General features: G+C 51.8%; 2 protein-coding genes across 2 annotated transcripts; one reads left to right on the top strand and one right to left on the bottom strand.

The window, feature by feature from the left end:
* Positions 1-3,721: 3,721 nt before the first annotated feature.
* TTC22 (tetratricopeptide repeat domain 22) lies at positions 3,722-18,878 on the bottom strand. The gene is made up of 7 exons (XM_040978657.1): positions 18,277-18,878; positions 10,005-10,060; positions 9,706-9,821; positions 9,090-9,208; positions 8,278-8,439; positions 6,102-6,254; positions 3,722-5,302 (listed from the first exon to the last, which is right to left on the bottom strand). Exons 1-7 carry the CDS (start codon positions 18,841-18,843, stop codon positions 4,766-4,768), a joined length of 1,710 nt encoding a protein of 569 aa, XP_040834591.1. The 5' UTR covers positions 18,844-18,878; the 3' UTR covers positions 3,722-4,765.
* A 7,273-nt stretch (positions 18,879-26,151) lies between these two features.
* On the top strand, positions 26,152-42,778 carry LEXM (lymphocyte expansion molecule). The gene is made up of 10 exons (XM_040978607.1): positions 26,152-26,213; positions 26,802-26,889; positions 27,322-27,486; positions 27,626-27,748; positions 29,983-30,120; positions 30,257-30,400; positions 30,953-31,114; positions 31,633-31,764; positions 33,332-33,465; positions 42,523-42,778. The coding sequence occupies exons 1-10, from the start codon at positions 26,152-26,154 to the stop codon at positions 42,644-42,646; spliced, it is 1,272 nt and encodes a 423-aa protein (XP_040834541.1). The 3' UTR covers positions 42,647-42,778.
* Positions 42,779-55,565: the final 12,787 nt, after the last annotated feature.

The following is a 55,565-nucleotide window of genomic DNA, read 5'->3' as shown; positions in this document are numbered from 1 at the left end:
ACTTAATCTGTTACCTGAGGCCGGTGACTTGTAAGGGACTTGAATAAATTTCTCACCATTCTGGAAATTCAAGATCAAGGCATGACACATAGCAAGTTTCAAGAAACATTCTGCTGCATCTTCACAGAGTAGAGGGGGTTGTGGGGGCAGATGCTGCATCCTCCAAAGCAAAGTGCCCTCTCTGAGGTCTCTTGGCAAGGTGCTCACAGAGCAGGAGGCCAGAGGACCCCCTACACTCCATGACTGAATCACTTCATGGAGGGCTTTAAAAACCTCCCCTCAGATTTGAATGTTGCAAGGACAGAGTCAAGGTAACCCTTATAAAAGGCTGTCTCTGGGTGAATGCTCCTTTACAATCAAGGCTCCTTTCAATCAAGGGTTCAAGGGCAAGCGGTTTCCTTGAAGCACTAGAAGGAGTGCAACGAGGAGAGGAAGGCAGGGAACTCTACCAGTGTGATTGTGCACAAGTGAATGCTCTGGGCGGTGGGCCTCCATCCCACTGGTGGCATCCCAGATCAGGTGTGGGTGTGCTGCAGTCTTGTCCTAACACCAGGGCTTCGAAGGCTGAGGTCTTCTTCCCCCAGTTTCCATTCACTTTTGGTGGAGGGCTGCTCCCCGGAGCAACTTGGACCGAGAGAGAAGGCCATCAGGTAGAGAAGGGGCAGAAGCTGGCAGTAAAAAGGGCCTGGGTGAACACCTTGAAGATCAAGAGCAGCCAGGGTGGGAAAGTGGGGATAGGAGTAGGGGATACGAGTGGGGCCTTAGCTAATTAATCTTGGAAGATAAACCAACCACTGTGTTGTTCATGGTACTGCTTTTCAATTCAGGTCTTTTATGACTAAACATAATCCTACCTGGGACAGATACTAATAGCTGTGCCAGCAGACAGGCAGAGAGCATTTTCTTTCCTTTTGACCTGTTGAAAATTTTCCTGGGTAGGGCTCTGACTGGCCCAACTTTGGTCGGGGGGCGGGACTTTATGATGGACAGTCTTCACCACCACCCAAGGAAGTGGAGAGCTATTTGTAGCAGGGAAGGAGGTTACAAAATGTCATATTGAATTTCCACAGTAGTAGTGCTTTTGTTTATTTTGTTGCAAGTGAAAAAAAAAAACTCACAGAAGAGCTGCAGCTTAATGAGACAATTTAAATGGTCAAATAGAACAAGCTCCACTCCTGAGCTACTGACTGGAAGCACAAGCTCGAAAAAGCCAACCACATGTTACTGTTCAGTTTCCAGAGCCCTAGAAGAGAAAGTAGTCTTAGTTCATTCCTTCTGCCTTCAGGGTAGTGTAAAGGGACCTCAGGAAAGTTACTTGTCGTCCCTGAGTCCCAGTTCCCTCATCTGTAAAGTGGGACTGGAGTGGATGCACAGCTCCTGGGCTTGTGAGGAGTTGAGGTAAGGCATGAGAAATGGCATGCACCAGGGTTGGCTAGGGCAAGAGCAAGTTCTCAGTCATTAGTGACGATGATCGCCTTCTGGGAACCTTCACAGCTCAGGCACATCGTCCTGTGGCCACCTGGCAGTCAGCTGGAGCTCTCCTGATCACTGCTGCTGCACTGGGGACACCCCTCCACCTTCCCTTCCTCTAACTACCAGAATGCTGCTAGGCCTCCCAGATCTGGGAGGAAGGAAAGGCGTTCAAGCAGATAGAGGAGCAAGAGATTAAAAAGTGAGGGCAGGGGCAGGCCAGGTGTGCAGCCTGCGGCAGCTGTATATAAAAAGGTGCGGGGGTGGCCAAAAGAAGACCCTGTGTCTCTGTCTCCCTCGGTGAGCCCCAGATAGCAGCCCCACAGAACTGGGGGTGGGAGGCTTCTGGCTGCAGGCGTGTGCAGTACCCAAGATCTCTTTCCAGCTGCTCATTTTACTGCTGAGTCAGAAAGGGCTGAGTGTCATTAGCCACCTTCTTCCTCCAACAAGGGAAAAGGCAAAATGTGTGGAAAGGAGATATTTCACTTTATTGCCCCCAACCACCATTATATGGGGGCTCCCTGGGGGCCTGATGGTGGGGAAGGAGGAATCATGTGCTGCTGGCATCTGACCTGTGCAGCCTGGAAGCCAGCTCACACAACTGCAGCAGGTGCCCTTACAGAAAGAATATGGCCAACATACTGTTTTCAAGTCATTCTGTTTATTAGGGTCTGTTCTGGGTGAGCCCAGAAGGTGAAATTGGGGGCAGAAATTATAGGAAAGAAAGTTTCAACTCAATAGGAACACAAATTCAGAAGACAGATACCTGGCTGGAAGATGGATTGATTCCCACACGAGGTAGAGATCTGTACGCCAGGGGCCTGTAAGTGCTTAAACCCTCTTTCCAGAGCTTTGGTTGTAGAATGGGGTCTCCCTCTAGATGGGGAGGCTGGAAAAGACAATGACTGAGATTTTGTGAGTCTTGCCCTCTGTGCCACCGTTAACATGCCTTGCTCACATTGGCCCAGCAGCTTTCAGCTGCCTGGTGACGGCCACAGAGAGAGGAGTGGCCTGGAAGGATAAGGCAAGACTTAACTTCTTGGTTGGAATTATGGGCTCATTAAGGCTGCCACTCTGCCAGGCCCACCCTCTCAGCCCACGAAGTCCTGTTGCTTCAGGTGTGTGGCAGCTGTGCTGGCATCTGCCTAGTGGTCCAAGTGTCCTGCATCAGAAAGATCATCCACTCAGAGGCTTCCCTCTAGCATGGAGGCCTCCCTCACAGTCCTGGATGACTGCCTGCACAGGCCTGCTGAAATAGGATAGCCAAGTCCCGTGCCCCAGGCGAGCCAGGCCTTCCTTTTCAGGGGGCTGACAAACACCACCCTGAAAGACCCGAAAGGTGAGTGATGGGATGATGTGACAACTGCTCCGATAGGAGGCGCTTGGAGCTGAGCACTTGGGGGATGGAAATGGCAGGAACAGGTGCAATGGCGGAAAGTGCCGGAGCAGAGAGAATGGGAGTGAAGTGACAGGGAGCAGCAGTGACAGGGAGCGGCAGTCCTCTCTGTACATGGGGAGCAGGACGCACCTCTGGCAGGGAGGGACAGCTGCATAGGGGACAGATCGAGGTTGTTCTGGCTCAAACCCTGGGCTGAGTGTCTCTTGGGCAAGAAAGGAAGATGGCTGTGCTTACTGACTGGGGCAGGGAGAGAGTGAAACAAGGTTGCATGTGGGAGGTACCCAGCACCAAAGAGGGGCTGGGAAAAGGGGCTTCTTGCATCCTCTTGGCTTTTCATTCACCCATAGACATCTCTGAAAGAAGCTATCACAGCTTGTTCCCCATTTCTATGATCAGTGTGAAGGAGGGCATTCAAAAGGAAGTTTACTGACAGGAGGGGGAGGCAGTGCAGGGAGAAATGCTTGACCTTGGGGACAGGAAAGGAAAGGGGGGAAACAGGGAAGAGGCAAACTTCACCAACCACTAGATTTTGCCAGAAAACTGCCTTGAGTTCAGTTTTATTCTATTTCAGCAAGGAGGAAAATTCACAAGTCACTAGTTGAGAAGGAATGGCGTGAGGTGGGAAGAAGTAGACATGCTGTGTGTGCTGCCTGCTGGTCCTTGCTGCAGGATGGAGGGAACTTCACCATCCAGAGTGGCGATCCAACCTCAGCCAGGAGGTGGAATTCAGGGGTCTCAGGTGGGCCATGGTGTCTGCCATGTCACCACTGTAGTGTTGTCTCGGTGGCTATCATGTTACAGCCCACGTGACAAAGGATACACAACACTTCATGCTTTACTGCCGGCCAGTTTATTGGTATTTTGCCAAACCTGAAAAAAATGCTGTGATAAGTTTGCAGTATGTGGTGGAAGAGCTGGGAAGTGCAGCTTCGGACAAGCCACTTTCCATCCATGATTCTGGAAGAAGCTGGAGGATGGGAGTTCCAAGGCACGTACTTCAGTCTGTCCCCCATCCATCAACAGACATGTGAGATCATGGCTGCCCTGCCCCGACCGAGGCTGAAGACCAGGTCAATGAGCAAAGCCTAGAGCATAGCTCTTCAGAAAAAGGGAAAGTTGCCAAAGACATTTAAGGCATCAGGGTCCTGGTGTTGCCATTATATACAACCTGGACTCCAGCAAGACCTTCATCTGGAATTTTGGTTTCAATTAGCTCTGGCATGTGGCCTCGGTGGCAAACAGAGTCCACATCCTCGACAAAATTTTGCATCTCAGTTCTCTGTACTTTCTTTATTCTCATGCAGAAGCTCCAAGCATAGGAGCAGGTGTCACTTCCTAGTGGGAAGTCAGCATTTGTTCACAGACTCCATTTCAGAGAGTCAGACTACAAGGCTCGAGTTGGAGGGCTGCTGGAAAACTGATAAGGAGGCAGGGAGGAGCCTTGGGCAGGCAGGCTAAGGCAGGGCCTGCGCCTCGATGGGCATTGCTCCCTGTGCCAGCTGCCCTCTCTGCCTGCACTGCAGGATGTGGAACCATTCACCAACTTAAAGGGGTTTTCCTACAAGGACAGAGAGGGCTTTTGGCAGATCCACCGATGGGTCCTGGGCCTGGGGAGGGGACTATCACTACCACGGAGGTAAACATTTTCTTTGGCTCAGGAGACAGCTATCTTGATTTCTTTGCAGATCCTGCCCTCGGGTTGGTAGAGTGTGTTCTCACCTTCCTAGGCTCTTAGGAATCGGGTCCTGGAAACCGCTGTGCTGGAACAACGCCCTCACGCACCGTGTGAATCTGATTAGCCCTGCTCACTCAGACACCGACCCATGGCAAGACAGGGCCCTTAGCGAGCGCCTAGACGTGTTTCAATCATCCGTGGACGGGGTGGGGTCCGCCAACTCACCACGAACACGACCGGCGGCCCCGTGGAGCCCCAGCAGCATCCCCCTCGTGCTCCATGGTCTCAAAGAGCAGCCGCACCAGCGCCAGCCTTCCCTGTGCCACCAAGGCCCGGGCCAGCCCCAGAACCTCGTAGGTGTGGCCTCGCCAGACGCGCTGCAGCTCTTGGCGCAGGTGCGCCGCGGGGTACTTGTCCTGGGCCTGGCGCAGCCAGACATCCACCTCCTGGCCCAGCTCGGCGTCGCTCAGCTGAGCCTGACTCCACTGCGCCAGTAGCACCTCGAGCAGGCAGCCGAAGCCCTCGGTGTGGCAGGAGCCCGTGTCGTCCAGTTCCACCGCACGCTTGAAGCAGGAGGCTGCGTTGGCCTCCTCGCCCTTGATACGCAGGCACTTGCCCCGCAGCAGCTGCAGCTCAGGCAGCAAGGCACCCAGCTCCGACTCGCCGGCCTTGGCCAAGAAAACCAGCGCCTGGTTCAGTGCCGCCTCGTCCACCGCTAGCAGTTCCTGCATGGCATCCACGCCCATGTAGTAGTAGACCTGCAGCAGGAGCGGTGGGCTGAGTTGGCCCCTGTACAATCCCCGGAGCTCATGGCCCTCCCTCCGCCCCGCTCCCTTTCACAGTGAATTTTGTTCTTGGACGATGGAGACCCCTGGATTCCAGGGTCAGCCTCTCCGTTCTCAGCCATATATAACCTTGAGTCCCTCTGTCGATCTTACTTTTCTCAGGTGTAAAATTAGAATATTGTTGAGCCCTGGTCCCCCATCACTGTGGTGCAGCAAGCCCCACCTTTATCTGTAGCACCGGCATCCCATGGGCATGCCAGTTTGAATCCTGGCTGCTCTACTTCCAATCCCACTCCCTACTAGTGGCTTGGGAAAGCAGTGACGGATGGCCTGAGTGCTTGGGCCCCTGCACTTGTGTGGAAGACCCAAAGGAAGCTCCTGTCTCCTGGTTTGGGATCAACCCAGCTCCAGCCATTGTGGCCATTTTGGGGGAGGTGAACCAACAGATCAAACAGTTTCCTCTCCTTTGTTCTCTGTAATTATCTTTCCAATTTAAAAAAAAAAATTAAGAAAAATTAGGATATTGTCACTTCTAAGTACTTATTCCTGAGCTCAGAAGGCACTAATGGAGTAATAATAATGATGATGATGGTGATGAAGGGTTATACTGAGTGTTTAGGATGAGCCAAGCCCTGTTGTAAATCCATTCCTATTTAGTCCTTCTCTTGGCTGGAGGGGTGAGGACTGTTCCCCGTGCACAGGGCCCAGGCTCAGCCTGGCAGGAGTAAGGTTTTATCAAGCTGTGAGTGCCTCAAGTCAGAGGCTGCCTTACCTGGCCAATGTCCACATAGGTCTTGAGGCCTGGGCATACCTTGACCACTTCCTCCAGGTCAGCCTTGGCGCAGGCCAGGTGGTTCCTGTCGGGCATGCCCCCGAGTCCCGCCTTGGCCCGCTCCAGGTCATGCAGGTAGGCCCTGAGGTGGATCTGCAGGCAGGATAAGCTCAGGGGAGGGGTGCCAAGCCGGGGCCTCCGCCAGGCTTCCCCTTATTCCCCGGCATTGTCTCAGATCAACAAGGGAGGTTCTGCAGCCAGAGGAAGTCCCTTAAGGTGACAGCTAAGAGGCTAACGTCCTGGTGTGTGTCCCTCCCTCTCTCTGGCCTTGTGTCCCTGTGTGCACACTGAGGGGACCAGGGATGAAATAGGAGCCCCTGCGTCATTTGCTCATTCATTTGATAAAGACTGAGTTTTGAATGTACCCCGCCACTGTGGGCCACATGATCTTGAACACATAGCAACCTCTGGGAACTTCTTTTTCTTTAAAACAAAACCAAACAAACAAAAAAATCAGCTGTTAGCATCTTCCTTGAAGGCATGCCCATGATGATGGGGTGCCTGACAGGTGCTTGGTTCCTTCACTCACAAGCATTTCCCCTAGAGGTGCTGTGTGCCTCTGCTGTTTGGGCTGAGAATACAAAAGAGAGCCAAGTGCCAGAGTCCCCTACCTTGGAAGAGTTTCTGTTTGTAGTTGGGGAGAGAGACGATGAGCAGGGTGAATGAGTAAAGAGCATGTGAGGGAGACATTAGCGCCAAGAAGAGAGTGAGCCACGTGAGGAAGAAATAAGAAGTAGGTGAGGGGTTAACACTTGCAGTGAGACATTTTTTAACAAGAGCTGCAAGGTAGGGGAGCCAGGCAGATGCTGAGTGAAGGGCAATGGTTCCAGACCAAGGCCCACCCAGGCCACCAGAAGGCTGGTGTGCGGTGTGAGTGGAGCAGGAACTGGAAGCAGGGGGCCGAGAGATTGTGGGATTCCACCCTGCCTTCAGGGGTCACTGCAAGGATTGAGGTTTCTACCTACTAGATCCCTAGGGGTCTCTTCCCTTTTTGGGCCTGCTCTCCTGGCATTTTGAGGCAACGATGGAGTAAAGAGAGTTATTGTTGGGGTCCCAGCTGCCCGGAAGCAGGAGGAGCCTTAGGGAGGGCCACCACTTCCTAGTACCCCTCAACAGCATAGCACATGTCCAGCCTCGCTCATGGGATCCCCATGAGGATGAAATCCAACCACAAACCTGAGAGTGCCCCTAGAAATGTGTTGTGACTTACTATTACGATGAATGCCATTGCTACTGATATTAATAATAACCCCATCAACAGGGGAGGATTCTCCTGCTGGGTACATGCTGGCTAAATCATTACACAGTGGAGACCAAGACCAGGAACAGATCTGCTGCTTGGTGGTGTCAAACATAGTGGAGAGTAGGGTGCAGATGGGTGGAGGGCAATGGGCTGAATAGCTGGGACCAGAGCAGACTCTGAGCTCCAGCTCTGTGTCCCCATGCAGGTGGGACTCTGTGGCAACTGCAGAGGGAAGATCTGGGATGGGGGCAGCGGGCACCTCAATGTAGAACTTGCAGAGCTGGATGACTGTAGTGGATGGCCTTGAGGGACAGTGATTCAAGTCACCAGCAGAGCCTGACAAAACTGAATGTCATTCTGCTTGCGGCTGTGGAAGGGGCAGGCTGCTGTCTGTACCCAGGGTCTGTACCCAGAGTCTCAGGGTGTGCCGAAGGTCTCCTAGCTCATGGTAGCTAGGTGGAACTTGAGCCAAGGCTGCCTGTGAATTGCCTCAGATCTGCTCCACTGTGTACCAAGGATACCTCCCAGGTCCCAGGCCCCAGGCCCTGGGTATCAGCTGCTGCTGGCCCTGACATTAGATGGGGATGGAGACTTGCCATAGAACTCAGGGCAGAAGGAGGAGAGGCAAGATTTCTACCTGGGTCCATGGGATTGTGCTAGGGCTAATGTGGCAGGGTCGGCAGGCTCTCTGAACAGGTGCAGCAGGGAGCCTCAGAGTACTGGTAGTTGCCTCTATATGCTCTGGCACAACATGGCCATGAGCCTTGACAACTCCTAATGCGCAGACCTCTGGGTGTAGCAGTAGTTCTTAGCTTTGACTTTTGTCTCCTGAACCCCAATGGCAGGGTGGGGAGGGGTTATAAGGTGACCTACCTTGGCCCTTGTGCAGTATGCCTGCTGGTTGAGCTCTGGGTCTCGTAGCACATCCAGGGCCATGTTACAGGTGCCCATGGCCATATCAGGCTTTCCCAGGAAGTGGAAGATTTTGGCTAGGCGATTCAGTATAGGAGGCTGGTCTTTGGCAATCTCAATGGCCTAGGTGAGGGAAAAGCATGGGAACAAACCATGTGGTTGTGCACTGGAGCTAGCTAAAGGGTGTCACGTCACCTCAGTGCCCTCACCCCTCAGTAGCTACCCCAGCCCACCTGCCAGCTGGTCCAGTCACACCACAAGCATGACGCCCTGTCACTTAGCCTCCTGGAAGCCTTACTCACTCCCAAGTTCTCACCAGGTTTGGTAGTTGTGGCCAGCAAACTCTTCCAGAGCCCACATGAACCCCTCCTGTCCAGCGTGTGTGCCCCCATTTTACAGGAACAGGGGAGAGCGAATGACATCAGCTTCCCCCTACCCCACATTTACAAAATATGGGTTTTCCATTGGATGTGGCTGCTGCCTGTTTTCAGCAACTTGCATGGGACTGCCTCCCACCCCTTGGCCCTCAGGGGCAACTCCTGGTACAGGGAGTCATAGTGAACCAAGGCGGGTCTGCTTTGAGACTGGAGAACTGGGGCAGGGTTTAGGTCTAAGCAGGCAAAGATGAGTGCGATACAGCAGAGCTGTGTGGGATGGGACATGGGAGAGCTGAAGCAGCAGCAGGTGTTCTAGGAGAGGCTGGGGTTTGGCGTCCTCTCCACGCCCCCACCTACCCCCAGCAAATGCAGGGTGGGAGTGGTGGAAGTGCGCACCTTGCCGAAGCAGTCCAGCGGCTCCGTCCCTGAATACCCACAGTCGTGCACGCCCAAGGGCGTGGTGGAGAAGGTGTCCTTCCTCTCCAACAGCATCCCAAGGTAGCACCAGGCCAGAGCTGCAGGAGGGCGGAGAGGGACTCTAAGGAAGCAGCATGGTGGGGAGGTCAGAGGAGAGGGCCCCTGCCCCCCCTCAGGGAGGGGAGGGGCTGGCACTACTGGAAGAGTCAGCCCCCATGGAGACAAACGAGGGGCTAGTGGCCTGAAACCCTAGCGGACAATCCGGGGCAGAGGGACAGAGGAGGGCAGTGGGGACACAGGGCAGGCCTGACTTCTCCCACACAGCTGCTTGGGCTCATGCCGCCTTACACTGCGAAAAGGTGAGCCCTCCCCTGCCCTGTGAAGGGGTGAGCAGACACAGGGGGTGCACTCTACTACTCCAGGTTTAGAGATGCAGCCATGGGCAAACACTCAGCATGTGAGACAACAGGCAAGGGAGAGAGACAGGGACTGGGGAAAGGAGCCAGTGCCAGAGCTGGGGACAATCCCTGCGGCAGGCAGAGCGATCGGCCACGGGGCAGGGAGAGTAAGTAGAGGCCATGACAAGAACTCCTACCTCGGTGGTGGGGGTCCGAGGACTTGAGGACCTGCCGGAGCAGGGCCAGCGTGCGGTTGAAGGCTGGCAGCCTCCTCTGCTCCTCGCTGCCCAGCTCCAGGAAGATGCCATCCAGCCTGCAGCCACCAAAGAAACATGACTGTCAGCATCTGCTCCCGGCCCCCCTCTGGGGGTCTGGGGAAGCCCTGGTGTGGGATGGGCTGAGCTACCTCTGCCTCTCACTGCTACTGGGGTGCCGGACCACAACCCGCCCCCCCCACATCAGCCGAGGCTCCCTGTCCATCCCTTCTGAGCCTGACCTGATGAACAGTGTTGCCATGGTGAAGTACCAGCCTCTTTTCTCTTCCACCGGGACCTGGGGAAGCAGAGACTGGTTATGCTACTGTGCCAGAGTGCCCATGGTGCCGCATGCTTTCCCTGAACCCCAGAGCTCTCATCCCACACACTCTTGATTGCCTTGATTAAGTGACTGCACTGGGAGTACAGGGTGGAGAATAGAACAAGCTAGGTGCATGCCCCAGCGAGGTGCCCAGAATACAGCAGGTACAGAAGATACCTCCGTTCTGCTCTCTCCATGCTCTGCGTCCTCTGCCCGCCCCCTCCCCAACCCTGCCTTGTCCCTGTAAGGCCTGCCCTCCTCTGGCCACCTCCTCTGTCCCCCACTGCCCACTGCTTCTCCCCCTTAACTCCTTCCCTCAGCTGCCACCTGCCCAGGAAATCCTCTCAGGGCGTATTGAGTCCAGGTAAAGTAGGACCCCCTGCACTGCTTTCTCATTTCTATTCCTGCCAGGCTCACTGTGCATTTAGACTGACTTGGGCAGCAGATAAAATATTTATGCAGTTATTTATGGGAGTAGCTGCTCCTGCCTGAGGAAAGAATTTTAATGAAAACCAATCAAACCCCCCAGTGCACATCAGCAGACCTGCCTCGGGCCCCAGCCCTCCCTCCCTCTGTGATCACCTCCCGGTGCTCTCAATTCTGCCCTCACCAAGCCCTGCCATGTTCTCCTGCAGCTCTCAGTTCAGCCCTGCTTCTGAGCATTGAGCGTGTGAGGCAGTGGGCCACAGGCTGCGGAGATGGGTACTGAACCGCATCCGCAGCCTGACCCAAATAGATACCCAGGCTGGCAGTAACCCAGGCCTAAATGAAAGGACTTAGCTGTGGCCCCACTGTGGGCCAGGTCTCTGGCACCCAACACACTTGGGAGGGAGCTGTTAGCTCCATGTTACCAATAAGCACATTGAGACAGAGAGAGAGAGAATTGTTCAAGGTCACATAGCTTGAGATTGTCCAAACTGAGAATCAAACTCCCTACCCCATGCTGGATCACCAAGGCCAAGAGAGTGGCGTAGACACTGGGCAGCAGATGATGCCTCTCTCAGGCTGAGGATGGAGGTTTCGGGTGCTTGCTGGCATTCTGAGGTCCACGGCACTGTTATCTTGATGTTTCATTATCTGTGGCTGAGGACACTGAGGCCAAAGTGGTGAGGTGACTTACTCAAGGCCCCACACCACTTAAATCAGGACTTAAAATCCAGTGGTTTCACCACCACTCTGCTGCAGGTCCCTATTCTCAAGCTATTGTAGAACTTGCTTGTCGATTTACCTAAACTAGCAATACCACCACCTGGTGGCAATATGTGGGAGTTGTAAGGGCAACTCTTGAGCGCTAATGGGACTCCTCCTTTGACATCTTGTAGGTTTGCAGAGGGAACAAACAGGCCTCACTGTGCCTGGGCTGAAGTCCTGTCCCTGTAATGAAACTGCTCAATTCTGGCCCTAAAACAGGCGGTCTCTTTAATAAAAAAAAAAATTCTTTTGGTTGCAAGGAAAGCAGCTGCTGAAGCTGTTCCTAGGGGCAGCCTGGTGCGCCTCGGAGCCATAAATGAAATTCAACAGGCCTCTGACGGCCCTGCCCTTCCCAGAGAAGGCCAGGGGCTGTTCTCTTTCCTGGAGAAGGGAGTTGCAAGGAAAGCTCTTAGCCCAAGAGAAATTCAACTGCAGAATTTACAACTCCCAGCAGCCAGAGGTTGGCTACAGCCCAGGAGGAGCTCAGCTCAGAGCACCACGGCCGGATGCCGAAGATCTGCCCTGCCTGGGGTGGGCACCCCACTGTTGCCCCAGTTTAATCTTCACCACAGTGTGTGAGCTGGGGAGGCTGTGGTCTAGAAGACTGACTGCTGGGCCCACGCTGGCCCTCACTTGAGATCTGTAGGCCCTGGGGACTGAGAAGAGAGATGGAACTGAAGCAGGGGCTTCTCAGAATGGGGCCAGCTCCTCTGGGACCCTCACGAGGACACTGAAGCAGACAGCAGCCCTGACTCACTGCCTTCACCTCAGCATTTCAGCTCAGGTCTCTCTGATTTCAAGTTCTCATTCTGCCCACAACAACCAAGCACAGAGAGCATCCAGTATTTACTGAGGCCTCTGCCCACGTTCTGCCTACACCCCAGAGCAGCCTGCAAAGTGGGCATCATTCCTCACCAAGTGCAGATGGGAAAACCCAGACACGAAGATGTCCTTGGAGCCACAGGGCTGAGGTGCGAGCCCAGCATTAATAACAGCATATATTCTTGAGCACTTACTGTACATCATCATGGTATCTTATATGCATTAACCCGTCTGTCTCGCTCAAGAATTACCCATGAAGTAGCAGCTGCTATTGATCCAGTTTACGGATGAAGCAATTATAGCACAGAGTGGCTAAGCAAGGTGCCCAGAGTGACACAGCTGGCACGTGGCAGAAGCTGGAAGACAAGATCCCTACACTGAATTGCTGGAGACCAGTGTGTCTGCAAGAGGGGGCTCTCAGGCCAGCAGCACGAGCATCCCACGGTGGGGCTGGCTAGGAAGACAACTTCCTGACCTGTTGCATCTGGTCCAGCCTCCTGGAGTGTTCTAACCAAGGCCCTCTCTTGATGCTGAGGCTCAAGAGGCAGTCTACTAGGCATGGCATAATAGCCTAGTGGTTAAAGTCCTCATCTTGCGTGTGCTGGGAACCCCTATGAGTGTCAGTTCTAATCCAGGCTGCTCCACTTCCCTTCTTGCTCCCTGTTTGTAGTCTGGGAAAGCAGTAGAGTATGGCCCACAGCCTTAGGGACCCTGCATTCATTTGGAGACCAGGAAGAAGCTCCCGGTTCCTGGCTTCAGGTCGGCTCAGCTTCGGTTTTTGCGGCCACTTGGGGAGTGAATCAACAGATAGAAGATCTTTTTCTCTGTGTCTCCTTCTCTCTGTATATCTGCCTTTCCAATTAAAAAAAACATATATTTAAAGAGACAGGCAGGCTACCACACTCACTGTAGCACGCCGTTGAGTGGAGTGAAAACCAGGCTAGCAGGGGGATAAGAGGGCCCAGCACTGCCCTCTGCTGGGGAACCTGAAGGGCCAGGTTCCTACAGAAGGTGACAGAGTGGGCGATCTGGTGGAACCACACTGGAAAGGGGGCTTGGGTAGGGGAAGCCAGATAGAGAAGCCTTCTTCTCCCTGCCAGAAGTGGCCCTGGGGAAGACTGTGAGTCAGGGCTTGGCTGTTTGGAGACTTTTCAACAGAAACTTACTTTACTGGGCAGCCACTCACTGTGCTCTTTGCTGCTGAGCAGGCTGGACAGAGATCAGTAGGTCTGAAAGGGCAATATTTGCCTTGCTGTTTGACCTTTGTCCCTGGCCACAGCTGGACTCCACGTCAGGTTCCCCAAGGGCGCACTCACTTTCTTTCTGGCATATCATCAGTGCACCTTGACCCTGGCTTCTCAGTTCAGCCTTGGAAGCCAGAGAACCTCCTCCTTTCCCTCCTCTTCCTCTTGCTGGACCAGGAAACAGAAACTGAGAAAAAAACAGCCCCCAGCCCAGTCCCACAGCCCAGGGCAGAAACATCAAGATTCAAGTTCAGATCTGCCTCCCTGCAACGCCCCTGTTTTCTCCACCTCATGCCTTGGCCCCAGAAGGGCTGACTCTGCAGAAATGCAGGTCCAGCGGTAGCAGCCTTAGGGTTGCGTCCTGCCAGTGGGACCGGAATGTCCTCTATGCGCCCAGGAGAGGAGGGCCCCTGCGCTCCTACACACCCAGACCTGCCCATGCCCAGCCTGCTGCTAGGTTGGTCGGCTGGGGCCTTCTGCACTGTACACACAGCACAGCGCCCGGGTGTGCCATGTAAACCTAGGGCTACCACTCACTCCCCCGGGGTCCCAGAAAGGCCCCTTGCTCAGCTTCTGCATCTGGATACAGAGTATCCTGTGTGGCCAACCCATGTCACAGGTGTGCTGGTGCAGAGGGAAGGCACTGGAGGACTGGGTGCCACACCCTAGCAGTAAGTCTGGACTGGTGTCCACATGGAGTCTGAGCTTTCAACACAGACTGCAGGTTCCCAGGCTGCCTCCTTTGGGAGACATTCTTTACTCATTGTCCCTAGTGAAAGAGGGCTAGCCTGTTCTCCCCTTATGTCCTCCTGGAGTTGTCACACTGTGGCAGCTAGTCTGAAGACATCTCCTGCCACCTGCGGTGATGACAAGCATGGCTGTGTCTCCCCCACGACCCTGCTACCCTGCACCCTTAGTGTATAAGATCTCCCTTGAGTGACTGGGGGATGGGTGGCCAGATGCCACTCAAAGCGATTTTGGTTCCTGGATGCTGGGAGGAGAGGGGAGAGCTGGTGGCAGGGTAGCTTGGGAAGAGGAGCCAGAAGAAAATTCAGAAAGCACCTGTAAGACAAGAGAAGTGGCTCCAAGGCCATCAGAGGGCTGGAGCTGAGGTGGGAGCAGGCACTGTCAACATACTGCCTGGGACACCTACATCCCATATGGAAGTGCCTGGTTCAAGTCCCAGCCAACAGTGCTTCTGATCCAGCTTTCCGGGCATGGCTGTGCCCAAGAGGGTATGCCCAAGAGGATGGCCCAAGTACTCGGATCTCCGAGACAACATGGCAGACGCAGACTAAGTCTGTGGCTCCTGGTTTTGGCTGGCCCAGCCCTGGCTGCTGTGGGATTTGCTGAATGAATTAGCAGATAAAAGAGCTTTCTCTCTCTCTTTGTCTTTCTTTGCCTTTCAAGTATAATGAAAATAAATATTTTTACATAAAAAGCAAGAAAACAGACTACACTGCCCTTCCATCTATGTTTTAATTCCCCACAGACTTGAATCAGTTCCTGCCAGCCACTCTTGGCCATGTCATTGCCCCTCACTGAGCCTCAGTTTGCTCATCACAGGTCAGATCTGCTGATGTGAGGATGAAGTGAGAGCCTCCGTGAAGAGCCCCCAGCAGGCACAGAGCCTGGCTCATCATCCAGCCTTCCCCAGCTCCTCTCCTCACTGAGCCAAATCAAGCCACTCAACATCATAGAATTGTGTACATGGGTGTGTGTGTGTACACACCTTTGTACACAAAGGCAAGTATGTGTGTGTTGCTGATGTAGGGCACCTTCCCAGTGTTTCCTGCCAGGTCCCTTGTCCTCTGGGCAGGTGATGGATTGGAATTCCCACACCTGCCAACACCACCCCCACCCCTGCTGCTGAGACACCCAGTAAAACCCAGACAAGCAAGGTGCACCGCTCAGGCTGGGTGAGCCTCTGCCCTCTCTTAGCCTGGAACAACCTGCGTGCAGGGCAGATGCACAGCACCCAGCAGTGTGCCTGCGGCGTTTGAATAAAAATCAGTGCACTGGAGTTGGTGCCGTGGCTTAGGCTAAGCCTCTGCCTGTAATATGGGCATCCTCTATGGATGCTGGGTCGAGATCTGGATGCTCTACTTCTGATCCAATTCCCTGCTAACGTGCCTGGAAAGCAGTGGGATCCTCGCTCCGATCTCATAAGCAATGTCAACAGGTGGGGAGAGCTGCTCTTCTGACAGAGCCCATGGCTGGAGGAGGTGCTGGGTACTCTCTCTCCTTCCTGACCCCTGCCTCCTTTCCCCTTGGGACCCGCCATCTACTCACAACAGGTGTTTCTCCGTATGGGACCACCCAGATTCTTATGCATGTGTGTTTGCTTTCCTACCTTTTAAATAAAAACTTTCTCACTACATTCCTGTACTTGGAATGCTTCGCTGGCCCTGACTCTGCCTTCAGCCTCCTCAAGCCACCTGGCCTGGGACAACTCACACACCACCTTTCTCAGAGTTCCCCCTCTGCCTCTGATTTCCAGGAGCCACCTGGGAGGGGTGTCCCTTATTTCTGGCCAGCTCTTTGCGTATATGTATCACACCTCAGCTTCGCTGACCTCTCCAGTGGAGCACATTTGCCCAGCACTGATCAGCTCTGTACCCTTAGGGCACTTAACCTTGCTGTCCCTCTAGTTACAGCGACAGACTCCCTGGAGCCCCACTGAGGCCAGTGTTAGGCCCACAGTGTACTCCCCTGTCAGTCCCTGGGATCCTGTTTTTGCATCAGAAAATGCGACTTGTTAGTGCTGGCTGTCACAGGACACATGCTGGGGAGACGTGCTGTGCCCTCGGCCAGCTATGTGCTCATCTCTGATGTACCCCTCTGGCTTTTGCTGGCAGAGGGAGGTCACAGGCAAGATGGGCTAAGAAGATGTTTGCTTCTTTGTTCATGAGCTTCTTAAACACCTGGTCTGGCATACAGTAAGTATCCAATACTTGTTAAGATGGTTCCCCTTTCGAGTCTAGTGCAACGGCTCAGTAACTAAATCCTTGCCTTGCCTGTGACAGGATCCCTTATGGGCACGAGTTCATGCCTAGGCTGCTCCACTTCCCATCCAGCTCCCTGTTCTGGGAAAACAGTGGAGGATGGCCCAAGCCTTGGGACCCTGCACCCATGTGGGAGACTCAAAGAAGCTCCTGGTTCCTAGTTCAGGATCGGCTCAGCTCTGGCTGTTGTAGCCATCTGGGAAGTAAACAAGCAGATTGAAAATCTTTTTCTGGGCCCGGCGCGGTGGCGCAAGTGGTTAAAGGTCCTTGCCTTGCACGCCCGGGATCCCATATGGGCGCCGGTTCTAATCCTGGAGGCCCCGCTTCCCTTCCAGCTCCCTGCCTGTGGCCTGGGAAGGCAGTCGAGGACAGCCCAAAGCTTTGGGAACCTGCACCCGCGTGGGAGACCCAGAAGAGGCTCCTGGCTTCGGATCGGCATGGTATCGGCCCGTTGCGCTCACTTGGGGAGTGAATCATCGGACGGAAGATCTTCCTCTCTGTCTCTCCTCTCTGTATATCCGCCTTTCCAATGAAAAAATAATAAAAATAAATCTTTAAAAAAAAAAAAGAAAATCTTTTTCTTTCTGTTTTTTTCTGTGTGTAAATCTGCCTTTCCAAAAAATTAAATAAACATTAAAAAAAATAAAAAGATGTCTCCCTTCCTAGTGATAGGCACTGTGTACAAGGGTTTACTGTTAGTGACAGTCCCAGACTGATATACTATGGTGCCTCATCAGTGTGAGCTCAAGTCTGCCTTGCTAGACCATCACTGAGGCCAGGGTGCCTCTCTGTACTACAGGAGCCTTTTCTGTAATTTCGGATAATGCCAACTGTCCATCAGTCAGAGTCTTGGGGGGGGTAACCTCCAAGATGGTCCCCAGGTGACCTTCCCATGCTATGTATGACCTTGTCTCATTCCCTCCCTTCAGGTGTGAGGTGGGCCTGACAGCTTGGTCCTAAGGAACAGAACCTAGCTGCAGCGATGCGTCATCCTGGGGGTGAGGGAACCAAGCTCCACTGGCAGCCAGCAGATTGGCTGGAAAGCAGAAGCTGCCCTGTCCCGCAAGCCTTCAGATAAGCACCCAGCTCACAGGCTCTGAGCTCAGCTGTGCCAAGATCCTTGACCATAAAACACACTCAGTGAGATATGCCTACTACTTCAACGCACCGGGTTTTGTTCTGCAGCAACTGATGACGAATGTATCAAGAATTTATCTAAGTAGTGCCAGTCCCCAGGCTGCACATAGATCCACCCAGTCACTGACTGCCACCGTGTACCAGGCCCCATGCCAGGCATCAGGCTCATGGTGGTACCCAGGCAGACACTGTCCCACTCCCTAACACTTAAGGATGAGGATGAAAGAGCCTTGTAAGTGGACAGCAGGAACCCAGAGTGGGTGTCAGATCTACCTGCAGGAGGGGTACATCGGAGTCAAACCTGGGGCTGCAAAGAACCTTCCCGGAACAGGGTGAGCTCAGGGCACACTAAGAAGCAGCTGAGAGAGAGGCCAGGGGAGCTCTAAGGAGTCCTGGCCCATGGGGAACAAAGCAAGGAGAATGTGGCAGCAGTTGGGGCTGGAAGGACAGTACACAGAGTGACCAGGGTGTCCTGGGTGCACCTGCCAGGCGGTGAGGAGTTCCTGAGGGCTGTGGCCAGCAGGATAGAACACCACGACTGGGCAGCAGAGGGGAGGATGAGGCAGAGGGTCAAGCTGCAGGGCAGGCACTCAGGGAGGATGGCAGCCAACTGCATCTGAGCAGCAGGTGGCTGGAGAAATAGACTTTATAGATAGGAGGGCCAGGATGCATGGGGATGGGAGAGGAGTGCGGGGGGTGGGGTGGGGAATGTTGCCCAGGTGCCTCTGCAGAAGGAAGGGATTCCACAAGCTCACGCCCCTCCCAGTCTGAGGTGGATGCGGTGGTCACCCACCTGTGGCCCGTAGCCCAGCGCCTTGTCGTAAAGTGCGATACCAGCTGCCAGCACCCGTGCGCGCTCCTCTGGGCTGGCGCAACCCACGTCGAAGCCATGCGCATATCCCTGCTCAGCCAGACAGCGCGCCGCACGGAGCTGCGTGTCCCCGGTGGCCTCGGGGTCTTCCGCCAGACCCATGAGGCCAGCCAATCGTGTAGCACAAGCCTCTTCTTCTTCCTCCTGGCCCAGCTGCCCGTACACGTGTGCCAGATTGGCCCAGGCGTTGAGGTTGCCCGGGTCCTCGCGAGCCACCTCGAGGAAGCTCTCTCGGGCCTCGTCCAGCTCCTCCAGGTAGAAGGCGAAAGCGCCCAGCAGGTGCCGCACTGCCGACCGCTGGGAGGCAGGCGTCAGCTTCAGCTCCTGCCGCAGGCCCTCCCGCTGCAGCTTCAGGTCCCGGGCGCGCAGCGGCTCTGGCGAGCGCGGCTCGAAGTTCAACTGCATCTCCAGATGGAAGTGGCCCGGAAGGTAGTCCAGGTCGTCGATGAGAGCGTCCAGATCGTCAGCCACGGCCTCCGGCTCCGCCATGACGATCCCTCTGCCTCCTGGCCTCGCACCGGGCAGAGGACCAGTTGTCCCGCGAGCGAGGAGGGCGCGCAGAGGCCGAGGGAGCGGCCGCTTCCCAGTGCCAGGCGCCTCCTGCCCATGGGTGGGTCCGCGTGTCAGCCAGGGAGCGCTCTGTGGGTGTTTCCGCTTTCCCTGCTCAGCGGCTGTTAGGCGTCGACGTTGCACAACCAGGTGTGCCAGAAAAACAGGTGCAAGCGCACAAACCCTGGGGCGAGACGAAAAAGAAACTGAGGCTCACTGGAACTTGCCCGGGTCACGGGACTGCGGCTCGCCCAAGGAGCCCAGTTTGCTGCAGAGTAGCCGGCCCTTCTTTCCCCGGTGCGGCCCCATTCTCCCTCTGGGAGCTCTGTCAAGCCTGGCCTTCTTAGCTACCCACACTGCCTTCAGTGTGCTGTACCATCGTCGCCACAGGACCCAAGTGTCCACGTTTACTATTGTTACATCTGGTCCTTACTTAACAGGCTGTCCACTTGCGGTCTCTCTGCACACTTTTTGCTAAGCTGGGGGAAAGACCCTGGGCTCTGTGTTTGGCTTCTTCAATCTTTATAATTTGTGATTCCTACCTGGGGGAGGGGAGGCAGCGTTGTGGTGAAGAGGCTTAAGCCTTCATCTATTAAGCCTTCATCCCATGATAGTACCTGTGTGAGTCATGGATGCTTCATTTCCGATCCAGCTCCCTATTAGTGTACCTTGGAACTCAGGAGAGGATGGCCCAAGGACCCCTGCACCCACATGGGAGACCTGGATGGAATTCCTGGCTGGTGGCCTTGTTGTGATCATCTGGGGAGTAAACCAGGAAATAGAAGATTTCTAACTCTGCCTTTCAAATAAATACATTTAAAAAAAAAGCTCTGTTGTACAAGGTCCAGTATCTCCCCCAAGCCCAGGGGTGGCTGCTCTGGGAGCACACTCTCTCCCTTCCCCTCAATTCCACCCTAGCCTGCATTCATGCATCTGTGGTCCCCTAACCTCTGGTGAGAGCTGGGTGTCAGAAAGCCCTTGCTGCAGGGGTTGTCAGTCCTCTGATGATGTTTGGGTTTTGTGGCAGCTTCCGAATTGCAAGTCCCTCCTTATTCCACATAGAGCTGGGCTGCTGCCACCCTTGATGCTTCTTGAAAATTTGTATCAGCGGGGACAAGTGTGTGACACCAGAAAGACTCTGGTTTGGAGAACTTGGGTCAGAGTCCTGGCCCAAGTTCCAGCCTCCTGACTTTTAAAAAACAAAACAGGGCCCAGCACGATGGCACAGTGGATAAGGTCCTCGCCTTACACACCCGGGATCCCATATGGGTACCGGTTCTAATCCCGGCGGCCCCGCTTCCCATCCAGCTCCCTGTCTGTGGCTCGGGAAAGCAGTCAAGGACAGCCCAAAGCTTTCAGACCCTGCACCCGCGTGGGAGGCCTGGAAGAGGCTCCTGGCTTCGGATTGGCTCAGCTCCAGCCGTTGCGGCCACTTGGGGTGTGAATCATTGGACGGAAGATCTTCCTCTCTGTCTCTCCTCTCTGTATATCTGCCTTTCCAATAAAAATAAAATCTTTAAAAAAACAAAAAAACAAAACAAAACAGGGCCTGGCACGGTAGCCTAGCAGCTAAAGTCCTTGCCTAGAACATGCCATGGATCCCATATGGGCGCAGGTTCTAATCCTGACGGTGCCACTTCCCATCCAGCTCCCTGCTTGTGGCCTGGGAAAGCAGTCAAGGACGGCCCCAAAGCCTTGGGACCCTGTACCTAGGAGACCTTTAGGAAGTTCCTGGCTCCTGCCTTTAGATCAGCGCAGTACTGGCCATTGTGGTCACTTGGGGAGTGAATCGTTGGACGGAAGATCTTCCTCTCTGTTTCTCCTCCTCTTGTATATCTGACTTTGCAATAAAAATAAATAAATCTTTAAAAACCAAACAAAACAAAAACTATAGTAGATATTGGCATTTGTGTGGGTTGGGTCTGGAGTGGGTCAGGTCTGGGGGTAGGTTGGGTTGGGCTCAGTTCACAGCACATGCTGGGCATGAACAAGGGCCAGGATGGGGCACAGGTCAGGTGAACTGGACTGCAGCACCCACAAGGTCACATGAGGGCTTGGCTGAGCCAGCTTGTAGCACCTGCTGGTAAATGCTCATACTGAGTCACAGCACCTGCTAGCACATGTAAGACCTAGGGCTGGAAGCAGGCCTGGTAGAGGAACTTTGGAGATTCTTTTGCTGGGCCACTGGTTCCACTGGTGTGTGTGGAAGCTGCCATGCACAAGAGAAAGAATGGGTGGGGCAACCAGGCTAGACTGTAGCCCCAGCTAGCAAGTGCCAGGACTGGGTACAAGTCATGTCAGGCTAGACTATGGTACCCCTTACCAGGCATAAGATCCAGGCCTGGAAATGGGCCTGCACACTTCCACACTACGGGAACTGTGGGCACTCCCCTGCTGGGCTACAACTTCTGCTCATGAGAATGAGAGCCAGGGTTGGATGTGGGCTTGGCTGGTCAAGCCTGTAGCACCTGTCAGCATATATGTGGATCAGATCTGGGGGCTGGGCAGAATGAGCTAAGCTGTATGAGTGTTCATGAGAGCCAGATGAGATGCAGGACAGATTGGGCTAGGTCACATCACATACTAGCATATGCAAAAGCTAGCACTGGGGGCAGGCCTGGTGGGGTTTACTTGGGGGTCACCTTCACCAAGCTAAGGCACCCTCTGGTATCTGTGACGAGAGGCCTGTGCTGGGCCTGGCTGGATTAGACCACAGCACCCATAGTTCATGTGAGAGATGGGATGGGGCAGAACTGACCAGGCATGTACATCCACTGGTAAGCTCATTGGCTAGTACAAGTAACAGACTGAACCTGACCCTGCACTGGCTAGCATACATGAGAGCCAAGTCTGAGGTCAACCCAGACAAGGTTTCTTGGGGAATTCCCCAACTAGATGGCTGGACTCAAACCCTGGCCACAAGGAAGGTCACATTGTATGTGCTCCAATCCTGGAATGCATGCATCAGGACTGGGCCTCCTCAGTTGCTAATGTCTATACAGTGGACAGCATGCTCAGATGTACATGGAGGCCATGACAGCCAGCTCATCTAGGCCAGCAAAGGATGTAAAGTGCCTAATCAGAGGATGGAAAGCAGATCAGGTTGGATCAATCCTGGCCAAGCTTTGCAACAAGTTTTGTTGCACTCTTCCGGCCAAGTTTTGTTCTGGGTCTGCAGATGCACTAAGGTGGACTTGGTCAGCCAACAGACCTTGAAAACATTTTCTCGGCCCAAGTGCAACAAAACTGACAATGTCTCAGAACTGTCAAAACCATTGAAAGAATATCCTTATGCTTCCCCATATTAGTGTCTCTATGGTGTCATGAAATGACTGTCTCTCCTCTCCATCTCCAGGTGCTAATGTGGTTTGACAGTGGGGAGTGTCTCTTCCCCTTCTTCTCCTGAGGAGATAGGAAAAAAATAATTGAAACATTTGACCCACCTACCTTCCTCCATGCCTTCACCCTCCCCACCCTGATCAAAGACCAATATGGGCGTACATTCCTCTCAACTATGTAAACAATGTTAAAATAACATAACATTTATTTTTTTAAAAAATCTTTATTTTTATTGGAAAGGCAGATTTGCATAGAGGAGAGACAAAGATCTCCCATGTGGATGCAGTATCCCAAGGCTTTTGTCCATCTTCTACTGCTTTTTCAGGCCATAATTAGCGAGCTGGATGGGAAGTAGAGCAGCTGAGACACAAACTGGCGCTTGCAAGGCTAGGATTTAGTCACTGAGCTAAATCACACCAGACCCATAAAATTTTTAAAAATTTGGTGGGGCCAGCATGTAGCATAGCAAATAAAGCCGACTGTGACACCAGCCTCTCATATGGGCACTGGTTCATGTCCTGGTTGCTCCTCTTTCAATCCAACCCCCTTTTATTGGTCTGTGAAAGCAGGTGGAAGATGACCCAAGTGCTTGAAATCCTTACCATCCACATAAGAGACCCAGATGGAGCTCCTGGCTTTTGGCTTCAGCCTGGCCTAGCCCAGCTGTTAAGGCCATTTTAGGGGGAGAGGGTGAAACTGTAGATGGAAAATCTCTGTATATCTCTCCCTCTCTCAGTAACTTTCTTTTTTCTTTCTGTTTTTTTTTTTTTAATCTAATTATTTTCATTGGGAAGGCAGATTTTTAGACAGAAGGAAAAACAAAGATTTTCCATCTGGTGGTTCACTCCCCCAAATGACCACTTGGTCTGAGCTGGGCTGATGCCAGGAGCCAGGAGTTTCTTTAGGGTCTCTTACATGGGTGCGGGGTCCCAAGGCTTTAGGCCATTCTCTGCTGCTTTCCCAGGCCACAAACAGGAAGCTGGAAGGAAAGTAGAGCAGCAGGGACACATATGGGATGTTGGCACTTGGAAGTGGAGTGTTGGCCAGTTGAACCACAGCGCTGTTTACTTTCTCAGTAACTCTTTCAGATAAATGAGTTTAACAATGTGGCAGCTTAACACAGACTAATTTATCATGTCATTCATATTTAAGTAACTTGCATCAATCACACTTACATTGTGTGCAAACATCGTCAGAAAAATCCTCCTTAAGGCAATGCCACCTTGCTGAACCTGAACCCCTATAGCCCCTGCTCATGGCACCCGAGACCATATCTCTGCCTCCTCTCTGTGGCTTTGACTTCTCCCCTACTACGGCCGGTGCCTGTGCCTGGTGCTTGTTTCTTTGTATTTCACTTTTTCCCTTTGTGATGTCATCAACTGGGTATTCGGGGCAGAGTTAAGACACAGCTTGAGGTGTCCCATCCCATATTAGAGCGCCTGAGTATAAGTCCCAGCACCCCCATTTCTGTTCCTGCTCACATGGGAGACAGCTGACAATGGCTCAAGTCCTTGGGTCCCTGCCACCTATGTGAGAGACTCTGAGTTCCAGGTCTTGATTCGGGTCTGGCCCAGCCTGGCTCCTTGCAGCCATTCTGGAGTGTGGACCAGGGGATGGAAGCTCTCTCTTCTGTTTCTATATCTTTCAAATAAAGTAAAAAATATATTTTGAAAATTAGGAAGAATGTATTTAAGATTCTTCTTGAAGTATGTAACAATTTTCCCTTTTCAAGGCTGTATACATTTCATTGCATTCTCAGATCACATTTTGTTTATGCATCACCTTTTGGTGCACACTTGAGTTCCACCTTGGGCTATTATAAGCACTGGATGGTTGGGCAAAAGCATATGGGCAGCAGGAAAAGCATGAAAAAGCCAGCAGTTCCCTGGAGGAACCAGTGTGTCCTAGGGGCCTGTAGCCCCTGTGGCAGGAGCTCCGAGAGTGGGAAGAGTTGGCAGGCAAGGAGACCTAGGTCACAGCCTGACCATGTAGGCTCAGCCTGCCAGAGCAGCTCATGTCTGTAGAGCCCCACCAGTAGTTTTTACGATCTAGCAGCTCTCTAATGCTGCATGCCCCATATCCAAGGTGTGACCCAGGGCTGGTAAACTTTCCATGCCTGAGCTAGGTGTTTCCTCCTCTGTGCATGGGGAGTGGGAGGAGGTTACACCAGGAAGAGTGGGTGATCAGCCCAGCTAAGCACGTCACTGTGACGGGCAGGTGCTGAGCTGACTCACCCTGGCCTTGCCCAACCTGCCCAGCAGCCAGCTCTCCCAGCCCAGTGGACCTTGACTTGGACGCTCTGGTCACTCCTGAAAGCAATGGGAAGAAAAGGCCTGGGGCAGTGGGTAGGAGGTAAAGAGGCTGCCAAGAGGATCCACAGCAGCCCCAGGGCTGGCCAAGGCCTCTCCCATGCCCAGGGCTTGACTGCATCACATCCACGCCTCACTGACATCTGGAAACAGCTCCTCCTCCTCCACCACCGGTCCAAATCACAGGCAAAGCACTGCAGCTTGGCCAGGGCCACCAGCTAGGGAGCAGCCACGCCAGGATTCAAATAAGTCTGTTGGAGGATTTGTGCGTCACTGGGAAGTTGTATGGGACTTACTGACTCCTTCAGTTGAATAAACCGATCACTTTGTGAGGGCTGGTCTGGCAAACACCCGCTCGGCCCCTTCCTGTGTTCCTGCCTTCTGCTCGTGGTGCTAACGGAAGCCAGCTGCTTCATCCTCACTCTAGTTTGGGTGGAGATTGCTTGCCTCCTTTACAGCGAAGAGGGCAGAGAAATGGACTGCCCAAGCCCCTCAGCTGCAGCAGTGACTCAGGGTCATTAGTTCCATGCCCATTCACAGGGCCTGACCCACCTCTCACCGCCAGCTCAGTCAGGCAGTGGGGACACACTGCCAGCAGCCATGGTCCTGTGCCCGAGACTCTGGCTTGGCAAAACTGCATGAGTGTCAGCTGACAATATCAGGGGCACTGGGTGGAGCGCTTAGTTCCTCTGGCCCAGGTTTCCCTGGCTGATGCGGGACCTGGGGCACATCACATCTCTCTCAACCCACTCTCCTCCCACAGCTCTTGGTAGAAACAAAGGGAAGAGTGGGGCTGGGTGTTGTACACACTCACATAGCTCCCGGGGGCAGGGGTGCTGCTGCTGCGGGTGAGAGCCGTGAACCTTCACCTCCTGTCCCCACCTGGCAGGTCACAACTAGGTTTTAGGGTTGGGTTTGGAATTCTGCAATAAGCCTTCTCCATCTGACAGGGTCAGAGGCTTCCTTATCTTAATGGCATGACCACACCGCGGCCACCAGGCCACTGGGGGAGCCGCCACATCCGGGTCCCAGACATTCTACATTATGTCTGAGGGACATGGGCAGGGCTAGCAGTGAAGGTGTGCTCCCCTCTCTTGCAGGTCCTCCCCAATCCTTCATGCGTGCTGGGCTCCAAGCTCCACCTCCTTCTCTCTCCATTTCCTCTTCCGTGCCTCAGTTTCCCAACAGCACCAGGTGAACGCTGAGAGATGCTTCCTAAGTCTGGGTTGTCCCAGACCTTGAGGAAGCACGCGGAGATCCAGCCAGAAGCCAGAGTCTGTTCGGCCACTGAAAGAAGGGCTCTGTAGGGAACACCCAGGGCCGCCAAGCCTGCAGCTGTGGAAGGGCAGATCTCCAAAAAGGTGGTCCTGGAAGGGTACTGAGTGGCAGGGGGGGAGTGAGGCGAGGCACCGCCAGCGCCTGCACTGTGTCGGGGGCCGCCACGTGGCGCCCACGCAGCCGGGAGGATCTGTGCGAATCACAAGGCCCCGGTTGCTGTGGCAGCGACACACAGTGAGGCAGGCGAGGAGGCGGGGCAGGAAGGTCCGCCTTGCGCGGAGCAGAGGACAGGAGGAGGCTGAGCACCCGCACCCGTCAGACCATGGGCACGAAAGTGGCCCCCAAGTGGTTCAGCGGGGCGCCCTTTGGAGTGCAGAGCCACAGGTGACTGCCACGATCTTGCTCCTGGCCCAGGACAGAAACTGGTCCTCACGGGCCCCTTTACCCCAGTCCAAGGGGCTGAGTTCACCCCCTGGGCACTAGAGCCTGGGGGAGTGGGGGATGGGAAGGTGCTGACAGTGAAGGGGGCTGGACTTCCTCTCCTTCACCCTGTCCCTCTCCCCAAGTTCTTCCCCAACCCATTTGGGGAGCACCTACTATGTGTAGGGTTTAGAGCAGTCACCTGCTCTAACCTTTAGCAGATCACTCAGCCAGAGTCAGCTCCAGCCGTTTACCTTCCTTTCTCCATAGAGGGGTGTGTGTGTGTGTGTCCTGCCATGCACCAGGCACAGTTTTAGGCTCAGAACTGGGAGCAATGCTCCTACAGAGATGCGTTTAGCTGGGAGGAGGAGTAGGAGGGTGGGGCGCAGGGAGTAAGTCTGGAAGATCAAGCCACTTGCCCTTCAAGGCTGAGGCCAGAGTCACATTCTCTGTGAACCAACTCTCCCCACCTCCATGCCCGAAACAGCCCAAGCCTGGCCTGGGTGTCAGGCCCGGGGGCCGGTTCTCACCTTGACCTCTGTTCCTTGCCAGGTTTGATGTCTCGGCTGTCTACCCAGACCAGAAGAAGCAGAGCACCTTCACCGAGGCCCCGTACTCCCGGAGGCACTCTGTGGAAGTGGTGAGTTTGCTTAGCTCCTAACTCCTGCTGCATGGTATGGCCACTGCCCCTCCACATTGCCCACCCGACTGTGTGACTATGGGGTGCGCCTTGTGCCATGTGCCTCATGTCTCACCCACTGCCCACTTGCCTGGCTCAGAGCTTGGCCCAGGGTCAGGATTCTTGCTACACGCCAGACCACAGTAAGAACAGCCTGAGTTTGGGCTTCATGTTCAGCTTCTGTCCAGACGCCCTGGGGGCTCTTGCCTGCCTAGGACTGGGGACAGGGACAGGCCTGGGATTGTACCTTGAATGGCCAAGCCCTCCGGTGCCAGCTTCAGTGCTGGGAGGTTGCCTTGTTACCCCAGGTCAGGGTGGTGGCGTGGTGATGACATTCTGTGTGTAGACTGATTGGTGTGGCCAGCACAGCCTTTTGCCTTGTTTCTGACTCAGGCCCACATAGGCCCAGGGACTTACAGCTCCAAGGAGACCTGCTTCAGCAAGAAGAAGCTGAAGAAGGAGGTGGGCACTGGCTGGGCCCGGGCCCAGGAAGCCACACGGCTCACCCAGCTGCCTCACTTCCAGTACCAGGCCATCCTGAAGGAGAAGAAGCAGCAGGTGAGGTGCCTGGTGGCCAGGTCCCCACCCTGCCGCTTGGGGCTGGGCCCAGGGAAGAGGGGCGGGCCAGGGAGGTGGGCTGGGTCGCCTGCCCATCTCAGTTGTTGCTTTCATCCTGTGCTGTCTCCTCCTGGGGCAGGGTCAAAAGCTGGGGCCCGGCTCCTATAACATCAAAGACTTCCTGCAACTGCTGAATCAGAAGCCGGGCAGCACTCGAGGCCTGCTTAGCTCTGGGGAGAAGCGCTTCCGTGGCCTCATAGGGGTAGGTGTGGTCATCTGCCAGAGCGGCTCCCTCGCATCCTCTGCGTTGGCGCTTTGCGCAGGGACAACAGGAACGGCTGTCTCCTTGCTTGCCTCCTCCTCTGCGGCCAGGCTGGCCTGCAGGGTCTCCCACCCCAGCCCCTCGGCTTTCCTGGGACCCAGCAGAAATGGGTCTGATGGTCGTTGGGTTCCCGGCCAGAAGCACAGTATCTTTGAGGGGTTCGGCCCACTCTTCCTGTGGGTATCTGGCGGCCAGGTAGGATGCCGTGATGAAGCACTTGTTGAGTGCCAATCTCTGGCCTGGGCTTGGGGGACCCAGGTAGAGACCCTCATGCTCGCATTGGAAGTGATGACAGTGAACTGTGGCTGGGCACAGCCCCCCCCCCACACAGAGGAGTCCAGCCTGCAGCAACCCCAGAGGAAGGCCCGTTGTGCTGTCCACTCCACGGAGGAGAGAGCAGGAGCACAGAGGGGCGACTGCCCAAGCTCACGTTGCAGCTGGTGGCGGCTGCAGGACTGGAGTGCAAAGTGTCCTGTACTGCCCCCTCCCCAGGTCCCTGGCTTTTGATTTTTGACTTCCTGTGGAGAGTGGAGTCTCATGTCAGAGCTCAGCCAGGCAAACCTAACACCGACTGTCTCCTCTCCAGCCCATCTCCCCCAAGGCTGGCATCTGCCTGGGGATCTTCCTCATCCTCATCTTGAGGGATCCTTCTTGCGTTTCAAGGTCCAGCGTTGCAACCTGCCCCTCCCATACTTCCTCATTGGCTTGCTGAATCAACGTTTCCTTCTGGACTCTCTCCCTCCCCTCCCCTTCCCCACCGCTCAGCTCTGACAACATAACAGGCTGTTAGAGATTGCAGATTCCTGTGGCATTCAGCCCATGAACTTGAAGCTTTCACGTTAGACATAGGATTATGCTGACACAAGCACTTAGCACCAGACTTGGCACTGCCCTTGAGCCCCCTGGGGTCAACGGTCATGCCCGCCCCCTGTTAGAACCTCCTTTCCCAAGTCTCTGTGACTTGGGGTCCTTATTACTCAGTCATCTGGAGTATGACAGTGTCTGGCTGGCAGGTTGCGCTGGCTCACACAGAACATGGGGCCATGTGGCTGCCGCTTGTCAGTGATGGGAACCTAGGTGTAGGAGCTGCCTCTCTGACTCAGTTTTCTCCATTTCTGAACTGTAGATGGGACCAACTTGGCCCCATGGGGTTGCCTCCAGAATCAAGATCCTCAGGCTTTTAAAACCCCAGCGCACTATTCAGGAATCCAGCTTCCTACCCATGGAGTTTCTCCTTCAGAATTGTAGAGAACTGAGTCAGACCTGGCTGAGTCACCTATGGAATTGCAGCGACCCCGTGTGGCTAAGAGCTGTAGTGCAGCAGCAAAAAAATCCTGCTAAGTCACTTACCATCTATATTGTGGAGCCACTTTCCTCTTCCCACCTGCCAAGAACACACTTCTAATCTGGCATTGCAAACCCCAGATGGCCATTTCAGCTACAGCCAATAGCCTCTCCTCCTGACTGCAAAGGCCTTCCGCCACCCCACCAGATGTGTGCTGCTGCCCACCATGTACCAGCCACTGTGCAGGGAGCTTCACAGACACCATTCAGCTTCCTTGTCACCCCCTGACCTGGGAACAAAGTGCTTTCATCCCCATGTCATTTATGGACATGGGGAGGCTCACAAGACCCAGGGTTCCTCTGCTAGGAAGGTGCAGACCCAGGATCTGAACCAGGGGCACTAGTCCTTTTGGATCCAGCACTGTTCAGGGCACCCTGAGAATGGCACTTGTGTGGGTGCAGGACTGTAAGGGATGGGACAGGTAAGGCCACTAAAGCAGGTGTCCCCTGGAGCTACAGAGCAGGCCATTCCCAGGAGAGCTGGTGGATGGTTTATCTGGCTTTGCAAGGGTCAGTGGAGTTTCATAGGCAGGAGCAGGGAGCATACTGTGAGCTAGCTGGGGCTGTGAAATGGGCAGAGTTGCACAGGTTGGGGCAGCAGCAACGAGCTGGTGTTTTGCAGGATATGAGAAGGTGGGGGTCAGACTGACCAGGGTGGGTGGAGGTGGGGCGCAGAGGGAATGTGCAACCCACAAGGTTCCAGGGCATCAATGCTGTGTGTTGGGTGAGGTGGGGTATCACTTGGGTACCTGAAAATTCTGACTCTTTGCAGAGTGGGGGGCCCAAGTGCTTCTTCTTGGGATGCACTCAGCCCCTTTCCCACTCGGCAGAACTACTACCCAGGTCCTGGGAATTATGGGGAAAAGGGCAATCCTTACACACGGCTGGAGGAGAACGCCTGGAACCGGTCCCATGCTGAGGGCCTCCTGTGTAGGATGAGCAACAAGCCATCCTCCTTGGCTCACCAGGTATGGAGCTGACCCAGCCCACAAGGTCCTGGAGGGTGCTCCCCGCAACCCCAGGTCTCGGCAGGAGGGGGAGCTATGGGGAGGTTGGAACCTTGAGTGCCTCTATTGTGCCTTCCCTCCCTGACTCCCCACACAGGGCAGTGGACTGGGCCCCGGCACCTACAATCTTAAAAGCAGCATCGACACATATGTGGCACATTCCAGCGGCACCCGTGGGCCCTACGACATCTTCTCGGGTGAACGAAGTGATCCCCTGCCTTTTGGACATTACTCGGTGCAGGTGCGCGCCAGCCCGACGACCAGGTCTTGCTAAATCAACGCCAGAGGCCAGAGACACCACCCATTCTGCTCACGGCAGGCTGCTGCTCCTCTCTGGGTTAGAGGAGGAGGGCAGGGGAAGTGGGGCTGGAGCCCAAGGCCACCTCCTTGCACCAGAGCCGGCTGCTGGGTCTGGCTGCTCTGATGGTTCACAACACAGCTGAAGGGAGAAGTAACTCTGTTATATCCCGGCCTCCTCCCAACCACCTTCCACACCCCGCCCCAGAGTGGCTGAGCCCTGGTGGCCTAGGTCCCTGTGCCGAGGCCATTGTCGGTCTTGATGGCTCCCAATCTATGGGCTTGGTGTGGTGTCACACAGAGCAGTACTGTGGCCCTGGGGGTTCTCTGTGCTGCCCTCGCCCGCACTGCTGTGGAACATGCGCAGTACTCCAAGGGGATGGCCGACTGGGGTAGGTGACCCCGCCTGACCTCTTGTAGTGAAATGGGCAGAGGGGGTGAATGACACTGGCTCGCAGTCAAACCAACCCTCCCTCTCCTCACCGTCCTTACTCAGAAGAAAAAGACCACAGAACTGATGGGTTTCAAGAGCTTCGTGGAAGAACTCAACTCCCGGCATCACAAATATCATGGAGTCTTCTCGAAACTTCCCCGCAATCCGGAGACGCCCACGGAGAGGATCTACTGGTCCACTCTCAGCCAGTGTCCCCGGAAGCTGGTCCGTGTGCAGCCCCCTACTCCGGGAGGGTCAGGGAGGAGGACTCGGCATTTCTGGGCAGGTGGCCCTCTGTGGGTGGGGCTAGGGTTATTTGGCAGGGAGCATCCCATTTCCAGGCTTCCTCATGCCCTCCCCGGATCACTGTCATTCCCCAGTCTTCACAGGAGGCCAGTAAGGTCATGCTAGGAACAGATGAGCCTACAGCTCAGGCCCCAGGGTGCTTGGCTGCACCCTTACCTCAGAGCCCTGGCGACTGAGGGGCTCCAGCAAACTGAGGCATGGTAGAGTGTGACTTAAGGGGTCAGCCCTCCACAACATATGCCTGCTTATGCCCAGAGCATCATGATGAGGGGATGGAGTGCCCAAAAAGGGTCAGGAGTGCCCCATGTGGCCTGGCTGGCTACCTCCCATGGGTCTTGCTTCAAAGGGTAGCTGGGTGCCAGGACTCTTTACCTGCCTTGGTTCAGACAGACCCCTGTCAGGTCCTGTCCAGCTCAGCCTTCCTCCCCTACCCCCAGGCAACATCTGGGCCTGGCATGTGGCTTCCGCAGGAGAAGAAGTGTCAACACATGGGCCTGTCCCCCTTCTTCTTGGCCTCTAAGCGCACCGGCATCAAGACCTACCAGGTGCTTTGGGGAGGCTGGTGGAGGGTGGCAGGGAATACTCAGACCCACCTTGCATCCCGATAACTGCTCTGAGTCCCAAGGGACCTGATGCCCACACCTACCACCTTGTTTCTCTAAGGTTTGGGTTCTCACACTTGAGCCAGGTGTGCCTGTCACTGCAGGGTTGCGTAGAACACAGCTTGCTGGACTCTGCGGGGTAGGGGCGGGGGCGGGGGGTGGCTCGACACACAGGTAAGCCCTTGGGCTTTGTGACTCTACCTCCTTAACTTACACAGTTACTTTGGGTAACCCACACGGGTGCAGGGTCCCAAAGCCTTGGGCCATCCTCGACCGCCTTCCCAGGCCACAAGCAGGGAGCTGGATGGGAAGTGGAGCTGCTGGGATTAGAACCGGTGCCCATATACACAGTAACTTTGGACATTGACCTTGCTGAGCAGAGTTATAAAGGGAGAGATGGAGACAGAGAAATCTCCCATCCACTGGTATACTCCCCAGATTGTCACAACAGCCGAGGCTGGGCCTGGCACAGGTCAAGGACTTCCATCTGGGTCTCGCATGTGGGTGGCAGGGACTCATACACTTGAGTCATCCCCTACTGCTTTCCCAGGTGCATTAGCAGGGTGCCAGATTGGAAGTGGAGCAACCAGGATTCAAACTGGCACTCCTATGGAATGCTGAGCGCTTAACCTGCTGAGCAGCAGTGCCAATGCCATCAAATCCACCTGTTCCTGGACTCTAATAAAGAAAAAGAAACGTGCACTGGAGTGAACAGCTCCATGATTGACACAAAGTAACTTCATCTGTGTGCCTGTGTGCCCTGCCCCAACCACAGAGCATTCAGGAATGTTTTCCATATCCAGGATCCCCAGCCCCATCCCCGCAACCAGCATCAGTTAGTGTTGTCTGGTTAGAACAGCCTTCTACATTGCAGGCCCCTCCTGGTCACCCTGGGTCCTTTAGTGTATCTCTTGCCTGCCTTCCTGTTCTGCTGCCTCCCATTGCCCCATCCCTCACCTGCACCTGAGCACTGCCACTTACTCCATCACCTCTCCTCCCCTCGTGCGAGAAGCCCCCAGCGTGCCAGCCCCACTGGATTCTTCTGCTGCTGACTAGTTGGCCAGGTCCCCAGGCCTTCCCTTCCTCCCCTCCAGCCTGCAGCCCTGCAATCCTGCAAGGAGGGGGTCTTCATGCAGGGACCCCAAGTAAAATATTTAGAAAGACCAAGTGCCTGTGTTGCTTCCACAGGCCCGGCCATCTTCAAGAGAGAAAGGGCTGATGAGAGTGTTGGGGTTCAGGAAGGCCATGTGTTCATCCCTTCAGCCTGGGAGCCTGCTTCCTCTTCTCCCTGCCCCCAACTCCACTCACAGTGGATCTAGGTTTCACCAACTCCAGTTAGCTAATTATAGCATCAAGTGCTGTATTGCCAAATCAGATTACAGTTTGAGGTTCTTGGGTTAGGACCTCACTGTATCTTTTGGGGTACACCATTCACTCTGGGACAGGTGGAAGAGGGAGGGGTGTGAGGCAGGCCTATGATCCTGATACCTGCCAGACTGGCTGACATGCTGCCGTCTTCCTCTCCTGGGTGCAGAATCCCGTAGGCGTGGGCCGCTACTTCAACACCAGGCTGTCGGAGACCAAGGACAGAAGGAAGCGCTATCGGTCCTTGTACATGGGTGTTTGCAAGCGCTACCTCTCGGACCTAGCCCGGGACAGGTTCTTGCAGTGAGTGCTGGGAGTGACCCCCTCCCCCCATGGAGTGGGGGGCAAGGGTGGGGAAAGGCTTGGTCTGGGACAGGCTGGGGTTTCCCAGGTTTTTGGTGCCTTGGGGAGATCAGCTGCTGCCAGCAAATCCCAGACAAACAGGAGAGCTGCCCAAGTTCAGATCCCAGCCATGCCACTGACTAGCTGTGTGAGGTGGGGGTGCTTAGCTTTCCTGAGTCTTATTTATGATCTGAGACTGTTGGGAAGGAGAAGGCACCATCATGCGCCTGCAGCCCGTGCAAGCTGGGCCACAGGGAATCTGTTTGTTGGGGCTCCTGGTAGGGATGGAGGAAGTTGCTGTGAATCTGCAGCATGGCAAAGCACGGGAATGCTGAGCAGCTTGCAAATGCCTGTTGCGGCCATATTCTGGTACCCAAGAAGCCACCAATGGCAACCTGCTCGCAACTTCAGAAATGTTAAAGTATGGATAAGCATGCACTTTAGAATTGTTTTACTCTGTTCTTGTCTTACTCATGCAAGATCAGGAGGCCCAAACTCAGAGGTAAGTCAGCTTTACAATGCAATGATAAAATGTATCTTATTTATGTCGGTGTCATCCCATGCCTTCATCATTCTTGATTGGCTTCCTGTGGTGGTGGATTCCTGAGACAGGGCAGTGGGATGTCAGTTTGGACCGACTGCACACCTCTATGTGTGTTTGTACTTTTTCTGCCTGCACTTCAGCACAATAGTCTGGCTGGATGTGAAAGTCCAGTTGGAACTCATTTCCCCCCAGGAGCTTTGCAGGCCTCCCCCCCTTGTATCCTGGCCTCTGGTTTGCTCTTTGAGGGACTTGATACATTCTGGTTTTTTGTCCTCTGCACTTGACCTGCATTTTCCTTTCTGGAAGCTTCCAGATCTTCTTTCTTCTTAATATTCTGAAATTTCTCTTTTTTAAAAAAATTTTGACTTTTTTAGTATTATCATTTTATGATACAGTCCCATAGGCCCTTGGATTTCCTTTATCCCCTCCCCAATTCCCTCCCCGCTCACTGAGTTCCCCTATATCATTACTATAGTATAGTTCTTCATACACAGTCATATGTCCATCATTGCAGGCATGGACAATGGCAGAGTCCAGACTCTTACTGTCAAAATATAGTAAACAGTTTCATTGAGAGTCCATTTTTGTCTGAAAGTAGAGATGCATACTGCATTATATCCTCAGATCTGGATATCATAGTCTCCATTAACAGTTACTATACTCCCCTTAAATGAAAAAATTTACCATACAAATTCACCATACAAAATCAACAACAGGAAGAAAAATAAAAATTTTTAATGCCATGAAGTTAAATAACGTGCTGCTAGATATGATAGTCTCTATTACACAGTTACTATACGTCTCCTTAAATGAAAAGCCACAAAACAAACAACAGGAAAAATAAAAAAGAAATTAAAAACACCATGAAGTTAAAAAACATGCTACTGAATGGCTAATGTGTCGCTGAAGAAATGAAAAAGAAAATCAAGAATCTTCTTAAAGAAAATGATGCTTCTGTATGATCTATGAGTCATTGAATGATTTAATCAGAAGAAAGTGTTTTGAAGATATAAAACTAACAAAAAAAAATCAAAATCCATGAGATACAGTTTCCGCTCACCTTTGTTAGTGAGATGTGTCTCCTGTAGGCAACAAATAGATGGGTTTTGTTTTTTAAGTCAGTCTTCTAATCTATGATGTTTGATTGATGAGTTTAAGCCATTTACATTCAGGGTTAATACAAATAGACAGCAATTTGATTCTGTCATTTTAGCAATGGGTTGTTCATTGATTTAGTTTTCTGTTGTCATTTTACTGGGATGTTCTCATTTACCTTTGGTTTTGGTGGGCACTATTCCTTTTCTCTGTCAAGAGAACATCTTTAAGTGTCATTTGTAGGGCAGGTTTGCAAGAGGCATATTCTTTTAACTTTTCTTTACTGTGGAAGAATTTTATTTCATTTTCAAAGACAAAGGAAAGTTTTGCTGAGCACACTATCCTGGGCCAACAATTTTTTGCTTTTAGAATCTGGAATATGTCGCTCCATTCTCTTCTTGCCTGTAGAGTTTCCTGTGAGAGGTCTCCTGTGAATTTAACTGGCATTCCTTTATATGTCAGTTGATTTTTTTTTTCCATATGCACATTTAAGGATCTTTTCCTTATGTTTGATTGAAGAGAGCTTGATGATCATGTGTCTTGGTGAAGATTGCTTTTGGTGAACCCTGTTGGGTGATCTGTGCCCCTCCTGGATGTTGTTTCCCAATTCTTTCTCTAGATAAGGTAAATTTTCCCTAATTATTTCATTAAATACATTTGTAAACCCAGCTTCTCTTTCTGCATCTTATGCGACTCCCATAACTCTTATGTTTGACCTTTTAATAGTGTCTTTCAATTCTTGAGCACTTTTTTTGGCCCGATCCAGCTCTGCTTCCAGCTTTTTGTTTGTTTCCCCCTGTGGCAGGAAATACCTTCTATAATTTTGAGATTCTTTCTTCTGCTTGCTTCATCCTATTTGGGGGACTCTCCACTATACTTCTCATTTTCTCCACTGTGTTCTTCATTTCTGATAGATCAGTTTTCATTTGATTCATTTCCAGTGTGACATGTTCCTTAAATTCCTTGAATGCCTTCTTTATGTGCTTCTCATTGTTGATAAGAAGTTTTATAACAAGTGTTTTGAATTCTGTATCCCCCATTTTCTCGATGTCTTTTCCCTTTTTTGTTTTCTTCCTTTCTTTTTTTCTATTATGAATGTTTTGAAAGATGCAACAAAACTGGAAGATGTTTCAATACGCACCTGTATAGTCCTGACTAGGTTGTATTTCCCCTTCTTCTCTTGCTTTGTGATGTACCTTTCTATCTAACCATCCCTCTAGCCACCTGTAGATTTCAAAGGAAATGATAGCCATTAATCTGTAATTTTTTTTTTTTTTTTTGCTTTACAGTGAAAATATTCCTTGTCCAGAAGAGAGGAGAAACAACTACCCCATCTGTAATGATAATAACTCCATAGACTCATGGAGTGTATTTTCAGTGCCTGTGGCCACTTTACCTGTTCTTACCACCTGTGATTGCTCTAAAGGTTAGGCAGCACCCTCGTTTTCAGTGGAGAAAAGGAAAGTTTCTGCATGGGGCCTTCTGCTGGCCCTTGGGACATGGGAGAGGAGGAGGGACAGCCCTCTCCCCACCTCCCTCCCCGCACCTCTCCACAACCACCCCCCCCATGTCTTTCAGCTGCAGATGGGGCCCTCACCCACTTCCCCAGGAGGGGACCTGGGACCCAGACTTTCTCTCCCTCTGAACAGCACTTTCTCAGGAGCTTTCTGGAAGATGAGGCCCAGAGGGAAGGCCAAGGCAGAGCTGGCTTTCACAACCCCATCTCTTGGTATCACTTACCTCCAGCCTTTAGTGCATGCTGCTCTGGTGAGAGATTTGGAAGCTGGGGCAGGAGAGAGGGGGCTCCTAGGAAGCTCAGCACATGGAGTCCCTCTCCTCCTCCTGTGCTCCCCACCTCTCCCATTCCCTGTGCAACTTATCCAGCTGGTGTTGTCATAGCGACAGCATGGTGCCAAGCAGGGACTGAAGGCCATGTTTTAGTTTTTCTGCTGCTTTCTTTTTTTCTTCCTGTATTTTTGGTGGCAGAGTGTGGGGGTGGAGATTTGAACGCATTCCAGAGCTGACATATGAGAAAGGAGTGAGGCTTCACTCTGAGGTGGTGGCACATACTCTTTCCGTGGCCTGGAGAGGTGGTCAGGCCTCCCCCTGAGCCCGTGCAGGGAGGGACACTGCCCTTGGATGCAGTAGAGGGTGTAGGAGTTGTCCAGAGGGCCATAGGTCCTTGAGGCACAGGGGAGGGAGGCAGAGGGTTCAGGTGGGTGCTGTGAGAGAGTTGGAGAACAGGGTAGAGGAATGGAGGACATCGAACAGCTTGGGGGAGGAGGCATGAACAAGGCTGGGCTGTGTAGGTGTGGCCCTGTGGGATGTGGAGAGTTGGAAGGTGGAGAGTATGGAGAATTGAACAAGGTGAGTCAGGAGTGGGCAGTCTCGAGGTAGCAGCCTGGCCTTGGGCTGGCTCATTCAGTCGGGCGAATTCAGGCGCTAGGCAGCTTTTCTCGGCTGCATGTGGGAGGACTCTCTGGGAAGAGCTGCTTGGAAGGCATCCAGGCAGGGTGGGGTTCACCTTTGGCTTCTTAGGTCCAGATTAGCAGTTGATCAGGTCAGGAACCCTCCAAGGTTGGTTGTGAAACTCCGAGAAAAGGAGTCCCAGCCTGACGAGAGGGTGACTGGTGTTGTGTTGCTTACCCACTGCTGTGACATCCCCTGACTTCCTTCAGTAATGCCTTTGTCCCCAGGTATGCTCAGCATTGACAGCCCCAGGGTCCAAAGGCAGCCTGGACCCTGCCCTGTTCAGTTCAGTTCGCCCCATGGTTTCCTTCGGGGCAGCTGGGATGGCTCCCCATGCAGGGCCCTGTGGAAATCCTGGGACAAGCTCTTGAATGTCAAAATAGGACACAGGTGCCAGTGTGAGCTCTTAACACAAGACTCTCTTTTCTCAGTGGTGGAATAGCAACAGTGAAATCTGTCTTGCAGGGTGGGGTATGTTGGAAAGAAAGCCCCTTCTCTTCTCTTTTTCCTTGGCCAACCTATCCCAGCAGGGCTTTCTAAGGCTCCATCGTGGCATGTTCAGCATTTCTGGTGCCCACCCCTGGCACCCACACAATTCACAACTCCCAAACTGCTGCGTGCTGTCACTGCTTCCTAGGAGGGCAAGCACCTCCCCCCACCCCCCAGTTTAGCTGAGAGTCAGCCACGTGCATGCTCCACGTGTGGAGGCCAGAGGGAGACGGCTGTCGTGTCTGAGGTCTGCACAAATCACTTCACTTTTCCCTAACTCGGAGGCTGCACCTGCTCTGGACACACCTACATTGAATGCATATCTGGGTTTGCAGAGGGCAGATGTCTGAGGAGAGAGTGGATCAGAGTGTAGTAGAGCAGGTCAGAGGAGGTCAGATTCCACCCAGTTTGGAGATTCAGGGAGCACGGCTTAGGAGCAGTGGCATTCGAACTGGCTGTCAGACAAGGGAATCTGAGTCGGGCTTGCAAAGGCAAGAATAGCACTCATTAGGGGTTGATTGTGTGTTGGACTCTGTCCTCCACTCTGAACACCATTGCCATTGCCCATTGAGATAGATGTTATCATTATTACCCAGATAAGGCAGTGAGTTGGTAATTCAGCTGTTGCTGTCTGGTGAGGGGCTGCCAGCAACAGCCATGGATGGATCAGCAGGTCAGGTGGGAGGCCAACAGGTCTGGGATGGTCTTGGAAGCAGATCCTGTCCTGTAGCGTGTTCTCACAGAGGATACCGAGTTTGAGCAAGGAAATGTGCAGGCCTTTTGCTGCCCAGGCTCAAAATGCCACATTATAACTTCTAGCACCTTCTGTTGGCCACAGCAAGAAACAAGGCTGGCCCAGGCTGCAGGGCCAGAGAGTAGACCACTCGTGGGGAGTAGCTTTGACGTCCCATGGCAGAGACGACTGATTCGGGTGTCCTGTGTGGGTCTTGCAGCGGTGTTCCTGGTGCGGCTGGCTCCAAGCTGTGTTTTTTTCCACAAAGGGTCGCTTGTTCCAGAGGGGAGAGAGCAGTCAAGGCAGAGGGAGGGGCACACGAGCCAAAGGAGGGAGCGAAGGCACTGAGGATGTGTTCACTTTAGGTGACGTGTGCCTTGCGTGCAGGGGAACAGCGGCCAGTATGCAGGACAAGGCAGGATAGAGCTGTGCTTGGAGACCTTGACCACCAGGCTGAGCTGCTGGCAGCCTTCCTGTAGATAAAAGGTCAAGGGAATTTTTTTTTAAGATTTATTTTTTTGTTTTTTTGAAAGTCAGATACGCAAAGAGGAAGATCTTTTGTGTGTTGATTCACTCCTCAAGTGGCCACAATGGCCGGAGCTGAGTTGATCCTAAGCCAGAGCCAGGAGCTTCTTCCAGATCTCCCACATGGGTGCAGGGTCCCAAAGCCCTGGGCCTCATCAACTGCTTTCTCAGGCCACAAGCAGGGAACTGGATGGGAAGCAGGATTGCTGGAGTTAGAACATGCATCCATATGGGATCCTGGCGTGTGCAAGGCAAGGACTTCAGGTGCTAGGCTACTGCACTGGGCCCAGGAAATTTTTTTAAGTAAAAAAAATGTAATTTACATATAAAATTTATCCTTTTTAAAGGGATTTAAGTGTTTTTTTGAACAGATTTGTTTCTCTAATTAGTTTACTTGAACGATGTATATAGAGAAAAGAAAAGACAGAGAGCGCGAGATCTTCCATCAGCTAGATAACTCCCCAAATGATTGTGATTGCCAGAGTTGGACCAGTCTGAAGCTGGAAGCCAGGAGCTTCTTTTGGGTCTCCCGCATGGGTGCAGAGTTTCAAGGCATTGGGCCATTATTTGCTGCTTTCCTAGGCCATAAACAGGGAGCTAAGTTAGAAGGGGAGCAACAGACTCAAACTGGTACCCATGTGGGATACTGACATTGCAGGTGGAGGATTAGCTTGCTATGCCACCACACCAGCCCCAAGATTTATTTATTTGAAAAGCATAGTTATGGTGAGAGAGAGAGAGAGAGAGAGAGAGAGAAAGAGATCTTCAATTTGGTGTTCCACTCCTCCAAATGGCCTCAATGTGCAGAACTGAACTGATCCAAAGCCAGGAACCAGGAGCTTCTTTATGGTCTCCCATATAAGTGCACTTGGGCAGATTAGCAGGGAGCTGGGTCAGAAGTGGAACAGTGGGGTACTTAAACTGATGCCCGTATTGATGCTGGTGCCCTCAGTGGCAGGTTTACCTACAGTGCCATAGTGCCAGCTCCAGGGATCTAAGTTTTGACAAAAGCACGTAGCTGTGCGGTCACCACCAGCACAGTGGTGACTGTCACTGCCCCTCAGAATGTGTCCTGCTAACTGTCGTCAGTGCCGCCTCCCACCTCCTCCCCCATGGCTCCTGGTCCCTCCAGCACGCCTCCACCTTGGCCATCCCAGGGGGCCACACAGTCCTCCCTATGGGATGTCAGGCTTCTGTCCTGTTGCAGGATACACCTGAGAGTCAGTGCCATAGCTTCTCAGCTCCAACTTGCAGCCTGTCGCAGGAGTGTGCCACCGTTTATCTGTCCTCACATTCGGGACGTTTAGATTGTTTCCAGCGAGGACAATATTTATTATAGTTCCTATCAGTATTGACCTATGTTATCATTTCTCTTGGGTAATTATATACGAGTAGAATTTCTAGGCCATTTGGTAAGAGGAGCTATAATAAGACACTGCCAACTGGTTTTGAAATGGCTCACACTCTTGCTAGCCATTTCTGCAAGCAAAGTATGGGAGTGTAACAGCCCTACATCCTTGCCAGGATTTGGTATTTGTTTTCTTCAGTTAGAAAGGTGCAGTAGCCTAGTGGCTAAAGTCCTCTCCTTGGATGCATCAGGATCCTATATGGGCAACCGGTTCGTGTTCCGGCAGCCCTGCTTCCCAACCAGCTCCCTGCCTCTGGCCTGGGAAAGCAGCCGATGGTGACCCAGGGCTTTGGGACCCTTGCACCTATGTGGGAGACCTGGAAGAAGCTCCTGGCTCCTGGCTTCGGATTGGCTTAGCTCTGGCCATTGTGATACTTGGGGAGAATCATTGAATGGAAGATTTTTCTCTCTGTCTCTCCTCCTTCTCTTGTATATCTGACTCTCTCTTTTTTTCTTTTCTTTTTTTAAGAAAGAAAGGCATGGTTACAGAGAGAGATAGATAAAGAGAAATTGGTTTTCTTGGGTTAGTATCTTCTTCTTCTTCTTCTTTAAAATAAGGTGGAGTGGTGATCTTCCATCTGCTGGGTCACTTTCCAGCAGTCAGGAGTATGCCAGCCAGAAGCCTGGAACTCCATCCTGGTCCTCCCGTGTGAGTGACAAGAACCCAAGGGTTTGGGCCATCCTCCACTGCTTTTCCAGGCGCATTAGCAGGAAGCTGGATTGGAAGTAGAGCAGCTAGGAATCAAACCAGCATTCAGATGGAGTGCTGGCATTGTAGGCAGTGGCTTAGCTCATGAGTAACGGCACCAGGCTCTCAGCCTCCTGTTAGAATGCATTTCACTATTATTTGCGTTTGCACTTCTCCAAGGTCAAGATGTGGAGCCCTTTTGCACATCTTCTTTATGTCTCCTCTTTGGTGACTACACCTTTTGAAAATGTGGATTGTTTATTTTTACATGATAAGTTTTGAAAGATCTTCGTATATTCTAGACACAAGTCCTTGATCAAGTTTTGTGTTTTACAGAGGTTTTTCTCCCAGATAAACAGGAGAATCTAAAGGAAAAGATTTTTTGTGTTTTAAAAACTTGCTCTGTGGCACTGCAGGGCAGGTTGGGGTAAAGACAAGGGACTGTCTTAATGGTCCACGTGCATGCTGAGGCTCTGGGCCAGGGCAGGGCAGAGGGGATGGAGAGCAGAAGACTCAGGGACTGGATGATCCACTGGCAGGTAGGAAAGACCCTTTTTACCCTGGTGAGCCCTCCCATCCGCTCCCTCCTTCCCTGCTTTCTTGGACAAATATTTGGGGAGCTAGCCACAACAGTCAGTGCTGGGCTAGGCCAAAGTCAAAAGCTTCCTCTGAGTCTCCCACATAGGTTGCAGGTGTCCAAAAGCCTCCGCTGCTTTCCCTGGCACTTTGGCATGGAGCTAACTGGAAGCAGAGCAGCCTGGACTCAAACTGGTACCCATGTGGGTTGCTGGTGTCACAGGTAGTGGTTTTATCCACAATGCTGACCTCTTATTCTTATAAACTAATTCAGATGCTCTGTGAAGAGGAACCAACTCCAAAAGAGAAAGCTCTCCGATCAGTCTAATTCATTGGGAAGGCTTGGAGGTCTTCAGTTCTGGTCTTTCATCTGACCCAGGGGCCCTTTTGAAATATTACCTGTGAATATCTCCTGCTTGCCCCTGTGGGTGCCCCTTCAGGGCTGTGGAGCCCATTCCCACTTTTTTTTTTCTCTCTCTCTCTCTTTAAAGGGAAAGACTTACACCTGATACGCATTGGAGGTGCTATCCAGTTGTGGATTACAACTCAGATCCGACCCTTTTAAGACCATGTGTGGACGACAGTCAGCAGCAACCACAGTGTCTGGAAGCCTGAAGATAAAGATGGCCGTGGGAGGAGGGTGGGAGCAGGGAACCTTGGAGAATGACGCACGAGATTGCCAAGGAGCTAGGAGAGGCGAGGGCGGGGTCACCTTTGCTGAATCATGGACCAGAGGTCACAGTGTCTGTGGGGACAGCTGGTGTTGGGTTTCTTTTGTCCTAAGACATTCGTTTTCCAGAGAATCCAAACCAATCAAAGGCATGACGGTGGAAGCCAGGGAGCCGAGGGACCGAGGCTGGAAAGTGGTCGGGATCCTTGGAAACCCCTTCTCTAAAGCCAGAGTGCTTGGCTCCTTCCTGACAGGCCAACAAAAGAAGGGAGCACGCGGTGGTGTAGGGGGAGGGAATGGCATCTATCATGGGGCAGCTTTGGGATGCCACCCCAGCATGCTACTGGGAGCTCAGCAGGGCTTGATGCGATGAGGAGACTACCGGTTCCTGGCTGCGCCCAGGCCTTGAGAGCAGTGGGTTGTACTCCAGAGGCAGCCCAGGCCTGGCTGCTTACTGTCAATGAGACATTGAGTGGGATGGGGGAACTGGGCTGTCCCTAGAGCAGAAGAAACTGGGGGAACTGCTGGGGTCCCTGTAGTGGATGTGGGAGACACGAAGGTGTGAAGAGAACTGTTCCATTGCAGGCAAGGCTGCAAGGAATTTCCCACTGCGTGGCAGGGCCTGTGGATGTCTCTGCAACCCCCAAAGGCAGTTCCACCTCCCTTTGCGTGGACACCGGACCACCCTGCTGAGAATTCTCCAATCTATTCAGGCGTTGGTTGATGCTGCTGAGTTGGATTTTACTATCAATGAGAGCTTGGAAGTTGGTGTTGCTGACAAGTTTTGCCAAACGGACATTTAAATTCATGCTGTCTTGGTCTCTGCTGCCCCCATTTGACCATCCTTGATCTTTAGGTTCTCCCGTTTGTGATGTATTTCCTCCCTTAACTGATTTAAATTGTAGAATGAGGATTGTAGTAGGAATGTGATACTGATTGATATGCAGCGTCTGTTGAGAACTTTTATAGAGAGCTTTAAGGTGAAACAAAGGGCAGAATTATCCTTGGAAAACACCCACTTGACCATGACGTAAAAAGTCTGTTCCAGAGCTTGTGACTGCTTCTGTATAAACAAAGGAGACAGCTTTCTTGCATTGTCTATTATGATCCTGAAATTGCAGTGGTCCTTGTTTTTTCCCTCTACGCCTACTCCACACACCCTTCTTGAGTTCCAAACTTGGCTGGAACTGGATTCCGGCAGACCCAGCCACAATGCTGAAGATACTTCCCGCACTTTCTCAGAGCGTGACTGTCTCATAGAATCACTCTCTTGGAGGAAGTAAAATGCTTTTTATTCACATACAGATCATCTAGATTGCAAAACGGTTTTGAAATACGTGCCTCATTTTTTCATGCTGCACGTGACATATATGAAGGTCTTTGTAGATTCAGCACAATGCTGGTCAGACACTCGGGACTTTTTTAAGTGGAAGTTGGCAGGCTGATGATAAGGTCTCTGTGGCAATGCAGGTGATATAAAGTAGCCAGATGAACTTGGCAATAAAGAAAAAAAAGGACAAAATTAGGCAACTAATATTGTCTCATATTTAGGAATTAGGAATTGTCATTGGTAGGGAGGATGAAAGGTCAGAAGTACAAAGTAGGCTTCCAAAATGGGCTCATGCATACACGGAAAACTGATTTTCATTTTTCTTCCCTTTTGTTTTCCTTTCTTTCTTTCTCTTCTTTTTCTCCTCTTCCTTCTTCATCTAGACTAATTTACTTATTTGAAAGGCAGGTTTATATATATAGAGAGAGAGGAAGGAAAAAAATCTATCTGTGGCTTTATTCCCCTAACGGTTGCAATAGCGAGGGCTGGGCCACGCTAAAGCAGGACTAAGAACTTCATCTAGGTCTCCCATGTGAGTGGTAGGGGCCCAAACACTTGGGCCATCCTCTATTGCTTTCCCAGGTACATTAACAAGGAGCTAAGGTGGGGTAGCCTGGATTCCAAGCTGGCCACAGCTTAACCCACTGTGCCATAACACCAGCCCCAGGCTAATTGATTTTCTTTCTTCCTGCCTGCCTCTAAAGATTTATTTTTATTTGAAAGATACATTTTACAGAGAAGAGAGATAAAAAATCTTCTATTTGCTGATTCACTCTCCAGATGGCCACAATGGCCAGAGCAGAGATGATCTGAGGCTGGGAACCCAGAACTACTCTTGATTGTTCTATGTGGGTGCAGGGTCCCATGAGCTTGGCCATCCTCTGCTCCTTTCCCAGGCCATAAGCAGGGAACTGGAGCAGCCAGGACATATATTGACTCAGGAAATGCTGGTACCACAGGGCAGAGGATTAGCTTTCATCCAACTGAGTGTCAGCAATGGCACAATGCGTGGGAAAGAGCAGTCTTAGCATCTGGCTGTGCAGTACTAATGAATATTCATACACATAAAATGAACTGTGATCAGCGACTTGAAGCCTGTTTGAAAAATAAACTGAAAATGAATCTGTGATATTCTGAAATAGATTTAGTCTTCAGCCTGTTTCCTGGCACACAACTTCTAAAACCCTTAGGATCTCTGGAGTGAGGACTGTATTTTCTGGGTTGCTGTGGTTCTAGGGTGCTCCAGGAGGGGAGCTGGTGGCCAGGGAGTCCAAGACCTGTTGGGACCCAGGGAAGGGAGAGGGACAGAAGGTAGAGGTGATTCACAGTGGCCTGTGATCTAACCAACTGTGCTCAAAAAAAGACTGGATTTGAGGGCCTGGCATGGAGGCCTAGCGGTTAAAACCCTCACTTTGAATGCCTCAGGATCACATATGGGTGCTGCTTCTAACCCTGGCAACCCTGCTTCCCTTCTAGCTCCATACTTGTGACCTGGGAAAGCAATCTAGAATGGTCCAAAGCCTTGGGATCCTGCACTTGTGTGGGAGATCCAGAGGAACTCCTGGCTCCTGGCTCCTGGCTCCTGGCTTCTGGCTTTGGATCGGCTCAGCTCCGGCTATTGCGCTCACTTGGGGAGTCAATCATTCAATGGAAGATCTTCCTCTCTGTCTCTCCTCCTCTCTGTATATCTAACTTTGCAATGAAAATAAATAAATCTTAAAAAAAAAAGGCTGAGTTTGAGGCGCTTCCAGGTGGCTGACACACAGCAATGCTTGGAGGGTGACATCTAAAGTGGGTATAGTCTTGCAGGATCAAGCTCTGGCCCTGTAACACCTAATGACGTCTCAAGGCAGACTTGCTGAGGTTAGGGGGCACCCGGTGGGGCTCTGCTAGGGAAGCTTTATGCTGAGTGTTATGAGCAAGAAAAACAGTCTCGGATCACATAGCCAACTGGAAAACCTAAACTTCTAGAAGAAAGCATTGAAGAAACACTTTTGGATCTTGGGTTAGGCAAAAATTTTCTTAGATATCGATTTAACTATTATAGTTCACACAAATTATTAAATTGGACTTAATAAAATGATAGGTTTTTCATTCCTTTAAAGACACTATTAGGGAAAGAAACAATGAACCTGGGGCTGAAAGAATATTTGCAAATCATCTTATCTGATGAAAGACATCTAATATACACGTGCGTGAGAATTCATGTTTAAATAAAAACAGAGCAACATACAACTGTGCAACAGACATAAGCCCTTGCACAGCAGAAACAGGAATGACAACAATCTGGAAAGAATGTGTCCTTGCCTCTCAAGTAAACTTTGAAAATTTGCAAAGAGAAAAACTTAACATCATGAGTCATTAAGGAAATGTAAATCAAGGCCACAAGGAAGTATCACTACTCACATACTAGAATGGCTTGAAGCGAAAAAGACTGACCCCAGCTGGCTGTGATGACCACACTGCTGCTGGAAGTGAATAATGATACAGTCACCTAGGAAAACACTTCGGCACAGTGGGTTTAGCTGCCATCTGTGACACCAGCATCCCGTGTGAGTACCCATTGGAGTCCTGGATGCTTCACTTCCAATCCAGCTCGCTGCTACTACACCTGGGAAATCAGCAGAGGATGTTCCAAGTGCTTAGGCCCCTGCACCCATGTGGCTAGATGCAGAAGGAGCTCCTGGATTCTGGCTTTGGCCTGGCCCAGCCCTGGCCCAGCCCTGGCCGTTGTGTTCATTTGTGGAGTGAACCTGTGGATGGAAGCTCGCTCTGTATAACTTTACCTTTCAGATAAATCTTTAAAAATAGCCATAAACCTACTATATGACCCAACCATGACAGTTGTAAAAATTTACCTAGGAGGAGGGAAAATGCATGTTTGTACGAGGGCTGTTTACATAACCAGAACTAGTCACAGAGGTGCCTGGCCATGTTACTGTTAAGAAATCAAAACTGGAAACAGCCCAAAATCTATCAGCAAGTGAAAACATTACTATGGTTGATCCCTAAATATGCTGAGACTAACCAACTGGCACACTAAATATGTATGCTAATTGTTCCTCCACGAACAGTTGTAATTTGAAAGAAAATAAGGATGGGCCAGTGCAATAATATAACAAGCTAGCCAGTGCCATCCCATTTGGGCACAAGTTCGTGTCCCAGCTGCCCCACTTCTCAGTCTCCTTAGGATCTGGGAAAACAACAGAAGATGGCTTAAGTCTTTAGGTCTCTGCATCCACATGGCAGATCTGGAAGAAGTTCCATGCTCCCAGCTGTGGACCAGTCCCAACTCTGATGGTTGACGCCATTTGGGGAGTGAACCAGCAGATGGAAAATCTTTTGCCTCTCTGTAATGCTGACTTTCCAAGTAAAATTAAAAACCTTTAAAAAAAAAGAGAGAAAAGAAAGCAAGCCATTGCAATGCAGGATCCTGGACGGGGTTCTGGAACAGAAAAGAAAGCACAGGATCACAGTGCCTCTGGCCCTGATAATGGCTGTGATGTTGCTGGTATAATTAGGCCAGTGTGGAGTTGCTGGTTTGGATTGTTTTGTTAGGATCACATGGCAGATGTTGACATTAGGGGCAGTTGGATGAGAAAGGCAAGGGAGTTCGCCATACTCTCATCTGCAACTTCTCTGTAAATCTAAGTAATTTAACAAGTGAAAATGTCTTGACAAATGCTTTTTAATAAGACCTTCTGTGTTATAGAATAAGTGCATTTCTCCAAATGCTGCTAGCAGCTGGCATTCACTAGCAACCTTGGTGGGGGTAGGAAAGTCAACCAGAGGGGAATGTTGACTTTGGACGAGAGAAACTTGTGCAACCACTTCAAGTGAGCTGGTTCTTCCAAGTACTTGGCCATGAGAATAGCAGGGCGTTATGTATGTTACCAAAATTGAGGGTACTGGGAAGTACAGCTCTCTCTACAGGAAAGTGGTAGAAGTGCCAGGGATGCCACATGCCTTGGGAGCTGCCCCTGTGAGTGGCTGTTTAAATCCTCAGCTGCCACCTTTTGTGGAAGATAGCTTTGAAGTGTGGATCCTAGGGCTGATGCTGTGGTATAGCAAGCTAAGCTGCTGTCGGCAGCACAGGCATCCCATGTGGATGTTGGCTCGAGTCCCGACTAGTCCACTTCCAATCCAATTCTCTGCTGATGCACCTGGGAGACAGGGGAGGATTGACCCAGGTCTTTGGGTCTCTGTAGCTCAGTGGGAAATCCACTGGCCAATGCCATTATCTGGGGAGTGAAGATAGCAGTCTGGTAACCAGGCAGTAGCCTTAGCATGGCCAGCACTGCTGCACATTTTTTTTTTGTTGTTCTGCTTTGAAAGCCTTTTTTTTTTTTTTATTATTATTATTGTTGCTTACATTGTATTATGTAGTACAGCTCCATAGGCGCTGGGGATTCCCCCCACCCCTCCCACACCCCTCCCCCCACAGCACTGCTGCACATTCTTACAAGCAGCAACTGTAGCCCAGGGGAATCACAGAGCGTGCTTGCTGGAGTAAGTGTAGTGAGTGGAATGGGACTTTTCAGAGAGGGCATTTGGTCTCGATGCTGCTTGGAAAGATGCTCCCCATGTCAGAGTTCCTGGGTTCATGTCCCAGTTGCTTCTGATCCAGTTTCCTACTAATGTGCACCCAGGGAGGCACCAGGTGATGATTCAAGGGCTTGAGTCTCTACTTGTCCACATGAGACAACCAGATGGTGTTCCAGGCTCCTGACTTCAGCCTAGCCCAGCACATTGTTGTAGTGAACGAGAGTTCTCTGTGCATCACTCAAATAAAATAAAAAGAAATACATGATAAGAAAGAGGCTTCTTTTGGCCACCTGGAGTTCCTGTTGATAGCCGTGGGTGACAGTCCTGATGGCCATGAACACTGCTCAGTGCTTTCATTGGCTTTTGTACTGGAACCTACCCTTCCCCTGGGTTTGAGTAGCCAGGCCTAAGACCAGGAGCACTGCAAAGCCCCTTCTTGTTCAGGACTCAGATCTCAGAATGCACCTAAGATTCTGATCTGCAGCTAACACACGGAATAGACAAGGAGCAGGCAGCAAGGTCCTGTGAAGTCCAGCAGCCCAGCTCAGCTTCCAGGAAGCTCTGATTGCACTTCCAGGCCAGAGCTCAGAAGGCAAAGGCCCCATTTTCTGCTTAATTTTTGATGAAGTTTATGTAGTTGGCAAGGACACTCACCCATAATGACCACTAGTTAGGGTGGGAAGGGCTGAGGTATGGAGGAAGGTGGGTGGGATAAATGCTTCCAGAATTTCTTCCCTTTTTTTTTTTTAATTGTTTCTGGGGTAGAGTAGAGGAAGTAAGGGAAGGAGAGAGCAATGCTCCTTGCTGCTAAATTACATCAGCACTGGGGGATGGGGCTTTCACCTTAGAAACCCCGATATGGGGAATGTTCCAAGGGTACTGAGCAGTTTTGAGACACTATTGGTTTCATTGCTTCAAGGTTGAGAAAATCCTTCCAAGGTCAGTTGGTTGGCAGAGTCCACCCTAACGCATCCACTCACCCACATACTTGCTGCCAAGTCTTGGCCAGGAAAGTTGTCCAACCTGTTCTGCTCTCCATTTTCTTACATGGCACTGTATGGCCTCTGTAGGTTTAAATGAGCTGGGCGTCATGCCCCCTTATGTACCTGGGCATGCTATGTACTGCGTAAGCATCAGCACTCGAGGAGGCCCAGTCCCAATACATGTATTCCAAAGTCAGACCACAAATCCTATGGTCTTTACTATGGCTGGAGCTTTGAGTCCAGTTTGGGAGTCTTCCTAGATACCTCACCTGGGGTGACCACAGACCTGACTCCTGTATGTGCCAGCCAGTACAGGGTCCAGTTCAGTCCGTCACCTGCATCAGCCAACGCACACACTGGTGTGCCGGGTTTCCCCCACAGATTACTTTAGCACCGTGTTGCCAGAGATGAACCTGCTGCCCGCCACCCAGCCTCCCAGCCCGTGGGAGACAAACAGACGGACAGGGGTTCTGTCTAAGCAGTTTCGATTTATTGGGGGAAATTCAATTCCTTATATAGGGTAAGGAATAGCCTCAGGCCAGTAATTTCAGGAATACCAGGAGGGGAGAAACTAGGAGCCAATTACTAGGAGCATGACTGTGAAAGCCACCTCCCATAGGCCAGGGTAGGTGAGTGAAATGGCCCTGGCCAATCAGTCATTCTTTGAAACAATGTGACCCTTGTCCTGGTTCACGCCCAGGGCTCTGATCTTGGCCACCATCTTGCTTGCCACAATGAGCTTAACTGTTAGTTTAGTTGCCATCTTATTGACTTAGTGACCTCTTTGCTCCTGAGCCTCACACTGGTGATTACAGCTTCCTAGTCAATTCTAGCTCCAGGCCCATGTCCTATGTAAACTGATGGGTGCTGCAGGCCAGTCCAACTCAGTCTGCCACAGACCTGACTCTGCACACCAGCAGAAATTGTAGCCTAGTTGGGGTGAACCCCAGTAACCCCCATGAGGCCCACCTCTGTTCCCACTTTCTGCATGCCAGTATGTACAGAAGACTAGTCTTGTCCATGCCACATCCCATTCAGGCTCTTGTGCACACCTATGGGTGTTGTAGCTTAGCTCAGCCCACTCCATACCATGAACCATTCTACACGAATGCTAATGAATGCTGTCACCTTGTTCAGCCTGGTCCACCCCAGCCCTGGCTCTTATACACACCAGTGGGAGCTGCAGCCCAGCAGAGGAATGCTCGATTTCTCTACTAGACCCAGTCCTAGTCCTGGATCTTGTAGTTCCCAGGGGGTACTGCAGTCCAGTCTGACATGACTTGCACCCTGTTCTGGCATTTGCCAGTGGACTCTGTAACAAAGCCTGGCCAGTCGGCACTTGTTCTGGTTCTTGAATGTGCCAAAAGATGCAGTGGTCTGGCCTAGTCTGGCCCTCCCCAAAACCCAGTTCACATGCAGGCTGATGGTTGTTGCAGCCCTGCTCTGCCTGTCTCCAATCAGATTCGCTCCTGGCTTAGGGTCTTGCATGCACTTGTGGGTGCTGCAGCACCCCAGCCTAGGCTGGTCGTCTTGCCTTGGCATACACCTGCGGGTGCTGCATCCTGGCTCTGCCCAGCCTTGCTCAAATCCCAGCCCTAATGTGAACTGGTGGGAGTTGTATCCCCGCACGGCCTGGTCTGCACCCCGTCCTGATCCTTGAACCTGCCAATGGGTGCTGCAGATCTTGTACCCAGCCTAGCCCACCCCCAGACCTGACCCCACATGTACTGTAGTCTGGCCTGGCCTGGACTGTCCCCAGCCTCAGTTCCTACACTCACCAGCTGGGGCTTCATCATTTTGTTTGTTTGTTTGTTTGTTTTTTAAGATTTATTTATTTTATTACAAAGTCAGATATACAGAGAGGAGGAGAGGAAGATCTTCCATTCAATGATTCACTCCCCAAGTGACCGCAACAGCTGGTGTTGCACCGATCCAAAGCCGGGAACCAGGAACTTCTTCCAGTCTCCCACATGGGTGCAGGGTCCCAAGGCTTTGGGGCATCCTCCACTGCTTTCCCAGGCCACAAGCAGGGAGCTGGATGGGAAGTGGAGCAGCTGGGATTAGAACCAGCGCCCATATGGGATCCCAGAGTGTTCAAGGTGAGGATTTTAGCTGCTAGGCTATGCCACCGGGCCCAGGGGCTTCATCTTAACCGGGAAATTCCACTAGCTCCCTTGTCAGCCCAGTTCCAAGATGCAGATCTTGTGCACACAGTGGACATTTGGCTCAGTCTGATTTGACCCACCTCCAGCTTGAACATTTGCTGGCTGGAACTGTGGGAAGACCTAATTTTAAAAGCCTTCCTGGGGTCAGTTAAGGAATCCCATGGGGAGAAGGATATTTGGAAATCTTTAGGTCTCTCTACCCAGCTATCTTTTTTTTTTTTCTTTTAAAAGATTTATTTCTTTTTATTGGAAAGTCAAATTTACAGAGAGAAGGAGACACAGAAAGATCTTCCATCATCTTGGCTCACTTCCCAAGTGGCTGTCAATGGCTGGATCTCCAAAGCCAAGAGCCGGGATCTTCTTCCAGGTTTCCCACACAGGTGCAATGCCCTAAAGCTTTGGGCCACCCTCTACTGCTTCCCCAGGTCACAAGCAGGGGGCTGGAAGCGAAGTGGAGCAGCTGGGATACTAACTGGTACACATATGGGATCCCAGCAAACGAAAGGCAAGGACTTTAGCCGCTAGGCTACTGCACCGGCCCTCTTAATGTCATCAAAACACCGCTTTCTGGAGCCCAGCACAGCCTCATAGCCCTTGTCATCATGGCGTGCCGGGGCTGTCACCAGCAGTTATTGGCTGTTGCACAGGGTGAGGCCTATGAACCAGCTCACCATTATAATCTAAGTGAGAAGCCCATTTCTGAAACACAGAAGTGTGTTTGCATCCAAGGGTTTTCTTGCATTGACTTTCAGAAAATTAACTGTTGACATCCCCATGTGGGCTAATGGTCTGGGTGGGCAGGAGGGGCTCCTCACGGAAAGAACAACTCTGCTTCAAAGAATACATGCCAAGCCATGTCCCCTGTGGTTGACCCCATAGGGCCTCACTTTCCTTTCTTTCTAGGCCTGCAGCTAAACGTTGAGGCATGGGCAAGCATAGCACTATGATATAGGGTAGCCTGTATGATGTACCTGCATCGTGATGAACCCATTAATAGCTTCATTGTGGTTTTTTAGGCAACCCACTTGACCTTTCTTGGGCCTCACTTTTCTCTATGAAATGAAAATAAAGGCTTTTGTTTCTCGCAGCTATAGGCAACTGCCTAGATTATCTCATACCTAGGCAAGTGTTACATTCCTGGGAGAATAGCAGCTAATAGCTGGTAGACATCCTGGACCTGGTTACTGCCAAATTTATATTAACTAACAATATGCCAGCATAGTTGTTATTTGATTTATTTACTTTTCCAAGATACATGGGAAAGGTGGCGAACGCCAGGCTGGGACACAGCATCCCTGACCTTAGGCAGGGGTGCTGTAGATTGCCCAGGGAAGGTAGTTTGAGAACGTGTTGGAGTGGGAGCTGCTGAGGGCATGTTAGATAAGGGAGCAATGATTTCTGGGGACTTCCATAGACTGGAACACTGTACTGGCAAGTAGGCAAGGGATCTCAGAGGGAGGAAACTGGAGGGCATGTCTGGGTCAGGCAAGGCACTGGTCCATGTGGGAAACCTGGGCTGGACTAAGTAGCATTGCCTGCTGCCCACTGGCACACATGAAATTTGAGTTTGGAGGAGTATGCCTGGTTGGTCTAAGCTGTACCTGCCCACAAGTTTTAGGGTACAGATGGGCCATATCAAGTTGGACCACAACGCCCACTAGAATGTGAGAGATTTGGAGGCAGATTCTGTAGGGGATTTGTGGACTTGTCTCTGTGGGGTTGCAGTACCTGCCAGTTCATGCAAGAGTTGGGAGTAATGACAGGCTGAGCCAGGCTGAACCATATAACTCACCTGACACTTGTGGGAGCTGGAACTGGGAAGGGGCCAGACAGAGCTGGGCTGTAGCACCCACCAACACATGCATAGTCTAGGACTGAAGGCAGACCATGCCAAGCAGTCTCATGGTACCCACTGGCACCTATGAGATCTGGCGCTGGAAGTGGGTCTAGTAGAACTTGGGGAACTCTCCTGCTAGGCTGCAGCTCTCACTGGGGAGCATAAGAGCCAGGGCTAGAGGCAGGCCAAGTGAGGCTGGGCTAAAGAACCCATTGGCCTAAATGTGTGCCAAATCTGGGGGTGGACTGGGCTGGATCAGTCCATAGCACCCATTGGTTCCTGTGAAATGTGATTGGGGGCAGAACTGACCAGGCAACTGCATCTTCTGGTATGTGTGTTGGCTGGTGCAGATAACAGACCAAACCTGATCCTTCACTGGCTGGTGCACCCAGAAGTCTGAGGTCACCTCAGATGAGGTTTCTTGGGGGGGGTCTCCCTAACCTGATCACTGGATTCAAATCCTGCCCACAGAGAAAATCACAAGATATGCGGTATGATCTTGGAATGCATGTATTGGGACTGGGCCAGTGGCTGATGCCCGTGCAGGGGACAGTATGCCCAGATGCACAAAGGGAGCAAGACAGCCAGCAAACCTAGGCCAGCAGAGGATATGGAGTGCTTTGTCAGCGGATGGAGAAAATAGACAACTCTGGATACAGCAGGTGCCTGGGTCTGTGGATATACTGAGGTAGACTCTGTCAGCCAATAGACCTTGGAAAGATTTTTCTCAACTTTGGAACAATGAAGCTGATGATATCTCAGAACTATCAAAACTACTCAAGTAACACCCTCAGAGCACTCTTCCTAACATTGAGGTCTCTAAGCTGTCATCAAATGACTGTCTCCCATCCCCAGGTATTGATGTAGCTTAACAACAAGGAATGGCCCTCTCTTCTGCACAGCAGACCAGAATAAAGAGAACTGAAACATTTGTCCCACCCACCTTCCTCCATATCTTACATTTGATCTTAGTCAAAAGGCTGAGAAGCGATCCTCCATATCTTGAGCCTCCCACCCTAACTGGAAGCCCAAGAGGCATGTATCTCTCTCATATTTTTTAAATATGTAAAAAAAATTTAAAAATAAAATAAATTTTAAAAAACCCAAAACCTTTTATTATAGAATTCCCATCCAGCTCCCTTCTTGTGGCCTGGGAAAGCAGTCAAGGACGGCCCAAAGCCTTGGGATCCTGCACCTGTGTGGGAGACCTGGAAGAAGTTCCTGGCTTCGGATCAGCGCAGCACCGGCCATTGTGGTCACTTGGGAGTAAATCATCGGATGGAAGATCTTCCTCTCTGTCTCTCCTCCTCTCTGTATATCTGACTTTGCAATACAAATAAATAAATCTTAAAAAAAGAAAAAGGTATTGAGCTGCGTGTTGTTCCAACTATGTGTTATTCCAACACTTAAGTTTTATCTTGGGCTTGAACAGCCAAAGCTGTTTTAAGGTATAGTTCCCCCCTTAAAAACAAATTAACATTGGGACCAGTGTGATGTAGCTAAATCCTTGCCTTGTACACACCAGGATGCCATATGGATGCCAGCTCATGCCCCAGATGCTCCACTTCCCATTTAGCTCTCTGCTTGTGACCTAGAGGATGGCCCAAAGCCACGGGACTCCGTACCCACGAGGAAAACCCAAAGAAGCTTTTGGCTCCTGATCAACTCAGCTCCGGCTGTTGCAGCCACTTGGGAAGTGAACCAAAGGATGGATCTTTCTTTATCTCCTCTCTGTAAATCTGCCTGATAAAAACATCTTATATACACACACACACAATCATGTGAACATGTAATGAGTGGTAAAGAAACTTCCTGAAGAGGTCCTTCTCAGTAGCTTTGGGATGGGACTTACACATTCTGTAGTTCAGCAAAATGTCCACTGTACATACCAATGTTCATGTAAAACTGAACTCCCATCTCTGACCATGTAAGCCTTACACGTTACGGCAGCTAGGACAAGACAAGTCACTCTAACGCAACATCTAAGACCAGGCTTACATCTTG

The sequence above is a fragment of the Ochotona curzoniae genome, unplaced genomic scaffold, assembly GCF_017591425.1.
Source record: "Ochotona curzoniae isolate NIBS_2020 unplaced genomic scaffold, NIBS_Ocur_1.0 contig_291, whole genome shotgun sequence".
NCBI lineage: Eukaryota > Metazoa > Chordata > Mammalia > Lagomorpha > Ochotonidae > Ochotona > Ochotona curzoniae.
This window is presented reverse-complemented; position numbering and strand designations above follow the sequence as displayed.

Excerpts from the sequence above, each read along its gene's own strand:
- TTC22 (XM_040978657.1), bottom strand. The coding sequence starts at position 18,843 with ATGGCGGAGCCGGAGGCCGTGGCTGACGATCTGGACGCTCTCATCGAC. Across the intron at positions 10,061-18,276 it reads CGCTGGGCTACGGGCCACAG|GTCCCGGTGGAAGAGAAAAG; the intron begins GTGGGTGACCAC and ends CTGCTTCCCCAG. Across the intron at positions 6,255-8,277 it reads CATACTGCACAAGGGCCAAG|ATCCACCTCAGGGCCTACCT; the intron begins GTAGGTCACCTT and ends TCCTGCCTGCAG.
- LEXM (XM_040978607.1), top strand. The coding sequence starts at position 26,152 with ATGGGCACGAAAGTGGCCCCCAAGTGGTTCAGCGGGGCGCCCTTTGGA. Across the intron at positions 26,214-26,801 it reads TTTGGAGTGCAGAGCCACAG|GTTTGATGTCTCGGCTGTCT; the intron begins GTGACTGCCACG and ends GTTCCTTGCCAG. Across the intron at positions 30,121-30,256 it reads CATCCTCCTTGGCTCACCAG|GGCAGTGGACTGGGCCCCGG; the intron begins GTATGGAGCTGA and ends CTCCCCACACAG.